Source organism: Gracilinanus agilis, chromosome 3 (genome assembly GCF_016433145.1).
Source record: "Gracilinanus agilis isolate LMUSP501 chromosome 3, AgileGrace, whole genome shotgun sequence".
NCBI classification, from domain to species: domain Eukaryota; kingdom Metazoa; phylum Chordata; class Mammalia; order Didelphimorphia; family Didelphidae; genus Gracilinanus; species Gracilinanus agilis.
Genome location: NC_058132.1, coordinates 231,399,660 through 231,471,748, shown reverse-complemented (window position 1 = coordinate 231,471,748; position 72,089 = coordinate 231,399,660). Strand labels below are relative to the sequence as shown.

At 35.6% G+C, this 72,089-nt stretch overlaps 2 protein-coding genes across 3 annotated transcripts; one reads left to right on the top strand and one right to left on the bottom strand.

Moving 5' to 3' along the window:
* Positions 1-28,990: 28,990 nt before the first annotated feature.
* LOC123239212 (40S ribosomal protein S4, Y) lies at positions 28,991-36,820 on the bottom strand. Of its 2 annotated transcripts, XM_044666463.1 has the most exons (3): positions 36,762-36,820; positions 36,522-36,680; positions 28,991-30,291 (listed from the first exon to the last, which is right to left on the bottom strand). In XM_044666463.1, the coding sequence occupies exon 3, from the start codon at positions 30,265-30,267 to the stop codon at positions 29,476-29,478; it is 792 nt and encodes a 263-aa protein (XP_044522398.1). In that variant the 5' UTR covers positions 30,268-30,291; positions 36,522-36,680; positions 36,762-36,820; the 3' UTR covers positions 28,991-29,475. The 2 variants fall into 2 exon arrangements, with proteins under 2 accessions (XP_044522398.1, XP_044522399.1); XM_044666464.1 differs by lacking the exon at positions 36,762-36,820 and having other exon boundaries at positions 36,522-36,755.
* A 194-nt stretch (positions 36,821-37,014) lies between these two features.
* LOC123242171 (zinc finger CCCH domain-containing protein 15) lies at positions 37,015-62,262 on the top strand. The gene is made up of 10 exons (XM_044669726.1): positions 37,015-37,241; positions 44,057-44,158; positions 47,531-47,642; positions 50,598-50,750; positions 51,237-51,328; positions 57,176-57,358; positions 58,418-58,564; positions 58,699-58,800; positions 59,392-59,518; positions 61,416-62,262. The coding sequence occupies exons 1-10, from the start codon at positions 37,167-37,169 to the stop codon at positions 61,598-61,600; spliced, it is 1,278 nt and encodes a 425-aa protein (XP_044525661.1). The 5' UTR covers positions 37,015-37,166; the 3' UTR covers positions 61,601-62,262.
* Positions 62,263-72,089: the final 9,827 nt, after the last annotated feature.

The following is a 72,089-nucleotide window of genomic DNA, read 5'->3' as shown; positions in this document are numbered from 1 at the left end:
ACTGCTTAAGTCATGGTTCTTTGTCTCAGAACTTAGTTCAGAATTCAGCTGATCTGTAATGGGTTAAGTTCAGAAATCCAGCTTTCTTGCTAATCATTGATTTAGTCTTGCCTTAAGGAATTTTTCTAACTTTGTGTGAGAAAGAAAGGGAGTTGGGCCTAATGTCTTTACTCAGCCAAGCTATCCTTCAAGGAGGTCTGTTATGCCCTCCCAAAGTTTGGGTCACTATCTTATACCTGGACTCCAACAATGAGCACTTCTTATTCTCATGAGAGGAGTCCTTACTTAGCCCATTATCAAATTTCCAGGCAGTTATGTTGTTCCCTGTACCTTAGTTCTATAACCAATTATGTTGCCCTTAATCTCATATCATCTATCCTATTCTGTACTCCATAAAAACCTATAAAACGAGAATTCTCCTTTTGCTTGAAGCTTTTGCATAAATGAAGGAAAGCTATTGAACCATTTATTGACAGTAGTATGTTTCTGCTAATAAATGTTATCTTTACAGAAATCTGCCTCAGTGTACTCTTTTTTTTTTCCAAATTAAATTGAAACATCCAATTAAGGTAAACTTACAGGCCTGTTGTTCACATCCAAACCAGGTCAGGAACTTGCAAAGCTTCAACACAAGGGCAATAATGAGATTTTTTTCCTCAATCACTAAAAGCTTATACATCCCAAGCCTAAGTTGTCCCCAAGATCCTAGAATAACACAACATTAAAAATTCCTAAGAAAGCAGCAACAAATACAAAACAAAAAAGTCCCTCCAGAAGTGTGTAGATTCAAGCCCTAACAGAAACTCCAAAGTCAGAAAGTAGCCTGGATAAATGAGCAAACAAATAATTTTTTTTAAAAGAATCTCACCATAAAAAGAGATGATGCTGACAGGGACACTCAAGATTTAAATCTAGTAGAATGATCCCAAAACATTTACAAGCAAAACCCCATAGGAAAACATAGGTTGGCCACAAGCTGAACTAGGATTCATGGAAGAAATGAAGCAAGTGTCTTTTTAAAAAGAAGAGTTTTAAATGTTTTTATTAATTAAATGAGAATAATAAAGAGCAAGAAAATGGGGGGAAATGAAAACTATAGAAAAAAGAATTGGAAAAAGAAATAACAACTTAAAACAAGAAGTTCAAAATCTTGACCAAACAATAAGCTCCCTGAAAATTAAAATGAACCAAACAGAAGTAACGATTCCACATAACAACAAAAAATACTAAAACAAAGTCAAAAGACTGGAGGAAAAAAGAGGAAAATATATAATATACAGCAAAAGCAACTTAGCTGGAAAACAGATTGAGGAGAAATTATTTAACAATCTTTGGTCTATCTGAACATTCTGACCAAAAAGGAAAAAAAAAAGTCTAGACAATTTATTTTAAGAAAATATTAAAGACTGCCCAGGATCACTTTAAACAAGAAAACAAATAGAAAAATAGTAAGTATTTTTCAATTACCTCCAAAAAGAAATCCCAAAATAAAAACACTCAGGAACATTTTAATCAAAACCCAGAGCTTCCAGGTCAAAGAAAAAATACTGCAAGAAGCCAGAAATAAAAGCCATATTCCTTCTAGCTATAGCAGTTTGGTTTGGTTTGGTTTTTAAAACCCTTACCTTCTGACTTCAAATCCATATTATCAGTTCCAAGGCAGGAGAGCGATAAAGGCTAAGCAACTAAGGTTACGTGACTTACCCAGCATCACACAGCTAGGAAATGTCTGAGGCCAGATTTTAACCCAGGATCCTCATCTCTAGGCCTGATTCTTTTCCATTCAGCCACCTCATTACCTCAGAGACATTTTTTTTCATGACTAATGTGAAAATTTGTTTTACTCTAGTATGCATGTTTGTCATAGGGTTGGTTTATTTGTTTGTTTTTAACTGAGAGAACTAAGAGGAAGTAAAAAAGGCAGATTTTTGCTAAGTGAAAAAAATTTAATTTACAAAACAGTTCATGTGATAAGCACTCTAAGGTAAATGGCAAAGCTTCAAAAATAATTTGGATTTGATATCTAGTTGGCATTCCTGTCAATTTTAAAATAAATGCTTTATAAAGACACAAATTATTGTTCTTTGTTTTAAACTGACATGTAATTATTTTCACCTAAGGGATTAAAGCATTTTTGTTATTCTCACTACATTAGAAAACTGAAGCCACTGATGATGATCCTTATCTGTGAAGAGACAGTTATGACTAAAACAACTGAAGTGAATCCAACATGCTCAACTTTTACAAGAAAAGGTAATCCCAATCTTTAATGTCTCCAGTGTTGTTGATTAATTATATTACTGAAAATTAGTTTTAAAACATTTAAATTACTACTACAACAGAGGAAGAAAAGGTCCTTGGCTATACTTGGATAATTAGAAAAACTTAAAGAGAGTAAAGATGGTGGAGTGAAAACAGCATTTGGCCGAGTTCTCCCAACATACTCCCTTCCAAAACAACTTAAATATTAAGCCAAACTGAATTATGGATAAGAAAGCAAATTAAACGTAATAGTAAGTCATTTTTTCCAGTTTAGGGCAGCTTAGGAAGATAGAAAGAGAAATTTTCAGACACAGGAGTGGGAATTGGTGAGGTACACATAGCAGAAGAAGTAACAGTGGTAGCAGTAATACCCAGCTGTGGCAGCAGCAGTGGCAAGGAGCAGTCTAATCAATGCCCAGATAAGGAGAATGGACATCTGGTCAGAAAGAGACACCAAAGGACTCCTATATTTATACTGTGAATAGGAAAGGGTACCATTTGGCAGCACTGTCATTCATTATCCAGTTTCGGGTCATAGTTGCAGTTGATAAGGAATGGATGTGTTGAGGAGGGATCAGGAGCCTTATCTAAGTAAGGATCAGAGGATAGACCAAAAGGACAGTGATCAAGCCTCTTCCCTATTTATACTATATTGGAAACACTGAAAACTTGCAGATCCGCATTGTGCTATAAATGTAGCTGAAGTATATAAAAGGCAGAAACTCAGTCTAGACAACCTCCTCCAAACCCAAAGTAACTGTAGCCAACTCCAAAATAAAGATCAAAGTCAAGAAGTAGTCCACAAAGATGAGCAAAGACAAAAAAAATAAATAAAATAAAAAATAACCCTGAGCATAAAAAGCTTCTATGATAAAAGGAAAGCTCAGGATACAAACTCACAATTAAACAATAACTTGAAAACATCTATGAAGAAAGTGTCAAAAAATGCATATTGGACACAATCTCAACAAAAATTCTTAGAAGAACTCAAAAAAGACACAAAAAAAGTACAAGTTTTTACTCAAATAAGAACTGTAAAGGAAAAATCAGGAAAAGAAATGAGTGCTATGCAAGAAAATGATTTTTTAAAATAGAATTAGCACCTTGGTAAAAGAGGCACAAAATATAGTAAAGAAAATGACTTTTTAAAAAACAGAAATGGTCAAAAGATAAAAGAGATACAAAAAAAGGCTAAAGAAAATAACTCCTTGAAAATAAAAATTAACTAAATAGTAGAAGACATGCAAAAATCTCCCTAAAAATAACTTTTTAAAACTAAAATTTCCTTAAATTCCTTAAAAACTAAAATTTGACAAGTAGAAGCTAATGATTCCACAAGACATCAAGAAACAGTTGATAAAATTGAGACTGAAAAAATAGAATAAAATGACAATTATCTTATAAGAAAAACAAGTCACCCAGAAAATAGATCCAAGAGAGATCATTTAAGAATTATTGTATTATCTAAAGCTATGATTAAAAAAATGAATCTAGACATCATATTTCAAGAAATAACAAAAGGAAAACTGCCTAGATATCATAGAATCAGAGGGCAAAGTAGAAACTGAAAGAAATCACTAGTAACAGCCTGAAAGAAAACCCCAAATACAAACAGGAATCTTATAGCCAAAATTCAGAGTTCCCAAATCAAAAAGAAAATAATGCAAGGCATCAATCAGAAAAATTAAAATACTATGTAAACACAGTCAGGATTACACAGGATCTAGCAGCTACCACTATAAAGTAGAAAAGGAGTTAGAATAAGATATTCCAAAAGACAGAGAAGCTAGGATTAAAATCAAGAATAACCTCCCCAGGAAAAAATATGTATAATCTGTAACATGGAAATGGCAGGGTGGAATTCCTACAAGATACAGGGTCAAGCCTCAACCCAGAATTCCAGCCTCCCCCCCCCCCCCAGAACTCTGGGTGAGGGGGCAGTTTAGGGCAGTTAAGGGCAGTTGGTGCTTGAGGTGGAACGTGAGCAGGTCACTCTGCTTGCTGACCCCAGTTCTTGATTGCTCTAGAAAGAGTTTTAGGCTTGGATCTATGTAAAGCCATTTTTAGGTGACTGCTGCCAATCGGTTTTAGCTTGACCAGACCTTCAATCAACGATCAGTTACCTCCTAAAAGTTATTTAGACCATAGGAGAAGATCATTTATAAAAGTTAGGAAGCTAGTTAGTTAAGCAGGATACCTCTCCCTCCTGGGGGGAGGGGCTTTTTGAACCTAACAGTTTAGGGCTTCCCAGACCTTATTCTATCCTTGACCAAACCTCCCTTCCTTCCCTTCCTCACTTATCAGTAAACCTTCATCTTTTGGGAGCTGTGCCTGGTTATTATTTTGGGAATACTCACAACCATCTTCAAGCTTAATTCCTTCAGCAGTGTGGCCCTTACAAGTGAGATCCTTTTTCTGTCCCTGATAGCTAGAAGACATCAAGCTTCTCCTATTATCCCTTAGTCAAACCTGTGGGGAAATAAGTTGAGAAAGTCAACATCTTTAGGAGATTAGGCTGGCCTAGCCTAGCCAGAAGACATCAGATCAACCATCATTTGTACCTGATTCTAACTGCTTGGTGGGAGGGGTAAGAGTATAAGGAGTACTCAGCCAGCTTGTGCCCCTCCCCTTCTCACTCAAGCCTGTTAGTGGGGGAGGAGTGAGTCCTGTTTATTACAGAGCACCCTGCATATCTTCAGCTTCCCACAATATCACTGTTAAAACCAACATAACAAATCTCGCTGGAGAAGGGAAATGGATACTTAACAAAAAAAGAATTTTTCAAGTTTTCCTGATGAAAAGACTGGAGATAAAAAGAAAATTGAAAATTTTACATTTAAACACAAGACTCAAAAGAAATGTAAAAAGGTAAACATGAGTGAGAAAGCATAAGAGTTTTAGCAAAGTTAAACTATTTATATTCATATATGGAAATGATACATATAACCCTTAAGAACTTTGTCATTAGTATAGTTAGAAGGCATCTACTTTGGCAAAAGGCATGGGGTCAAGTTTATTATGTTGGGATGATCTCAAAAGGAGAATGGAAAGATGAGAAAGAAGGATGTATAGGAGAAGGGGAAAGGGAGAAAAAGAGGAAAATTATCTCTCATAAAAAAGGTACACAAGGAAGAGTTTGTACAATGAAGGGGGAAATAAGAGGAAATCATAACACTTCAACTTTTCTTTCATCTGAATGAATTCAGTGAGGGAAGTACATACATACACATAAACACATACTATATACATATAGGGTTATATACAGAAACTCATCTTACCCAACAGAGAAATGAGAAGGGAAGAGAATAAAAGAAAGGGAGGGCAAATAAAATAAGAGGAAGAGTAGACTAAGTGAGGCAGTAGTCAAAAGCAAAATAGATTTTTGATGAGGGGACAAACTGAAAAAGTGATAATTAGGAGAAAACAGAATGGAAGGAATTAGCAATCATAACTTTGAATGTAAATGGAATGAACTCACTCATAAAATATTCTGCTAAGAGGTTAACAGAATAGCTTAGAAATCACAACCTGACAATATGCTATTTTTTAAAAAAGCACATGAAAAAGAAAAAAAACACATAGTTAAAATTCTGGAGCAGAATCTATTATGCTTCATCAGAAGTAAAAAAGGCAGGAGTAGCAATCATGATTTCAGACAAAGCAAAAGCGAAAACAAGTCTAATTAAAAGAGATAATTAGGGCAACTACATTTTGATGAAAGGTACCAGAGGCAATGAACTATATCAATTCTGAAAGTAAATGCACCAAATGGCATAACAGCAAAATTCTTGAAGGAAATAGAAAGTAAAACTATTCTAGTGGAAGACCTAAATTTACCCCTTTAAGAACTAGATAAATCTAACCTTAAAATAAATAAGAAATAAGTTAAGGAGAAAAATAGAATTTTAGAAGATCTAGACATAATAGATTTCCATTGAATGTCCCTAATCTTAGGTAAGCATGGTACCTTTACAAAAATTAACCAAGCATTACTCACAAACAAATACAGAAAAGCAGAAATATAAATGCATCTATTTCATAGCATGGTCAATAAAATTAAATTCAATAAAGGGCCTTTACTGTATATATTAAAATTAATTTGAGTGGAGTGAGAGTCAGACCTAGAGATAGGAGGTCCTAGGTTCAAACCCGGCCTCAGCCACTTCCCAGCTGTGTGACCCTGGGCAAGTCACTTGACCCTCATTGCCCACCCTTACCACTCTTCCACCTATGAGACAATACACTGAAGTACAAGGGTTAAAAAAAATTAATTTGAAATAATAATTCTAAAGAATGAGTGTACTAAGGAACAAATCATGATCAATAATTTTGTTAATGGAAATAACAACAATGAAACAACATACCAAAATTTGGGAGATGCAGCCAAAGCGGTACATAGGAGAAAAAATATATATATAAATGCTTACATCAGTAAAAGAGAGTAAGCAGGTCCATAAATTGAGCATACAATTAAAAAAAACCCTAGAAAAACAAACAACCAACTAAAAATTCCCAATTAAACACCAAAATAGAAATACCAATAATCAAAGGAGAAATTAATAAAGTTAAAAGTTAAAAATTGAACTATTAAATAAAATTGGAACTATTTTATTAAAAGTAAAGGAATAAAATGAATAAGCCATCAGCTAATCTAATTTAAACATAGAAAGAAAACCAGATTACCAATATCAAAAATTGTAAATTGTAAATACATAACCAAAGAAGATAGAATTAAGGCAATTATTTGAATTTAATTTCTCCAACTATATGCCAATAAAACTGATAATCTATTAGTGCCATACCTATCAAACTACCAAAAAACTTTTTCACTGAATTGGGAAAAACTATAACAAAGTTCATTTGGAATAACAAAAGATCAAGAATATCAAAGGAAATAATGAAAAAAATGTGAAGGAAGGTGGCCTAGCAGTACCAGATATTAAACTATACTATAAAGCAGCAGTCATCAAAACGGTATGGTACTGGCTAAGAGACAGAAAGGAGGATCAGTAGAATCAACTTGCGGTAAGTAATGTCAGCAAGACAGTGTATTATAAACCCAAAGAGCCCAACTTTTGGAACAAAAATCCATTATTTGACAAAAGCTGCTGGGAAATTTGGAAAACAATATGGGAGAGATTAGGTTTAGATCAACATCTCACACCCTTCACCAAGATAAATTCAGAATGGGTGAATGACTTGAATATAAAGAGGGAAACTATAAATAAGTTAAGTGAACACAGAATAGTATACTTGTCAGATCTTTGGGAAAGGAAAGATTTTAAAACCAAGCAAGAGTTAGAGAAAATTAAAAAATGTAAAATAAATTATTTTGATTATATAAAACTAAAAAGCTTTTGTACGAACCAAAACAATGTAGCCAAGATCAGAAGAGAAACAACAAATTGGGAAAAAAATCTTTATAACAAAAAACTCTGACAGGGGTCTAATTATTCAAATATACAAGGAGTTAAATCAATTGTATAAAAAATCAAACCATTCCCCAATTGATAAATGGGCAAGAGAAATGAATAGGCAATTTTCAGATAAAGAAATCAAAAGTATCAATAAGCACATGAGAAAGTGTTCTAAATCTCTAATAATTAGAGAAATGCAAATCAAAACAACTCTGAGGGGCAGCTGGGTAGCTCAGTGGATTGAGAGCCAGGCCTAGAGACGGGAGGTCCTAGGTTCAAATCCGGCCTCAGACACTTCCCAGCTGTGTGACCCTGGGCAAGTCACTTGACCCCCATTGCCTACCCTTACCACTCTTCCACCTATAAGTCAATACACAGAAGTTAAGGGTTTAAAATAAAAAAAATTTAAAAAATTAAAAAAACAACTCTGAGGTATCACCTCACACCTAGCAGATTGGCTAAAATGAAAGAAGGGGAGAGTAATGAATGTTGGAGGGAATGTGACAAAATTGGAACATTAATGAACTGCTGGTGGAGTTGTGAACTGATCCAACCATTCTGGATGGCAATTTGGAACTATGCTCAAAGGACTATAAAAGAATGCCTGCCCTTTGATCCAGCCATACCACTGTTGGGTTTGTACCCCAAAGAGATCATAGATAAACAGACTTGCACGAAAATATTTATAGCTGCACTTTTTGTGGTGGCAAAAAACTGGAAAATGAGGGTATGCCCTTCAATTGGGGAATGGCTGAACAAATTGTGGTATATGCTGGTGATGGAATACTATTGTGCTCAAAGGAATAATAAACTAGAGGAATTCCATGTGAATTGGAAAGACCTCCAGGAATTGATGCAGAAGGAAAGGAGCAGAGCCAGAAGAACATTGTACACAGAGACCAATACACTGTGGTAAAATAGAATGTAATGGACTTCTGTACTAGCAACAATGCAATGACCCAGGACAATTCTAAGGGACTTATGGAAAAGTACACTACCCACATTCAGAGGAAGAACTGCAAGAGAGGAAACACAGAAGAAAAGCAATTGCTTGAATACATGGGTTGATGCGGACATGATTGGGGATGTAGACTCGAAACTACCACACCAATGCAACTAACAACAATTTGGAAATAGGTCTTGATCAATGACACATGTTAAAACCAGTAGAAATGCATATTGACCATGAGGGGGAGGGGGCGCCCGGGGGGTGAAGGAGAAAGTAAAGAGCATAAATCATGTAACCATGTTAACTTTTCTAAAAAAATAAATATTAATAAATGTTAAAAAAATATTTAAAAAAACTGATAATCTAAATGGTATGGATAAATATTTATAAAACATAGGTTACCCAGATTGTAAAAGAGGAAATAGAATATTCTACTCTATCTTTTAAAAAGAAATTGAAGCTGTAAATGAGCTCCCTAAGAAAAAAAATCCATGATACCAAATGGTTTTAAAAGCCATTTGAATTCTGTCAAATATTTAAAGAGCAATTCATTCTAATAATGTATAAATTGTTCGAAAAATTGCTTAGAAAAGAATCCTACTAATTTTTTCTACGACGCAAACATGCTTTTCATACCTAATCCAGAGAACGCAAAAACACAGAGGAAATCTGTAAGCATAGTTTAACATGACAACAACAAAAATCATATAGTCTGCCTCAATAGATACATAAAAGGCTTTTTAACAAAATATACATCCATTCCTTTTTTTTTAAATTACACAGCATAAGAAGAAATGAAAGTATTCTTAAAAGATAAGTAGCATTTGTCTAAAACAAAGAGCGAATATTATCTGTAATGGGGCAAACTTGAAACCTTTCAAATAAGATCAGGACCAGAGCAAATATGCCCATTATGGCCATTTTATTCAATATTGCACTGAAATACTAGTGATAGCAATTAGACAAGTAAAAAAGAATTTGAATGAATAAGCATAATCAATGAAATAACAAAGCTATCACTTTTTGTATATGATATAATAGTTTAAGACCACTAGGAATAAATTAAGAAAACTACTTGAAATAATTAACAATTTTAGCAAAGTTGCAGAATATAAAATAAACATATGTGTTATTTAAAAGTACTAGGGTTCTATTTGGAAGTATTGAGCCTCAAGATATGTAGTGTTTGACAAACTTCCTGTGAACATGTGGGGAACCTTGGAACTACATTTCCCGTGATCCAATGGGTTTCCAGTTTCTGACATGATAATGTCAGACAACAGGAACCAAAGGTATAGCGCAGCTTAAATTCGGGGGTCGGGCTGGAGACGAACTTTTTTTGGCTACATAGTGAGGATGGGCACTGGCTGTATTTTTGAATAGCTTTTACCAGGCACGTGGTCTTACATATTTTTATCAACATGGCCATGGTAATTAAAATATTATTTTCTCTCGTAATATCAGCCTTTATCATTTTTAATCGTTACATATATAAATCATCATTCCTATATATTACCAATAAAATTCAACAAGAATAACTAGAAAACAAGATTCCATTTAAAACAAATGCAGATAAGAGGGCAGCTAGGTGGCTCAGTGGATCGAGAACCAGCCTGAGGCAGGAGGTCCTAGTTCAAATGTGGCCTCAGTCACTTCCTAGCTAACCCTGGCAGGTCACCTAACCCCCACTCCTACCCCTTACCACTCTTCTTCCTTGGAACAACAACACCATATTGATTCTAAGCTGGAATTTTAAAAATAATAAAATAAAATAGATGCTGATAATATAAAATGCATGAGAATCTATCTGTCAAGACATACAGGAACATGATTATGAAAGGCTCTTCACACAAATATAGACAGACCTAAATAACTGGAGAAATATTAATTGCTCAATAGTAGACCAAACCAATAAAATAAAAATAACAATATTACTTAAATTAATTTACATATTCAGCATCATACCAATCAAACTACCAAAAAATTGCTTTACAAAGCTAGGAAAAAAATAATAAAATTCATCTAATAGGTCAAGGATATCAAGGGAATCAATTAAAAACAAACAAGCAAACAACAGTGAGGAAAGAGTATCTTGCAATACCAGATCTCAAAGTATATTACAAAGCAGAAAGCATCAAAACAGTTGGGTAATGATTAAGAAAAAGAGTGACTGATCAATGGAATACATAAGGTTCACAATACAGAAAAGAAAATGAGCATATTAACCTAGTATTTGATAAACCAAAGATCCCAGGTTTGGGGGAAAGAACTCACTTTTTGACAAAAATTGCTGGGATAACTAGAAAGTATTATTGCAAAAACTAAAGCTAGACCAACTTCTCACACAATATACTATGATAAGCTCAAAAGGGGCATGTGACCCAGATGTAAAGGATGAGATCATAATCAAATGAGGGGAGCATGGAAAAAAATTACCTGTCTTTACCTGTGGATAAGGGAAAAGTTAATGACCAAACAGGAGAACCTCAATGGCCTGATACCGCCTTACAAAATCCTGACCTCATCTTGTGTATTGGTAGTTCTTCTTTGATGAGAGATGGTATCCATTATATAGGTGCTGCTGTGGTTACTCACCATGAAACTATTTGGGCGGCCTCTTTGCCAGCTGATCTCAGTAACCAAATTGCACTTACTCAAGCTTGCTATCTCACTGACAGCTGAAGGGCTATTGCCCATTATGCCTTTGGAGTCCATCCCAGTGTCAGAATGCTGTGGTTACAGAGGCATTCCTTAACTTCTTCTGGTAAAGGTATAGCAAACACAAAATGTATCAGAGAGCTTTTATCCATCCTGTGGCTTACCAATGCTTTGGCTGTTGTCCATAGTACCCACATTAATGGAACTGACCCTGTTTCAAAAGGAAATAACTATATGGATGCTGCTACAAAACTTGCTGCCCTGGATGGTCCTGAACATGATGCTGTTGACAAGGCTGAACTCCCTTTATCTTATGAGGGCTCTGAGGCTGCTAAGAGGAAATATGTTCCTGCTAAACAGATATCTGGAGTCTGGATGACTGCAAAAGGTAAGCCACACCTCCCTCAGAGTTTCTATCACAGGTATGTCTGTCTATTCATAAGGTGGGAAGCCAATTTTGGTATAAAAGGAGTTGTTGATACAATCACAAGGGCATGGTGTTACTCTTATTGTTGCATTCATTTATCAACATACATTCCATGTAGTTGCATTCAGAGGCTGTCTTTTAGCTTTATACCCATTTTAAGCATTTGTAAGTTGATTTTATTAACATGCCAAAATCTGGCCAAGATAAAGTTTGTCTCATTAGTATGGATCAGCTAACTCACTGAATAAAAGCTTTCCCCAGTGCAAGAACTCTGCTAGTTTTATAGCTAAAATTATGCTGAAAGAAATTGCCCCCTAGTTTGGCCATCCAGTTTACATTGACTTAGATAGGGGGAGCTCATTTAACTGACATGATTCTCTCCAGAATTTATTACTGTCTCAGATAAACTACTAAATTTCATACTCTTTATCAGTCTCAGAGTCCTGGGCAAGTTGAATGTATGAACAAAGAACTTAAAGACTATAATTGGAAAGTTGTGTTCTGAAGCACACCTTAAAAAGCTAGTATACTCCCCCTTGCATTGTTCTGTCTCAGGAACAGAAAAAGAGAGGGAATTATATGTTTCTCCTTTTGAAATGCTTTTTGCTCATCCTCTGTAGAAGTAAAACCTTTCACTCCAGTTTATATACATTATTACCAAGAAAAGATACTTTTATTGCCTATTATATGCAAAAACTATAGATCAGACTGAGAGAACTCCACAGTACCAGGAGCTACAGTACAAAGTGGCTCTTGGGATTCTTCACTGCATGATTTCTACCCTGAAGATAAAGGTCTACATTAAGAATTTCCAGTGATTCCATGGAACTCAGAATCCCCAGGAAGGCCCATTCTGAGTGTTACTGATCATCAAGACAGAAAAAAAGGACTCTTAGGTACTCTGTTCTAAAGTAAAATCTGCTCTTTTTTTAGATTCATAATGTGTTTTGTGATTTTGTGATTAGGTGCTTTTTATCTTACCAAATGGTAAGTAAATGCTTTATGCACCACTTTTTTGGTTACCATTAATTTATGTATATATGACAACATGTAACATATCAATAATTTAATATATATTATTTGCTATATGTAATAAATTATAATAAATATACTATCCAAGAAGAACAAATTTTCACAGTCCAAAAATCTAAGTCTCATTTTTTCTCCTTCCCATTCCTTCCCCCTCAATCCTTATTGTATTGTTTTGATTTTAGTGTTTTTTCCTGTTGGTCTTTCTTCTCTAGTCAATTCCTTTCAGGAGAATTTGAGAATGAAGGAATCTTCTTGGGAATTTTTGGCATATATAGCATATTGAATTCTTCTTACCTGGTTACTTGTATGCTATGCCAATTGCTTTATATGCCTAAGTACTAATATTATCCAACTGTATAAATCTAGTTTTTCTTATCATTTAGTTATACCTTTCTATTGTATTCTCATCCCCATCTATTCTTCCCAGGGAGATTAGAGAAATCTAAATGCTCTTACTTAATTACACAGTGAAGTAGGGCAAACTTTATATCACTTGAAAGTTACTAGACCTCATTGGTGTTGGATATATGCCATCACATACACCAAGGGGCCTAACTCCTTGGGAAGTTGTATCCTCCTCTTTGAATGGAATTTTTGTTGTTTTGGCATTAGTTGAGGATAACTTGTATGCTCCTAATAAGAAGAGACTAAATTTGGCCACCTTTAGATCCGTAAACTTTACTAATTCTCCTAGAAAGTGATTACATTTCATTTAAGATCAATATCTGGTGGGGGCAGCTGGGTAGCTCAGTGGATTGAGAGCCAGGCCTAGAAACGGGAGGTCCTAGGTTCAAATCTGGCCTCAAACACTTCCCAGCTGTGTGACCCTGGACAAGTCACTTGACCCCCATTGCCTACCCTTACCACTCTTCTGCCTTGGAGCCAATACACAGTATTGACTCCAAGACGGAAGGTAAGGGTTTAAAAAAAAAAAAAAGATCAATATCTGGGAGAGTGGAGGGTACAGCCATTAATGCTAAGTCCAGGACTGTTTCTGTTACTGTTAGTATGCCTCTGCTACCTTTTCCTTCATTTATCACCAAAGACTATGGTCCCCAATAATACCCTTGCCTTTGCCAAATTAATCAGTTGTAACCATAGCATTGTAGGTGTTGTTCAGTCATTCATTCTTATTCAATTCTTCATGACCTCATGAGCCATAACTATTCAATGAGTTTTCTTGACAAGAAAATTGGAATGTTTTGCCATTTCTTTCTCCAGTGGAATCAGTGGATCCTTTTGTCAGGCAATCAGAAGTTAAGTGACTTGCCCAAAGTCACATAACTAGAAAATGCCTGGATGTGGATTTGAACTTAGGTCTTCCTGACTCCAGGACTAGTGCTCTTAACCACTGAGCCATAGTTGTATCTAACCATATTATTATCTTCCCTGATATAAGGGGAAATTTTTTTAACTGTACCAGAGCCTGAACGCGGGTATGTTTCTTTGGCGAAATCTCACCAAAAACAGTTTAGATTGGATCCTAGTTGACAACAGTTTGCTGAACAGTTAGCTCCCACCAATTTTATATGGAGTTTAGCATCATCAGGTCAGTTTTTCATCTGTGGAAAAAAGGCTTATGCCTCTATTCCCCCAAACTTGTTTGGAACTTGTAGAATTGTTTCAGTATTTAATCACACTAAAACTGGATGGAAGAAGTGCTCCTAGAAATCTGGTTTCATGGTGGCATAATCGTGAAAAAAAAGAGAAACTTTAATAAGTAACCTTGTTAAAATGGGGTAGGATGAAGATTCTCTATTCCCTATTTCCACCCACTGAGGTAGCAGTGTTATAAGCAGAGCAGGCTTATCACTCAAAGCAGAGAAACTTGCCATGCCACTAGTAACTCTGATTCCTCCTGCTAACTTTGAGAGTCATTTCTTAGCTTAATTAGTCCTACAAAATCACATAATCTTTAATCTCATTACAGTATCACAAGTAGGGGCGTGACCTGTTCCTACATTATCCTAGTCCTGTTCCTATGTTAAACTGTCAAGGAACATTGTAAAGGACTTTCATGAAATTCAGCAGGTAATAGCAGAAACACTAGTGTGACAAATAATTTTCAGCCAATCTGAAATAAAAGAGAGGCAAACCCCAAGTCGATCACAGCTTTATTAAGAGATATAGGTATCCCTCTACAAAGCCAGGTCATTAGGTTTCCTCACACTTAAGATAATTAAATACAAGCTTTCCATCCTTTATATACATTACATCATATCAGATGGTCTAAGGCCATGACCCTTCCCTAGATGGTAAGATGGCTATACCTTAGGTGGTAAAGAGGGATGCCCTATATGGCAAGGGGATGTGCCTTATATGGTGGTTCAGCTTAGAGCAGCTGCCCAGAGGTAACAACCCATAGGCCTTCCATTCAGAGGATGCTCAGAGGTCACAGCCTTCCAGTCTTCCACTAAGAGGATGCTCACCTTCCCACAAATGAGTCACACCCTTCCACTTAGGATACACAGGCCTTCTGCCTAGGTGTGGACATGCATTCTTGCAAAATGTTGGCTTACAGAGAATTACAGAAAAATAACTAAATATACTGCATTCATTTTGCTTAATAACCTTAAAAAATATATTTACTATAATTCTAGTAATCACTAATCAATCCTTAACCCAAATTAATCACTTCCTTTGGCTAAATACTGATTGATCCTAATATCTTGGCTCTTATTTAAAAGGGTCAGGGATTCTCATTCTCCTCACTGCCTGATCCAAAAGACCCCTGGTAGAATTTCTTTCCTTGGTTTTTACTTGATTACAGGGCAACGGATTATTCACTATCACAGGCAAATGACCTCTTTTTGCTTTAGGTATGATTATTTTTGACATATGCATTAATTGTAATCCTGTATGACACATAAAGCTGTATGAGACCAGGACATCTAATGATCTTTTCTTATTATGCAATTCTGATTCTTATTCTAAAGATATGATAAATCTTATTCATTTGGCTTATTGATAAGTGATTAATGAGGGAATGGCTGACTCCTCCCTCTTAATCAAAAGGGAGGAATTGATGAGATAAAGAACCCTCAGATTCTATTTCATGAACACTTACTCTATCTTGTGCTGTCACATATAATCTCTATCTTGTTTTTCTGTTATTCCTCCATGGGAAACTAGATTGTATGAGCCATCTACTGATTCGTAAACACAAGTGGATACAATTAATCAGCATCTTTCCATTTTATTAAGGAAAGACTCTGAAACCTACTCATTCCCACCCTGCAACTCAACTGAAACTTAATCTTTCTTCCTCCCAATTTGAAAAGTCCCTAATCTTTCCTCCAATTAAAAATTAGATGACCAGATTTTGTATCCTGGTGTGTTACCTAGTTAATTGTTTTTATTATAACTAATTGGCTTTATTTTATTGCTTTCTTATGTATAAAAGTCTGCTTCAATCTGTATTCAGGACCTTTACACTGATTGAGTCCATTTATTCTTCCTGGCTAATAAATTACTTTTGTTCAAATTGCTTCCTCAGTTATTACTAACTGCCTGCCGTACTTAACTGAAAATTCAGTATGAGTCAAATAGTATGATTTGGCTGCCAACCATACTAGAACAATCTTGGGCTGCATTAATAGAAAAATAGCATCCAGGATAAGGGAACACAACATCACAGATTAAGAGGTAGAGGGAACTTTATCAGTTATCTGATCTAAGTCTCATTGTGAGGATGAGGAAGCAAGTCCAGAGTGTTTAAATAACAAGTCATTTAAACTCACATCCTAAGACACACAGGTAATAAATATCACAGAGTCTATTTTAACTTGGGTTCTCTGACCCCAAATCCAATAGTTTTCCCACTTTGATTGGACAAAATATGTACTATGTTCAGTTTGGGGCACCACATTTTCACAGGAGCACTGACAAAATAAAACAAAACAAAAACAAAAACAAAAAACCAAGAGGTTAGTATCCAAAAAAGGGCAACAATAGTGATAAGGGCACATGAAACTATGTCACATGAGAAATTGTTGAAAGAATTAGGAACTTTGGCTTGGAGAAGGCTTGAGTGGCAATATTTGAAGGGCCGTTTTATAGGAGAACCACTAGACTTATTCTGTATATTTCCATGAGGCAGAATTAGAACAATTAGAACAGAATTTGACTGTTTGACTCTGTTCTTTAAATTAATAAAATGTAGCGCTATCAAAAAAGTGCATTTGATTGCTTTGTAAAATTATCAAATTCTCCTAAGGAGAGGAATGTGGATAAGAGGATAGAAAACTAGACTTGAAGCTAGGAAGCCACAGATTAAAATTCTGCTTCAATCACTTAGTAATCATGTGACAATGGACAAATCACTTAACCTTTTAGTGTCAGATTCCTCTCCTAAAAAGGGAGATAATAATAGCAACAACATCATGAAGTGGTTGTGTGGATCAAATCAGATAATTTATATTAAGTACTTCACAAACTTTCAAGCAATATAAATATCAATTATTATTATCATTGTTATTGTTGTTATAGTAGGGGGAAATTACTTTCCTTTGGGTAATGTGCCAGAACATGTAAAAGTTTCCTTTCAATTCTAAGATTCTCTGATAAAATATTTTAGTTTTCAATATGTAACTCCATGATTGTGATATGTCTACTAATGCATACACAACCTCTTCATGCCCTTTGAGTAGTTGCCTACAACCCTTCAACATCATCAGAAGAACATTGGTATTAAAAAGGACATTCGTTTCTTAGAGTTCAGTATCACTCAAAGAATGAAATTTCCCACTCCAGACTATTCTCCTCCTCTTGTTTACCTTTGTGCCCAACTCATTATCCATTAGCACTGACTGGTCAAGATATATATTGATGACACTAAAAGTTGACCAACTAAGAGGCATTCTTCATCTATTTGGTTTTTCTTATATGGGTGACCAGGTCAAACAACATCATTGAAATCCAAGCCAGAAAGAGAACTAAGCCAAATTTATAAAAATCAGAGCCATGCCCCAATTGATAAATGTCCAAGGATATGAATAGGAAGTTTTCAAAATAAAAAACCAAAGCTATCAAAAGACATGGGGAAAAAAATTTCCAAATCACTATTAAAGAAACTCAAATGAAAACAGCTCTGAGTTGATACATCATATTCATCAGATCAACTAAGATGATAGAAAAGAAAATTAAAATGCTGGAGGAATTATGGAGGAAGAGCAAAATAAATGATGTCAGCAAATATCCTTTGATCAAAAATGAGGATGGGTTTGTAACATAAAGAGAGCAATCAATAACTCATATGCTTCATTGGTATCCTTGAAATGCTAAGGGAATTGTAAGAAGACATCTCCTGCCCATCCCCTCACCCCCAGTATACTGAGTGGATCCTCTTTGATATTCTTATGGAAGGATATGAGTGATTCATATAGACATATGTAAGGATGGGATTTTTATGCAAGGGAGATGGAACCAAGGGAGCCAGAGAAGGCAGTTTCAGACAGTTCTGACAGTTGAGACCAGCAGAAGATTCTGGCATTTTCTACCAGGAGGAGAAGGAAGAGTGGTCTTTGGGGTAAGAGCTGGGAAGAGTGAGGAGGGAGAAAACCCTGCTCTTCAGTCTGGAGGCCTTCCTGAGGATCTTTCTCTTGGAAATTGAAACTCTGATTTTCTGATCACAGCCATTACAACACAACTCATCCTTCAAAACTACAACCATCGAGTCAGCTAAGATTTTGGACTCCATTGGGAGCAATCTCTTAGTCTCCCTCACCCATTACCCATCCTTGCTGAGACCCTTTTCAGTCAAAGCTTGCAATTATAGGAAAGGATAGAAATAGAAAACAGAAATAGAAATAGAAGGGGAAGGTAGGGGAGAAACTTGGGAGTTGGATCCACTGGGGTTCCTAAGTGATGGACCCCATAGGAATAACTAAGAGGACACCCCCAAATCCCTCTGCCCTTCACCCCTTTCCTCAATCCCTGATTTGTGAATAATAAAAGCCATTTAACAGTCAGATAATGTTCCAGTGTGCCTGAGAGACAATAAGGGAGAGGGGAACCACAGCTTGGTCTGGCTGCCTTCAACTTTGAGCCAGACTACCCGCTGTGAAACTAACTGACCTGGGGGAAGTTTGAGTGAACCCGTCCTTATTCAGGATCAGATTGGGGTACCACATACCTCCTCTTGTAGGGAAGTGTTGCCCCCAACTCTTGAGAGGTGGTGGCACAACCATCTAGGTCACCCAGTTTTGGAGTGACACCTCCTTAAAGTCTCCCAGTGTGTGTATTTGGCCCTAGGGGAGTGCTGGAGGAGAATGTCATCAGTGGATGTGATATGCATCAGTAATATCCAAGCCAATAAAATCATAGTTCCATTGGATTATTGGAGTTTACAATCTCATTTTAGAGGGAAAATACTGCACCTCTAATATTGCCTTCCTATCTCATAGGATCTGAGACAAAGTACTACCTTTTGGTGAGCAACCAGCTAAACCAGATACAAATGATTGCCTTCACTCCTGGAGGTTATGAAAAGTATTTAAAGTTGATGTTGGAGAAAAAATATGAAAAGACAGAAAGAAATCCTAGATGCTACAATAATAATGTCAATAACAACTGAAGTGAGGTAAACTAAGTCATTGTCCAGAAAACCTGTTTTTCCCTGGAGAAAAGTAGAAATCAGAAATGAGCTTTCTGTGAAGGTTGGACAAGTCAAAATAATATTCCCATGAGAAAATAACTCCCTTTACTGCCTCACGGTCCAGGATAAGAGATACATTGGAAAGTCTCGGATTCCACACTGCTACCAGAATAGCCAGACGATAAGGTTTGCCTTTGAAGATTATCTCATTTATAAACATTTTCTTTTTATCTTGAACACTATAAAAACTGCATTATAATCTTAGTTCGGGGCAGTTTTCACTAAGAAAGTTGTCCTGGCCAGTAGGTACATTTATTAGTCAATAGATTAATAAATAAATATTGGTTCCACTAATTTGAACTTCTGGGTGTCCAGACTCATTTTCTGAGGTACCCCATTTCACAACAGGTCATAAGGGCCTTTCAGGTATTCAGCTAGCTTCTCAGTATAGTATTGATAATATTTATTTTAATAATTATTGTGCAGAGAGTTTAACAAACATTTTGAGGTGTCCGTATTTACCTGAATTATTATATGTGACTGTTTAAATTTCAGTCAAATTTATTGACAATTTTGGTCTATTTGCCGGGAATTTAAGAACCATTTGCTTTTAGATAAAATATACATCCCAGTTCTGAAACTCAGTTCTGGATAGGATTCAGAAAGCCAAATCAATAGAATAATTCAAAGTTAAATCTTTTTTAGAACCAAAGCTCATTTTTATTGATTAAAGTTTTGTTTTTACCTTATTAAAAAGAAAAAGAGCACTTTGAGGATTCTTTAAAAAAACGCTTTTTTATCTTACTATAATACAATTCATATAACTTTCTCTTCTAACTATCAGCACTATCATAATAGATTATTTCCTAATTAAATGAAAATATTTTCCTAGTTGGTATTAGATCTTTCATATAACAAAATGTTGCTTGGTTCTTTTGGAGAAACATAAAAAAAATAAATTAATGCAAAACATAAAACTCACTTGCAATGATCCCCACTATTTTCTTCATTTTTATTAACTACAAGATATGTTTGGGGTTCTCATTCTTAAGATGTGCTCACTTTGTTACTCAATAAATGCAATTTAAAATATAAAAATGATGCATTTATGTTCATCATAATTTAACCTATCTTCATAAAACTGTGCTTTTTCTATGAAATCCTTTTTATTTTACCTATGACTTGTCAGGTTAAGTATGGTTTCATGATAAAGGAACAGTTGGTAGTTTCAATTGAAAAATATTCAGAATGGCATTATTTTAAATAATTTTTTAGTGGAAAATTTAACAGTGCCACATACTGTTAGTTAAATTACTGTCACACTACTGATCTGTAATATTTATAACTTAACACCTACTTATACAGCATAATCTTTTCCTTCATATTCCTCTGTGGTTGGTCACCCCAATGAAGTCAAAAGAGGGAGAGGAGAAGTACAAAGCTGGGAATGAACTGTCAAGAATTATTAGCATAAAGGAAAGTACATGTACTAAAAGGTCATTAGTTGTCATGCTGAGTAGGCATTTAAAGCCAGAGTAATGGATTATTTTATGACAGACACCAAACTGGTCACTTCTAACACTAAATCTCCAGCAGATTTTCCAACAGTTATAATGGGTAAAAATATTATGTGCCCTCCACACATTTTACATTCCACAAAAAGAGGTTCTACTTCTTTTCTTACCTGAACACTATATAACCCTTGGCTTATCTTAAATTTATACAGTTCTTTCTTTATCACTTCTAAATTTTAATTTGCAACAACAGCCAACACAATGCTAGTGAAATCCTTAAAAGCAAAATACTGTAACTGGAAGAATCTTGGAGTTCCTCTACTCCAACCTTCTCATCTTACTAATGAAGAAACTAGGGTCCAAAGATGTTTATCATCTCACCATAAACACTGTTGTGTGGAGATGCAAAGCATGGAATCCCTGCAAACGTACAGGGATAGCCTCACCCAGAATTCCAGGGGACCCCCCTGGAGAACTTTGGGTGAGGGGGCAGTTGAGAAGGGTTTGAGTCAGTTACTTTGTGGAGGTTGAAGTGAGCAGACACTCTGCTTACTACTCCAGACTTGGGGGGTTCACCTGAGGTGGCCATTGTGGCATAAGCCAGTGGTTTCTACTCATAGGGTTAGCCTGTTTGTTAATATTATTCTTCATTAATATCAATATATAATTACCTAGTGATTTAGTGATTAGATATATAAATTATCTAACAAGTTCAGCTAGGTGCCTTCACCCCTCTGGTGAGGGAGGGGAGAAGGGCAGCTTCAATTTTAATAGTTCAGGATCACCTTTCCTTATTCAAATACCTTCATTAACCTCTCTAGTTTTCCTTGTTATTACTTAATATAACCTTTATCTTAAAATCTGTGCCTGGTAACTATTTGGGGGGATACTCACAACTCAGTCTGGACATCTAGTTTGAATCCTGTCTGCTGCCAATTTAGGAAGATCTTCTCTGTCCTCAACAGTTAGATAGCTAGCTTCTATATACTCATCTAACTGACCTGCGAGGAATATAAATTAAAGAAAAGGAACATCATTGGGGTTTTAGCCATAACTGAAACTTACCAGAAGAATCTCATTCCTGCTTTCATTACCAACTGAAACCAGCAACTGTTTAGGGGGGAGGGGTTTGAGAGCCAGGAGTGTTTAGCCCCTCCTTTCCTCACTGAAGCCTGTCAATCTGTGGCTCTTAACTTGAAGCTCTGTTTGGCCCAGACACATTATCTGCTTCTCCAAATTATCTGTTATTATCATCATAACAACACATAGCAAATTAATGCCAAATTAAGGACTAGAACCTAACAAGTTTTCAGTCCTAGTCACTTGTTCTTTAGATATAGAAATATAAGGTGTGAAGCCATTTCCTTCTCCAGCTCATTTGATAGAAGAAGAAACTGAAGCAAGCAAGGTTAAGTGACTTGCCCAGGATCACACAGCTAATAAGTGTCTGAAGTCTGATTTGAACTCAGGGAGATGAATCTTTCTGACTCCAGATTTGGTACTCTATCCACTGTGCCACCTAGCTGCAAAGGTTACCAGTAGGCTACTGTAATAGCCCAGATATGAAATAAGAGCCTATACCAGTGGGATGGCAGTGTCAGAGGGGAGAAGGAAAAGTATTTGAGAGATATTGCAAAGGTGATATTGATGGGCTTGGACAATAGATTGGATATTGTAAGGATGGGATTTGTGCAAGGGGAATGGGAACAAAAGAGCCAGAGAAGGCAGTTGCTGACAGTTGAGATCAGAGAGGATTCTGGGAATTTCTCTGAGGAAGGGAGAGCAGAGGTCTTTGGGCGGAGGACTGAGAGAGGGAAGAGGAGGACATCCCAGCTCAGATCCAGTCCTGAGGGCTTCCTGAGGATCTTTCTTTTGGAAATTGAAACCCTGATTCCCTGATCAAAGCCATTCCATCACATCTCACCCATCAAGACTTCAACCGTTGAGTTAGATAAGTTTTTGGACTCCATTTTGGGAGCAATTCTTTTAGTCTCCTTCACCCATTATCCAACCTTGCTGAGAGGCCCCATTCAGTCAAAACTTACAATTATAGAAAAGGATAAAACCGAAAAATAGAAATAGAAATAGAAGAAGGGGAGAGGGGAGAAGCTTAGGAATGGGAACCACTAAGGTTCTCACCCGAGTGATGGACCCCATAGAAATAGAGAAGAGGGCACCCCAAAATCCCTCTACCCTTCACCCCTTTCCCCAATCCTTGATTTGCAAATAATAAAAAGCCATTCTACAGTCAGATAGTGTTCCAGAGTGCCTGAGAGACAATGAGGGAGAGGGGAACCACAGCTTGATCTGGATGCCTCCATCTTGAAGCCGGACCACCCACTGTGAATTTAACTGATGGGGGGGGGGAGTTTGTGTGAACCTCATCCTTATCCAGGATTGGATTGGGGTACCACATAACCTCCTCTTATAGGGAAGCCTTGCCCCCAGCTCCTGTGGGACGGCAGGATCATCCAGGTCACCCAGTTTCAGGGTGACACCCCCTTAAAGTCTTCCAGGGTATATTCAGCCCCAGGGGAGTGCTAGAAGAGAGACTCACCACGTAGACTTTCATCTCCCATTTATGAAACATCCATGACTGGCCTCCTTTATTCTTACAATATGGAGGAGGGGGAGAAAATGTGTCCTTCACACTGTGAACCTGAAGGAATGGAAGGATGATTTTGTTCCACCACACACACACAAATAGAGAAGGTAGGAGATGGGAGAGTTTAGGGTACAAAATGATGAGTTCTGTTTTGGATATGTTTAGTTTAAAATGCCTACTGGACATCTAGTTCAAGATGTCAGAAAAGCAGTTGGAGATATGAGATTAGAGGTCAGGAGAGAGGCTGGGGGCAAGATAGGTAGATTTGAAAATTGTCAGCCTAAATATGGTAATTAATATAGAAGAAAAATAGGTCCCTGGACAGAACCCTGAGAGACACTCATAGTTAGAGTACATGATCAGGTGAGGATTCAGAAAAAGGGACTGAAGAGCTGGTACAAAACCACTCCTGATATAACCACAATTTCAATTTGTCAGGAATATGACTAGAGGGGAATATAGGAATAGAGGAGGAACATGAAATATCTAAGGAGTAGGATCTTTTGAAAATAAAGTAAAAATAGTGATTGAGACAAACCCAATCTGCATATATCCTACAACTTTCCTGTGCTAAAAATTTAATAGCAAAGTCCCTTGGTCTTTATGACATGAGTCAGATTCAAGTGGTGATGATAAATACAACCAGATAAAATGAAGAGCAGGTCAGCAAAGGGGAGGCAGCTTATAGGAGTCAAAGAAGCAAGAATATTGGGGTCAGAAACCACTATAAGCCAAGCTAGATTGGTGATTGAAACAGTATCTGTGACAAATGACTCACAAATCATGCAGATACACATACCTCATTTTACTACACTTTATTTTATTGTTCTTTGCAGATATTGCATTTTGTTTTTTTAGAAATTGTAGATTTTATAGCAACCCTTGTATAGAGCAAGTCTATGGGCCCATGTTTTTCAGTAGCATATGCTCACATTGCCTCTCTGTCACATATTGGTAATTCTCATATTTAAAACTTTTTCATTATTATTATATGTTAGGATGACTTGTGACCAGTGATCTTCGATGTTACTATTGTAATTGGGGGCACCACAAATAAACCTATATAAACTTTGAATTTAGTTGATAAATGTTTTGTATTCTGACTGCTCCACCAACTAGCCATTCCTGGTCTTTCTCACTCTCCTTAGGCTTCTCTTTTCCCTGAGACACAATATTGAAATTAAGCAAATTAATAGTTCTACAATGTCCTCTAAAGAATTCAGGTGAAAAGATGAGTCAATCAATATGGCAAACTTTCATTGTTTTTAGCTATAATTCCTCAATCTCCAGATTCGCATCATGAACTGCTTATTGAACCTCTTGAAGTAGATGTCCCCTAGATCACTGATGGGCAAACTTTTTAAAGAGGGGGCCAAAGGAAAGGAAATACTCATCTGTCCATCTGTTTCTTTTCTTTGTTTTTTTTAAACCCTTACCTTCCATCTTGGAGTCAATATTGTATATATAAGGGTAGGCAACGGGGGTCAAGTGACTTGCCCAGGGTCACACAGCTGGGAAGTGTCTGAGGTCAGATTTGAACCTAGAACCTCCTGTCTCTAGGCCTGACTCTCAATCCACTGAGCTACCCAGCTGCCCCCTTGTCCATCTGTTTCTAAGGCAACTCTTTCGAAGTTTCATTGTATTGTATCCTACTCATTGTATTCGTCAGATTAGGAATAATGTAGGCCAGCCAAATAGAACATTTCAGGGGGCTGTATCTGGCTGGCAGGCTGTAGTTTGCCCATCGCTGCCCTAGACATCTTAAACAAACTCGGTATGTCAAAACTGAACTCATCTTTCCCCCCAAACCCTCTCATTTCTTAATTTTCCTGTTGAGGGAACCACCATTCTCCTAGTCACCCAGGCTCACAACCTTGGTATTATCCTGAACTCCATCCTTATGGCCCACATCCAATGAGTTGCCAAGAAGTCTAGATGATCTCCCTGCCTGGTCTCTCCTCACATTCATTCCAGTCCATTTTCCACTCAGCTATTGAAAAAAAAAAAAAAAAAAACAACAAAGAAAAACCTTTATGTGCAAATGGAATGTCAGCCTCTTCCATACAGTAAACTGTCCTACCCAACAAACCTCATCTCACACAAGATGAAAGCGAAAGTTCTGTTTCACATTCAAAGCTGTTCCTGTGTCCTGTCCCCTCCCACTCTGCATCACCTCCCCCAAGGCCTCTGATTCAGTGACACTGACCTCTTTTCTATTCCTCACACAAGTCACTCCATCACTCTAAGCCTGGTATGCTCTCCCTCGTCTCCCATATTTTTTTTTTTAGAAAAATTTTCCATGGTTACATGATTTATGCTCTTATTTTCCCCTTCACCCCCACTCACCCCCGATGCGTATTTCACTCTGGTTTTAACGTGTGTCATCGATCAAGACCTATTTCCATATTATTGATAGTTGCACTGGGGTGGTCCTTTCATTGTCTCCCATATCTTGTCTTTCTTAGCTTCCTTCAAGTCCCAGCCTAAAGCCACATCTCCTACAAGAAGTCTTCCTGACCTTAATGCTGGGATCCCTTACAGCTATTTTTTTTCATTATTTCCTATTTATCCTGTACACAGTTGATTTGTGCAGTTTGCCTATTTCCCCCATTTAAATTTGAGCTTAGGAGAAGGGACTGTCTACTGCTTTTCTTTTTATCACTTAGCATAGTACTTGGCATTTAGCAGACCTTTAATAAAATGGCTGTTGGTTAGGTGTACAGAATGAAGGGCCTTGAGCTCAGGCTATAAAAAATATTTTTTATGGAAAAGAGAAGTCTTAGGTCATAACTTGATAACTTAAACTGAAACTGCTAAATAACTATTCAAATGGATTACATGCCAGACAAAGCACCCAAGGAGCATCAGTTATAATAGAGAAAAATATGTATGTTATTTAAAAAAATTATCCTGTTTATGACACTTCCAGAAACTACAGAATTCATTAATATCTATTTTAGGAACAGTTGAATGTTGTCATGACAATGAAGCAAAAATAAAAGTTACTAGTGTGTTTAATTGTGAATTTTGAAACAATCTTCCATTTGTCTGTTTTGTATTTCATAATCCTAGGCTTTTATTAAGTAAAACTTGATTATGCAAAAAAAAAAAAAGCTGGCATGGTTAGCAAGCATATCAGACAATCAGACAAGAACTGACAGTAAAAAATTATCTTCTTGACTACCATCCGTTTGCTTTACAATTAAAAGCATGTTTTTCATATTAAAAATTTTTTTTAAAGTTGCCAATTTCAACAATGCATCTCATCACTGTTGACATGGAATCTAGAAGCCCCCAAACTTGTAGCCTAGAAAGATTTAATGAACCCCATTTTACTCTTTAGCGCAGTAGGCAACGCATCAGTCTTATAAACTGAAGGTGCCAAATTCAGTCCTCAGGAGGGTGTGATATACTGGGAGAGGCTTCTGGAGACAAGTCACTGGACTTGGCCTTGGCCTTTCCTCAGGGAGGAATTCTCATGTGAAGGGGTCAAGCCTGAGGCTGTCACCTTTAAACTAAGTAAACTGGGGTTCATTAAATCTTTCTAGGCTACAAGTTTGGGGGCTTTTAGATTCCACATTGACACCACTAATATCCACATATAATCTTGAGGAAAAAAAATAAGGGGTATCTTGAAATATTTGTATTTTTCTTTCTTGTTCAGTGCTTTCAGTCAAACCTGACTTGAGAACATGTTTGGAATTTTCTTGGTGAAGATACTGGTTTGTCATTTCTTTCTCCAGTTCATTTTACAGATGAGGAAACTGAGGCAAACAGGATTAAGTGGTTTTCCCAGGTTCATACAACTAGTGTCTGAGGTTGTATGTGAACTAAGGTCTTCTTAGTTCTAGGCCCAGTACTCAATCTTTTATGCTACCTATTTTATTTCTTATTTATATTGTTATATATCAAATTATATATTAAAACATTCTCATAATATCAATATGAAGATAGCAGATAGAAAATGGACAGCTAACTGCAGGGAAAGACTAGACAAGCCTCTAAGTATTCTGGACAAAACTAAAGGGAATCTGCATTGGCAGGAGTATCCTACAATAGAAATAGAAGTTCCCAAATTAAGTCATAGGTCCAGCTTTGCTGATTAGTGATTAATATATAATATAGGGACTAAACATCTGGTCATGGCAACTCATGAAAAACAAAAAAATCCCTCAACTCTACAGGCTGAAACCTTCAGTGATAGTGGCAAAGTGGCAGAAGAGGTTAAAAATCAAGTTTAAGCTCATACATATATATCTCTTGAAATACTAAATGGGAAATTTCTGACCAACAATTTAAAAGTTCCCACAAGATAGAAGAGTCTGAATCAGCGATACTGATACTCTCACTAGAAATTAAATGAATAGCAAATGGTGCAGAGAAATGGAAAGGTGGCTCGATTGGTTTTGGGGGTTCAGTAGCCCCAACAATATTCATGGGTGAAGACTCAGAAGGGAGATTGAAGACTGAGGGAGAATGGGTGATGAGGGAAAACAATAAAGTAAGAAAGACTCCGAGATTAAGTATTCAACAACCTGGGCTCCAGCATGCATGCTCCTCTGATGGTGGTTAAGAGAAGGGACACAATAAATTGCAGCAAAAGCATAGTCCTTATAGCAAGAAGGCTCTAGGTGGAATTGAGCACTGGTGAAGAGCTTCCTTATGTTCGGGCATACTCATCTTTATTGGGGTTACAAAAAGGAAAGGGGGGAAGGAACAAAGTTGGTCCCACAAGTTAGGTAATCTTTGCAAGATGCACACCACTGGATCCTAAAACAATAGATCTAACTCCCCAAATCAGGAGAACATATGGCCTAAAGCATATGAGTTTGTCTGATAGCTATGATAATCAATTGTTGGTAAAACAAAGATACTGAGAGATCTGGTCAGTCTTCCCCAGTTTAGCCTCAGAGATGGGTGGCAATTTGACATGGTTTAAGTACTGAACCAAGTTTGGTAAAAATTAGTACATAGATCTTAAGCATGGTTTGAGTACCCCTAAAATAGAATCAAGGTTTATACATGCCTGGATTGCTACAATTGGTAACCTCAAAATGGAGGAGTCCAGATTTTACCACCATGCCACAGTTGCCCTCTCAACCTGGCACTTTCTTCAAAGCCTTCACACTGTAATTTCCCCCAGTACTCTTTTCTTAATGGTGAATTCCTCTGTCTCCACTTCAGGAAGGCTAGATTTGCCATTTTTCATTCATTCCTGCTCTGCTACTCTTGGCCTTTACTACCATGGCCTTTAGGTGTCTGTCCACCCCCTCCCCCAACCTTCTCTCCAGCCCCACTATTCCACCTTGCAGCTTTTCTGCTTCCTTATGTATGTCATCATCCCCTAGTAGAATTTAAGCTCCTTAATGAGAGGTGTTTTTTTCTTTGTATTTGTATCCCTAGTACCACTGTATAGCAGCACAGTACCAGGGACAGAGTAAACACAATGTTTTTGGATTGGTTGGTTAAGAGATGCTCTTTGAAGCACAAAAAGAACTTGGTAAAGATGTGATAGAAAACATTAACAAATATGCAACAATTCTGATTTTATTTGAATCAAATACAACTACTAAGTTCAGAAAAGGAAGTTTAAGAGTGATACAAGAAAATTATGATACATGTCAACATTCCAAAATGAGAATGATAAAACACAGGTTAACAGTAGATATTTGATCTGAACTTGGATCCATTAGGAATTATAAGTATAAAGGAGAGAACTAAGCAAGATAAACAGAAAAGCTTCTTTATCAAATGCACAAAGAAAATGCTCGCAAAATTAATCTCAAACTAGCTTGTAAATTAAGCCAACAGATTATAAAAGGCAGACATAACACATGCTATATTATTAAACTATAGTAACTCAAAAGTTGTAAAAGAAAACCAGTCTACACAGCTACATTCTAATAAAATAACAATATACTGATTACTTATGATATCAATTACCAAAACTGACAAAAGGAATTCTTTTCCTTATAACATCTATCTGATTATATATACCATTAGACTTCATTTTTATTTATCCACTGCTTTGTTTGGCTGCCAATCTCTTATCTCTTTCTTCAGCAATGGTAAGACGGATACCTTTTCCTCGGGGTAGAGAAATCCAAGGCTTATTACCTTTGCCAATAACAAATATATTTGAAAGCCTAGTGGCAAAGCTATTGCCATTGGCATCCTTCACATGGACAACATCAAAAGATCCAGGATGCTTCTCCCTATTGGTAATCACGCCAATTCGACCTAAGTTGGCCCCACCGGTCACCATACACAGGTTGCCAGTGTCAAATTTGATGAAATCAGTAATCTTGCCAGTCTCTAAGTTAATTTGAACAGTGTCATTCACTTTGATTAGAGGATCTGGATATCGAATTGTACGGGCATCATGGGTCACCAGATGAGGGATACCTTTTGTAGCCACAAAAATCTTTCTTACTTTGCACAATTTATACTTTGCCTCTTCAGCCGTGATGCGATGAACAGCAAAACGGCCCTTGGTGTCATATACCAGACGGAAATGCTCTCCAGTTTTCTCAATGCTGATGACATCCATAAAGCCAGCAGGGTAGGTAATATCAGTGCGGACTTTGCCGTCAATCTTGATGAACCTCTGCATGCAGATCTTCTTTACTTCATCTCCTGTCAGGGCATACTTCAATCTATTTCTAAGGAAGATGATGAGAGGGAGACACTCTCGAAGCTTGTGGGGACCTGTGGAGGGTCTGGGGGCAAACACTCCCGTCAACTTATCAAGCATCCAATGTTTTGGAGCTGCCACCCGTTTCAGGTGCTTCTTGGGACCACGTGCCATTGCTGGGCTGGGCCTAGGGAAAGGCTACAAAAGGAAATTAACAATTTAAAAAGATAAACCTCAGAGGAAGAAACAAGACAAACCACCAAAGAATCCCAACACCCAACAAAACACAGATACAGACACAAAGCCTCTCAAGTGGAATTCCTAGGTGAATTCTTTCAAACCTTAATACAAGATATTCAAAAATATCAAGATGAAACATTATTTTTTAAAATCCTTACCTCCTATATTAGAATCAATACTTAGAATTGGTTCTAAGGGCTAAACAATGAGGGGGTCAAGTGACTTGCTCAGGGTCATGTAGCTAGGAAATACTTGAGGTCAGATTTGAACCAGGGCCTCCTATCTCTAGGACTGTTCTCAGTCTACTAAGCCATGTACCTGCCCACTTGAAACATTACTATTAATGGAGATCTGTCTCTTTCTACTTGAGACCAGTGTATGTGACAAATATCACACAATAAATACTTATTAACCAATCTCTTTTCTAATGTATCTAAAAAAATCCAACTGTCTCAATAAAAAACTTTTGAAGACAGTAAAAAGGGTCAGGAAAATCACAGAACACAATAATAAAAAACAAAATAAGATAAGTTAGATCTAACAGGGACACAATATTCATTGTTAAATTAGACTAAAATAGGAAAAAATTGCAATCCCCAAAGTAATGCATATCTTTAAAGCACTACCAATCAAAGTACAAAGGAGTTTCTTATAGAACTGGATGGAATCATCACAAAATATACTTGGGAAAAACAGAAGAATAACAAGGAACACATTGGGGGAAGGGAATGACTATGATACTGTATTTTCAGACTTTATATCAAAACTACCTGGTTGATTGTAGGTGTAAAATGAAACAAAGAAATATCAATAAGATACCAGATGGTCTCTTAGCAAATGTATAAAAGCTGAGTGTTTGATAAAGTTATAGAAATTTTATAGAAAAAAAAATAGGAAAAAGATTTATTTGACATGTGTTAGGGAAAACTAGTTACTAATTGCTTTACTATATAAAATAGATATATATATCATCATATAAACTACTGCTGGATTATAAACAAAAAAATCCACCTATAAAATTTGGAATAGAGAATATATTTGACTCTTGCAGGAGAAACCTTTTTCCCTACAAATCAAAAAATGATAAAATGCTTTTATTAAAATAAATTTCTATACAACAAAAATATAATCAAAAGGAATTGTTAGAAATTCAAAATATAACTCCTAGTTTACAATAGATAATGGTTATAGAATACTTAGTTTTTGAAGAAAGCAAAGAGATTTTGCAACTGGTGGAAACCTCAGGGGGTCAGGTTATTAATAATCACTAGAAAAAAATGCTTAAACACCACTAATAATTAAAAAGATGCAAAATAAAATAATCCCACACTATCCCCCAATTGGCAGAGATTGTTAAGTTAAGAAAATTGAATGCTGATATAAGTACAAACTAATACAATCTAATTAGAAAACCACCTGGAAGCTCTGTAGTAGAAGTCACAAAAATAGATTCTTTGACTCAGTAATTCCATTGTTGAAAATATGCTTCTACTATATGGTAAAATCATTTTCCTCAACCAAATAGAGGGTATATGTATTTTAACAGCCATTTTACATCAGTATTTCATAGATCCACAATTTCATTAGTGTTGGTACTCCCACCATCAATGATGTCTACCATAGCCCTTACAACACCTCAGTAGGCAAACTTTCATGAATATCTGTGATTAAAAAAAATTAATCATTTGGCTTCTATGCCTGTGGTAAAAGCCTCTAGGAACTTAATCAGCTGATCCTCAAAAGCCAAAAAACTCTTCTAACTCAGAAAGGCCTGCTATATTGTGCTACTACAAAAATAGTATGTTCTATGCTATAGAAATATTTTCAAGCACTCAGTATTTTTGAACCTTATGGTTTTTTGTTCATCTTGTGAGGGAGTGAAGGAAGAAGGAAACTTATGTGGTTTTCAGTTCATGCCTCTGGTTTCCATGATGTATAAATCTTTTCTGTGGCTACCTGTCCCATTTCTTAGCAATATTTTGCCCAAATGAAATATGCTAACATTTATGATAGAATAGAAAATAATACATTGAAGATTTCCACATCATTATCCTCATATTCATCTGCTAAAGTAATCTAATATAGGATGCATTAAGATTCAGTAACAGTGGGGTTTGATTCTGGATTATAGATTTAAAAATTATATGATTTATGAACCAGGGACATCTTAGCTTCAGAAATCAGTCAAATTTAAACTGAATTCAATCCAATCCAACACATTAAGTGCCTTCTATATGCAAGGAACCAGGAAATAAAAACAATATAAAAAGATGATTAGATGTGAAAATGACTATTATACAAACTAGAATATATGTACACAAAAGAGAAGAGCAGCTTACTAGGTACAACCCATAGTGTAGGACTTGGGAGATAGGAATGCTTGAAATTTTAATTCTGAATCAGAACCTTACTAGCTGGATGATTCTGTGCAAGTCACTTAACCCCTTAGTTTCAGTTTTCTGGTCTATGAAATAGGAATAATTAACTACAGTTGTGATCAAGTTAGTAAAAATATATTTGCAAACCTTAAAAGAACTATATAAATGCTAGCTATTTCTATTAATGGAAGTAGTAACTGGAATACAGTGGAAAAAAGGATAAATCTGGGGTCAAAAGATATTGGTTCTCATCCAGTCTGGCAATTTAGTACTATTATATTGGTTAAACAAGTTATTTTTGTGGGAAGCTGTATATATGCATATACCAGTATAAATATTAACAGTCATTTAGTTTCTGGGGCTGTTTTCTTAATGTACAAAGTAAAGGGCAGGAAATTATATTATCTGACTTTCAAGGTCCCTTTTTTCAACTCTGAATTTATGAGATTTCAGCACCTAGATATATAGAGGAAGCTCATTTTGTACAGTGAATCATCTATAGGACAAAGAGGGAAGCGTAGGTACTAATAGATCAGGAAATGGCTTAACAGTCTAGTCTGGGTCCAGTATAAAATGTATAAAGGATAGTGGGATGAAATAAAACTAGAAGTTGTACTACAATCAGATTACAGAGGTTTTTAAATGCCAAAATAAAGAATGTAGATATTTAATGCTAAAGTCCACAGGGAGAGAATGACATTCATAGGATCATAAGAGCTGAAAGAGTATTATCTGAGGCCATCTAACCCAACTCTCTCATGGTACAGATGAAGAAACTGAGTTTCCAAGAAATTAAGTTGTTTTGAGCAGGGAAGTAATGAGTCCAACACATTAGGCAAATTATTTTAGACACAAAATGTGAAACACATATAGAAGAATCTAAGCAAGAAGCACTTCAATGCCAAAAATTATTCAATCTGCAAATAAAATCACTTGAGACAGAGCTCTAAGTCAATAGCTATTTATTAAAGGGCTGATAGATCTCCATCAATTATTGGGCAATGGCCTTACAACTGTTCCCCCAATGTTAAGTATAGGGCAAGCAGAACCTCACTCAAGTTTTGGATACTCCCAAAATAACTAGAGGGCATTTTGTAGGGACTTTCCACCCATTAGAACATCTCTATCATGCAGTACTCAAGACTGCCCAGGGTGGAGGTCCAGAGATCTTCCTTGGACCTGGTGACACTCAATCAAGCCTTATGGGTGGGGGTGCTCTAGTTGGAGGACATTTTTGTGATCAGGTAAGTTCTGACAAGTTTAAAGTCCAATATAAGAAAGGATCTGTAAGTTTAAAGTTTAATTTTTAAAAGAATCTATTTAACCTAATCTAATTACTCCTAATTATATTATACATTAGGATTAACTGATTATTTGTAACCCTATATTGTTAGTAAATACAAAAGAAATAATCACTACCTCTATGGAATAACATTAAGCTGGTTAATAATGAGGAATTAGCAATGGGTTATTATAACCATTAATGGGGGGAGGGATGTCTTTTCTAATTCAAATTACTTCTCACAGCACAGATGATAGATTATCTAGTAGTTCAAGTAAATGACATCTAAATTATTTGAACATTCCTGTCTGTTAAAAAAACCTTTGAGCAACGCATCCCCATTTTTTATATTTAATTGGAAATGAGATTGTGAACCTAGATAACTAAAAGGATGGGAAAAGGGGTGGGTTATAGGGTATGAAAGCTTTTTTAAAACGTCCTTTTATTTTAATTCCAGATATTATTCTTTCTCCAACCTAAAATCTGTTCTAGACTTTTCCTATAGTTACCAACCAAAAAGGCAAAACTCCCCTTCACATTCTGAAGGGATTAGGGTAGGATCTCAGCAAAGCACCTCAAATTACTTCAGTAAAGGTTTAGAATGGAGCCGAGTATTTTAGAAGCCAGTGACCTGTTTTTATTATGTAGTTCTTGATCTTTCTATGTGATTTCAATGGTATTCAGGTGAAACCTACAAAGCCCATTATCAGGTTTTTAAATATATATAAAATAAAATTCAAATAGTGAACCAAAAAACCCAATGATATACTTATTTAGGTTATCAAAATTTTTTCCTATCCAAATTCAAAGACTTCATGAAATAAATTCACTAACAAGTATATGGACTCCAGGATCAGAAACATCAGTTTTGGATGGAGTAAAATATTAACCCTTCTGAACATGCTGAGACCTCTTCTTTATTCAAGATTCTTATGTTACCTGGAATTGTCTTTTAAGAATGAGATGTTCCAGGGACAAGGGAGCATTATATCAACTCATAAATTTCTTTAAGCCAGAATTCTTTGGATTTGAAATAATACCAATCGACAAAATTTGTTTCTGATAGACTTGGACTAAAGAAGATTAATACTGTTAGTAAAGTATCAAAGAAAAAGATATTGAAAAGCAAAAAAAAAAAAAAAACTAACTTTTTTTTAGTTTTATGAAGTTTTACCTCAAAATACTAACCAAAAATTATGTTTTAAAGGCTAATTAAAGCTGTAATATTTTTGCAAAGGGGGTGGAATACACTCTCAAACTTATAAATATTTTAGTTTATTGAACTGCTTGTCTTTTTAAAATTCTATGTCAGACAAGATAGCTAGGGAAGGGATATATTGAAAAATTAATGTGATGTAAAAGCAAAATATTGGTGTAATGTCAAAAATAATACAAGAACCCTACTTTTTAAAAAGGATAGCTAATTAAAGCTAATCTCTGGGGAACCTATATCATAATTGTAATTGGGAATATATATTTGCCATATACATGAGCAAAATAACTCCAATTAATGATTGCCTTTCACTGTTTCTTAACATAAATCCAGAAAGATAGTATTTATAAAATCATAGAAAGTATGATAAACAATAGGATTTAACTCCAAAAATATTTTTAAAAGGATACTCCTTAAAGTTCAATGAAAACACTCTATTGAAGTCATATTGTTCATTATTCCCATAAAGTAATGCAAGCTGAAGTACTCTTCAAACAAGATTCTAAACATTTCACTTCTCCTGAAGTCTTTACTGCCTAAAGGGCAAAATACTAAATCCCCCACAATCTAGTTTCCATCTACCTTGCTATCCATTTTACTTTATTTCCTCTTCATGCATTGGCCCTTCTAAAGTGGTCAAAAATAAATTCCATCCTGTACAGCAGTGCTTTGGTGGACATGTTCCTCATCTATTCCTCATAAAATCCAGTTTCCTCCAAAGCACGTGGCTCAAACTGCTAGATTCTTGCATAAAGTTTTCTTGAACCTTCTGACTTAATACTCTCACCCAATAAATTGCCTTGCGCATGGTATAGCTTTATTATAATCGTATAAATACTGTGCCACACTAGTAAATGTCAGCTCCTGGAGAGCAGGGGTCCATTTAGGTTCTGTTTTTTTTTTTTTTAATTCCCAAGTGCACTTTAAAAGGTTTATTAAACTGAATCCAAAGATTCAGTGACGGCAACAGCAACATAGTAAAGGAATCCTCGGGGTTATGTTTGGAGATTAGTATTTCAAAAGGAGGTCTTCTATGAACTCTTATCCCTCCACTTCTTTGAGTCTAAATTTACATATTCGCAAAGCAAAAAATATTCTAACAAGATTACTCCGACTACAACTAGAATTTTACGAAATCCACGGTTTGTTTTTTTTTTGTAGGAAGCTTTTGAGATATTCAGGCCACGTGTCCTTAACCTCTGGGAGGAGGGCAGCTCCCACTCTTCCAGGATCATCAGGCCTCAGAAGATGGTACCCTCAATATCAGAGCAAATAAAAATAGGGTCCCCAATCCCCTCACCCTCACACGAATCACCTGGATTCAAGGACAGCTGCGGGATGGGAATCGAGTCTCGCGATAGGTTCTCAGGCGCAGGCCGCAATGTCGGATTCTAGTCCTGTTCTCCACCCGAAGCGGTAACGCGGGACTGGTGCACAATGCGTGGAGAAGGGGGTCACTCCGAACTTGCCTGACCTGATAACAAGGGAAGAAAATTGATGGATGGTTCAAAAATAGTTAGAAAGTAGGAAAGCTTCCCCGAAACTCAGCACTTACCACCCCGGTATACCACCACGAGGACGTCAGGGAACTTCCGCTCTCCCAGCCACGCCTTCTGGGACGTCCTAAATGTCCCCGGCAGACGTCGCCCACGCAGGACCTCCGGGAGGGGCCTGAGGTGGCAGGACAACGTGACGCACAGGGATTTCCTACCCTCCTCACTCTCAACTCGCTACACCAGCGCATGCGTATCCTTGCTTCCGGCTGCTTCTCCGCGGGGGGGCACCCACAATGCTTCGCGACACCGGTTCCGACCTGTCGCAAAGGCCGCTTTTTCATCGGGCGTGAACTACTCGCCTTCCGCTCTGGGCGGCGGTGGCGGCGGTGGTCTTTTTCCCTTCCCCCATTCCCCTCAAGTCGGGCTGAAGCGGTGCAGTGCCTTGAGCCTGGGCCCGCTCCGCCATGCCCCCCAAGAAACAGGCTCCGGCTGGGGGCAACAAGAAGGCGGAACAGAAAAAGAAGGAGAAAATCATTGAGGTGAGTGATCTGCCCCTCCTTCCTTCCTACTGAACCGGGCCTTCCCGGGCTCCCGCGCCCAGGTTCAGCCGGACTTAGGTCTCGTGTCCACGTGTCTCGCAATTCCAACCCTGCCCCCTCCTTGCAACCCGCCTAGCTTCTCGATCTCCTTCCTTCCCACCCCCTTCCTGTCCTGGTAGCTTCTTTTCTTCCTTATCCTATAGTGACGCTTCTTCTCCTATCGCCATAGTGACTGTGACCAGTGGAGGTGGGGTGAGCGTGGGGGAGAGACAGGTACTGCTCCTGCTGCCCCTCCCCCCGCTCGGGCTGCTTATACTGCTGCCCCCTCCCCCATCTTTGCAAACCCTACTCTCACACTCGCTATGTATTATCTGTTAGGACTTTGTTGAGTATGACCATCCCCGCCCACCTTAGTGTCCTCTTTTACGCAGACTGATAGTCTTTGTCCTTTCCATCCCGCACACCGACCCTTGTGGAGTTGTAAAAATCCTCTTTTTCCTTGGTCGGCTTGCGGCTCCTTTTCAGTCTAGTAGTTAGTTCTTCTGACTCTTAGGGCCTCTTCCTTCTCTCTCTCCTCACACCCACCTCAACAAACTAAAAAAGGCAAGAGTTAGAAAAAAAGATTGTGGGAATGTGGGGGGGAGGGGGTTAAATTTGTAGTCCGAATATGCTAATATTGTTGCTATTCCTTTCGGAACCTACTCCCCAAGTAACCGTAACCAGACCTTTAACCCATGGTTTTTGTTGGGTAGGGATTGGAGTAGTTCAAGGATCAGTATCTTGGAAATTTGTCCTTCTAAATTGGATGTTGTCATAAATTATTCGATGTCTCTTTATAGTCATTTTCTTTATGATGTGTTAGACCCCTTTAAAATCAAGATCAAACTTTTAAACTTGGAGTTTTTCGAGATCGAGTAAGGTAGTTCTAGAAACATACGGGGGAAGTGACTTTTTAAAATTCATATTTCCAGAGAGGAATTATTATCCTAAGATTACCATTAGTGTTTCCCATAGTTATAATAAAAAAGGAGTAAACATTCAGTGTATAAATAAAAGCTTTTTATGTCTTTCTGGACCACTTTTTTTCTGAGGAGCTTAATTCTCCTAGCTTTTTTTGACGTTTAAAAACCATGTCAGATAAGTTTATCACATGTTAAAACTTCTCTTAGGGACATAGTTGATACTATTCACTATTACTTAATAGTTAATGAGAGTCCAGTATGTATTGATTAAAACCATACGTTGTAAATTTGAAATTATTTAATTTCAGCAAAATATTTTTGAAATAGCCTGTTTGTTCAAATAATTGAATCAAATAAAGACAAGGTTTTGTCACTATCCGTTTTTCTTTTTAGAAAGAACTTAAGACTGTCACAAAATAACACAAATGAGGACTTAAACTTTTCACTTCATTTGCAGCCATACTGTATTTCAATTAAAAGACACGTGGATGCTGAGTAACTGGTATTTTAAAGAATAACTAGGTGAAGAATAGGATCTAGGTCTATTTCTTTGAGGGGAAATTTTTTTTTTTAATCAACCTGAAGTTAGAGATAAGCCACTTAATCCTTCTGCTTTCTCTGCCCACTTCCAGCATATTGCATTGCAGGTCTCACTTTACCTGTATCGTGAAATCATAAAATGATTGTTTCTTGAATTACTTTATACCTTCACATAGTAACTCCTGGGTACCATGGTAGGCTTCACTGATATCTGCCCCCAAGCATATATACATTGCAAAGAGATTCTGATGCATTCAACTAAGTGCCTATTCAAAGTAGCTATTAACTATATAATATTCAAGTTGAATTTTTTCCTAACTTATTTTAACTTTTATAGTCTTTAAGAACTTGTAATCACTTAGCAGTTTTCCATCTCCAGCCAGTTTTTTTGTGCTAGCTATGTTTCATTCACCTAAAAAAAACTTATTTAACAAAATTTTTATTGATGTTTTTATATTACATTCATTTCTGAAAATCATAAAATTGTAAATTTATAACTAGAAAGAACTTCAGAGGCCATCATCTAATTCCCTTATTTTCCAAATGAGGAAGGGTGGTAATTTGGCCTGTCCAAGGTCATGCAGATAGTGTCCAAATATATTAAACTTATTTTTAAAATAAAGTTGAGCCAACTCTCTACCTTTGTTTTGCTCAACAGAGACTTCTGAGAAAAATATAAAATGATTAAAACAGCTTGATACCTGAGTTCACAGGAAGGCATTATCCTGACAAATATTAAAATTCTAGCCAGCTGTCACTTAAGAAATATGTGAATATCTCCCAAAAATACTTATTAAAATTAAGAAAATAAAATTGATGATTAAAGTTAAAAACCTTTTTAAATTTTGCATTTTGTTTGCTTAGCCAGTTCTCTTTCCCATACAACTCTTAGTAGCAGAATCCCATTTTTATTTTCTTCTTGATATGAAGACATTGTCATGTTAACAAATTTATTGTGCAAATATAAAATTTAAGGACCAGATATTCAATTTTTTATTCAATTTCATTCTATATATGGGTAAATGAATGTTTTGTTCTTTAAGCTAACTATCAAATGGTGTATAGGTAAAAACAGGATTTTAAAAATAATCTGTCATTTATTAAGAGGCTAGTTTGTGCCAAACCCTATGCCAAATGTTGGGAATTCAGAGAAAGGTACAAGACAGTTTGTGGTCTACAATGTCTCACAGTCTACTAGAGGAGGGAAAAGGAGGAACTGAAGATAGTGTCAAAGTTACAAACCTGGAAGACTAAAGAAGATGGAACTTCTCATTTAAATGGAGAAATATGGGAGAGGAGAGGTTTTACTGAGAAGATACTGAGTTTGTTTTGGACATATTGAGTTTGAGACAATAGAACTGGAGATAGATTAGGACTGTTTGTGTAGATCTAGAAATTATCTCTGTCCAGGTGATTTTAACACATAGGAATTGATAAAGTTACTGAAAGAATGGTAGAGAAAGAAAGGGTCCTAGGAATTATCAAAAGGAATAGATTGGTTAAGGAGAACATGTCATATCAATTCAATCAGTCCTTTTCAACTATCAGTTTAAAAATCATTTTTAAGGGAGGAGATGGAGGCAAGCAGTAGAGATAACATTTTCCAGGAAGTTTTCTGAGAAAGGGAGGAGAAATTCATTTTGAAGGGGGATGGGAGGGGATAATGCTGTGGTTTTGTATTTTTTTAGGATTGGAGGAAATTGGGCATGTTTTTAAGGCAACAGGGAAGGACTAGTGGATAAGGAGAGGTTGAAAATTTGAGAATGGCATGACTGGCTTTGCAGTCTACTAGAAAATATGGGAAGGCATGGAATCAATAATAGGTACAGAAGAGTTATCTTTGGCAGGGCCACTTTCTGAGACTAGAACTAAGAAGGGAGGAAGGACTGGTGGGAAGGGGATTTCCTAAGAGAATGGAAGATGTATCTCATTTGAATGGCACCAGTTGTTAAGAGTAAAAACTGAGATGGAAGAAGAGGAGATGCTGAGAAGTTTTATAATAGCTTCTGTGAAGAACTGGGAAATCAATTGGGAAAGATTAAAAGGACTCATTACCTTGCTACATAGAGAGGTCCTAATTAAAATTGGATAATCCAGGTCAAGTTTGGCAAGAGATGAGCATTAGGACAATTGAAAATGGAGAGAATTGAAATGGTCAGAATTTTAAAAGGAGGGAAATGGCCTGAACAGATACTAAGAGATAGAAGGATTTTTAAGAGCCAAGAATTGTTTGGTAAGGGTGAGGCATAGGAAGAGAAGGAATAATAGACAAGTATCATTAGATACTTGTGAACTTGTGAGGCAGAGATGGTATCTTAAAACATGTTTATGCATTCAAATGTATCCTAAGATAAACATATACACCCACCCAAATAAAAGACTAAAAAATATATATAACAAAATAAAGGGCACATTTGAAATATATACTTTATTCTTTGGTTTAGGAAACAATTCAGTCTTGCAATTGCCTTGGAATCATTATTATGAACATTAAATGATTTATTGCCAGTGGACAAAAGTCCTAGTTAACAAGTCTAATGAGATCTGCTAAGAGTATATACCTCAGTGATTCCCAAAGTGGGTGCTACCGCCCCCTGGTGGGTGCTGTAGCGATCCAGGGTGGGGCAGTGATGGCCACCGGTACATTTATCTTTCCTATTAATTGCTATTAAACTTTTTAAAAAAATTAATTTCCAGGGAGCTAAGTAATATTTTTTCTGGAAAGGGGGCGGTAGGCCAAAAAAGTTTGGGAACCACTGGTATACAGTGTTTTAAACATAGAATAATGAAAGGGACTCAGGACTTATAAGAACTAAATACACAAGGTGATGTTGGACAAGTCACTTGCCCTGTGAGAAAGTTGGACTAAATGATCTAAGGTTTCTTCAAATCCCGCATTCTATGAAAATTCAAATTTCTTCAGGGCTGTTTAGATGCCCTCTTTCACTCACTCATATAGTAGCTTTAAATCCTTTTTCTTTCTATTCATATTCCAAAAAATATTAAGCATCTATTAATTACTTACCCTTTGCCAAGCAGTGTACTAGGATTGGGTATGCAAAGCCAAAAATAAAAGTCTTTGACTTTTCAGAGTTTACGTTCTTTTGGGATAACAAATAAATGCATAGTAACTTGAAAGATTAGTACCTATGGAAAGGCCCATGTAGAAAGGTGGCATTTTGAAGAAAACTAGAGATTTTAAGAAGTAAAGGTGAGAAAGAAAAGTATTTCAGTTATGAGGAGAAAACCTATGCAAAAGAATAGAGACAGAAGTAAAAGCAAGTAGGCCAATTTGGCTCAAATATGGAGTGCCATAAGTAGACTCCGCCAAGGACAGTCCCAAACCCAGCTGAAAAAGGAGGAGGGTTGGGCGCAAGGCTAGCAACCTCACCCCGTAAAAATCTCACTTGCTACAGAAACTGCAACCTCATTAAACCAACAAAACCAAGGATCGCCTAGTCTGGAAGATTGCTCTCCAACAGAGTCCTGGCAAAAGCCAACAAACTCCAGGTCTTTGTTAACAGATGCCTACGTCAAATCTTGAACATCAGATGGCCTGAAAAGATCTCCAATACCAGACTCTGGGAAAGAACAATTAAGTATCCCATCAGTCAGGACGCTGTGAAAAAAAATATGGAACCCACCAGGGAGGAGGAAAGTCAGAAGGCCAAAACAGGCCTGGCAAAGATATGCCCAGTTGGGGGAAGTTGCCCAGAACAGAGTCCGTTGGCATGAGATGCCCAGTTGGGGGAAGTTACCCAGAACAGAGTCCGTTGGCGTGAGATGGTTGCGGCCCTATGCTCCTCTGGGAGTCAATAGGAATAAGAAGAAGAAGAAGAAGTAGACTAATAAATAAGCTGGAAAGATAGTTTAGAGCCAGGTCATAAAGGTAATGGGGAACCCTGAGTTTTAAGGAATATATACATGTTTTATGTTTTAGGAATGGCAACTAAAATGGTATGGAAAGAAGAAATTGAAGGAAGATCGATGAGGAAGCTGTTGCAATGGTCCAGAAGAGGTGTTGAAGCCACACTCTAATTAAAGGCCTTAATGCTTCTTCTGGCCCATTGCAGAATCCTCCTAATTGGTTTTCTGGATCAGCTAGATCAATACATAATACTCATGATGAAGGGTGAATTAATTTATTAGCATGTTTGTCTTCTCAAGGCCTCTGCAACAGTGTTTCTTATCACCTTTGCAAGTTTGATTAGTGTGAGATGTTTAATTTGTATTTTTTTATTAGTAGCAATACTATGATTGATTTTTGGATGGGAATCCAGAAGCTTGTATCTTTTGACTTTTTTAATCCATTAGGAATGGCACTTAATTATTGTATATTTTTTGTCCCTTACCTTGAGATCTTAGATGTAAGATATTTGTAATACAAGAAAAATATATTTTTTTTTATGATGACCCCTCTTGCTTGTTTGGTCAAAAACTCTCCTAGGTCCATGTTGGCAAACCTATGGCACATGTGCTGGAGGGGCTGCTCTCCTCTTCCTCCTGTACACTGTGCCTGAGGACATTTCTCACATGACCCACCCTCTGCCCAGCACTTCCTCCGTCCCCTGTCCAGGGTAAGGGAGAGGTTCACATTTGGCGCGAGGGTTGCAGTTTAGGCACTCTGGTCTCTAAAAGGTTCCTAATCATTGTCCTAGGTCATAACCATGAAAGATCTCCTTCCATTTTCGTTATTATTCTTATGTTGAAACTTTAATATAAAATAAGAATATTTTTGGAGCTTGGTGGTTAATTTATAATGCTGGACTAAACCTAACTTTTGTCACAATATGCTTCCTTTAAATTGTATTTTTCGGGGATATAGTAGGTGCATACTAAATTCTAATTGATGGAATGCCTGACAGCTGTATTTAATTCCATTTAGAGCTCGCTTATCCTAGCCTGTTACTCTCTTAAACTGTATACTGGTTTCTTTATTTTAACCAGTGCCAAATAGCCTTAAGGATTGTTATTTTATAATTGCCATGGATATTTTTTTCCCCTAGCTTATTATCCAGTGGTATCAGGAAGTATCTAGGCAATGAAATGAGTAAAATAGATATTCCTTAATAGCACTCATTAGAGATTAGTAACTAATCCATAAAAAACATTACCAGGATTTTACTTCAGGAAAAAAAAAATTTGTTACTTGCTTAATTTAAGAGTGATTTTTGGATAGAAATAAATCTCATTAGAAAATAAAATTTGAAAGGAAGCTTGTTGATATGAGAGAAACTTGATGACTAGTTAAAAATTGTTTCTTTTTTGTTTCTTTTTTCTTTGTGAAGATCTTTTTTGATGTTTCTCATTTAGGACAAAACTTTTGGTTTGAAGAATAAGAAAGGGGCAAAGCAACAGAAGTTCATCAAGGCTGTGACTCATCAAGTTAAATTTGGTCAACAGAATCCACGACAGGTAAATAATTTACATGTTAAACTTGATCATAAAACTTTTCCATCAAGATATGTTTCATCAAATAATTTACATGTTAAACTTGATCATAAAACTTTTCCATCAAGATATGTTTCATCAAATGAGTTTATCATAGTAGAATTTCAGCATGATTAGTATACATTTTTATAAGCCCACTTCACCTCTTATTTTCTTGACCCACCTGACTGAACTGAATCACAATGCTGTATTATAAAAACTGTATTTAATCTGTAACACTGTTTTGAATAAGAAATATGTCAACTGGCACTTCATTCAGAAAAATGATTCCATTTTTCAGTTGGTTCTTTTAATGCCTTTCTATAACCATATACCAGCTCTTCTTACTCTAGAACAAGGAAAACCTTGTTTCTTAACTGATAAATAGTAAAGAGCAAGACTTCTAAAATTATTTAGCACAATTTATGGTCATGTTTTTTTTTCAAACTCTACCCCTTCCCATATCCCATTTTTTTGTAATTACAAAAAAATGGGGACCTGGGACTTCAGCAAAACTAAACAACATGTAAAGAACTCTTAACTCTACATGCAGTGTCCATGTGCTGTTCCCCTTCCTCTGCAAGGAAGAAGGTAGTGCCTTCTCTTTTCTTTGGCTCCCAGATTGGACATTATAATTTCACAGCATGTAGCTTCAATTATTTTTTTGTTGTTCTTTCCATTTACATTATTGTAGTTGTTCTGTATGTTGATTTCCTGATTAACACAAAAATTTTTGCAACAAATTTTTTGGTATATACAGGGCTTTTTTACTAATGATCCTCTTGGAAAATATGCCTCAAGGCATAATTTTTGGATCAAATTGTATAGACATTTTTGTCATTTGGGGGGGGGGGGGCATATTTCCAAATTGCTTTTCAGAATAATTGGACCAATTCACAGATCCTCCAACAAAGTATCAGTGGACCTGTCTTTCCACAGCCCCTCCCACATTGACTATTCCCATCTTTTGTCAATTTTTCTAAATTTCCAGAGGTGAAGTGAAACCTCAAATTATTTATTTTGCATTTCTTTTTTATTGTTAATTTTGAGCATTCTTTAATGTGATTGTTTATAGTTTTCAGTTTTTCTTTTGAGAACTCTTCATACCTTTGATCACTTATCAATTGAGGAATGGCTTTTGAGACTATGGATAGTATTTTAGGAATGTATTTACTCTTAATTTAGACGTAATTTTTACAGTGTAGCCTACATATTTTCTCAGCACAAAAGTAATTAGAAGGGTCAGCATGAGTTGCCTTTTAAAGACTACTGATAATAGCATATAAATGACAACCAGTCACAGTTTTGGAAAGAATAAGCATAAGTTAAAAAACAGATAAAAAGTACCAATGAAGAGAATTGCTGAAGCAGAAAATATAGGAATAATAAGGGAATGGGATGTGATTATTTCACTGTAAAGAAGGAAAGCTGAGCCTGAGATAGGAAGGCAGATTTATATGGAAATTATAGGTAGGACACCCCACCCCTACCCCCCCACCCTTCACTAAACTTTTATGGAAGAAATCATATAGAGGGTTGGTGAGCTCTCAAGAATAAATAAAACCACAAAGTCCTGAAAGGGAGGGGGAAATGGCATGAGGGGAAGGGGTGGGAGGGCTTGGGTAAAACAGTAGAGTCAGTACACAAAGACCTCTAACAAACTTAATTTAAAAAAAAAGACATGGAAGAATTTTTTAAAATGTAATGGAAGATTGATGAAAAAGCATGACATGTTAGCTGTGTGACCCTGGGCAATAATAATAATAACAATAAACAGCTTGACACTGACTTATTAAATTGGTGTCAAGAACCAAGATTGCCTAAGAATGGTAAAAATAACAAGTGTTTGGTTTTGTATCTGTTCTCTTCCCCTCCTCCCATATCCCTTCCCCTCCCAATCATGGGATAATAGAACCATGATAACAATAGATAGTGGAATTGCTGAGCTCTTCCTTTTCTCTTTGTCAAGAAGAATGTTCTTTAGAATCGAAAGGTCAGAATAAAAATGGTTTAATAGAAAGCTGAATCCAAAAAAAATTAAGTAGAGACATAGTCAAAGCACCAAACTACAGTTAATAAATTCATGTTACAAACAAACTAGACATGATATATCAGGATACTAATAAAAGAACTAGCATTTGCAATTGATGAAGCCGTGTCTGTGATCTTTGAAAGAGATTTTTTCTTTTTCTTTTTCTTTTTTTTTTTTTTTTTTTTAAGAAAAGGAAGATAATGGAGTCTATATACTATAAAGGCCAATTAACTTTGATTACTGGAGAAATTCAGTCATAGTCTTTGAAGAGTGGGTTAGCAGATATTTAGAAACTTGGGTAGCTATGGCAAAGTAGAAAGAATGTCAGTTCAAATCTGGCCTCAACACTTAAAATATAGGCAGTGAGCACATGGATTTGTAAATTCCCTAATGATTAAGAATTGGAAAACTATACTTTTTGTTGGATTGTGGGGGCAGGAAATCTTTTGGGGACCTTAAAATTGAACTGAGTATACAATTAATAGCCTATTTTCTTCATTAAGAGTAGGAAGTTATTTTTTCACTTTATAGGTTTATGGGTACATCTACTGACTGCCCTAACACTACAGAAATTCTCATCTATCACTTTTCTGTTGATCTGTGCAATCAGCTCATAACAAATATATAAACCTCCTAAAGGAACTAAATAGAAGAAAAAATTGATTTCATTTTGTATTTGTCAAGTAAATACAATTTATTTTCAGAAGATTTTGGGCAAATGGTTATAATGAAGTCCTAAAGAAATCAATGGCTATTAACCAAAATGTTTTAATAAACAGAGCAACCAGTCTCTCATTAGAAGTTTACTGTATTTAAAATGTGTTTTTTGAGCTATTTTCCAACATATTGATTAACTTTAACATAAACAAAAACTAACGAAGCTTTGACATGAACTCTACTACAAGATAAAAAATACATAATTATGTGAGTGGTATTTTTAACATTTTTATTGAAGTTATTGTATGCTAATGATATCATATCATAGATATCAGTTCCAACTAAAGGATAAAATCCTTGAAAACCGAGGTTATATTTATAGTTTCTTTTATAAGATAATTTAAAATGCTATTTTTTTAGTATAGTGCAATATTTAATATGTAAGAGAGTATTATCCTAACATTACTGACAAAGAGACAACTTTAATGCCTTCATTTTATGCTTTCTGTATTCTATGAGATACAAATGACTGTGTACTGAAGGAACATAATTTAATTTGTGATACAACCAGTCTATGGCATAACAATACATCTAAAGCAATATTTCACTGTGTTTAATCTTTGGAATGTAAATGATGTAAAATTAATACTTCAAATCTGGTATTATAGGCTGCACAAAATGAAGGTGATAAGAAATTAAAGAAAGATGACAAGAAGAAAGAACTTCAGGAGTTAAATGAACTATTCAAACCTGTAGTTGCTGCTCAGAAAATAAGTAAAGGTAAAAATAGAGACTCAAGTTATTTCATTTGTGTTAAACATAACTCATGCAAAAATTATTTTATTTGCATTTGTGTTTTCAAAGCATACTTAATAAAAATAGGTTGTAATTAATTATTCTTAGGCTAAGTCCACTATTGATTAGCACTTCTTGCTATTAATTTTTTAATCAGCTTTGTAGGTCAGATATAAGGGAGCCTTATGACTATTTTACACAATATCACTAAAATACAGTTAAATTCTAGTATATTCAAAATCCAGAAGATCCATGTTGCAGTATTGCTACTTCCTGGCAAAGAGGTCTCAGAGTACCAAAAATATAATGTTTTGCACATGACCAATTCAGGAATTAGTGTTTTCCTTGGTTATGTATGTTTTTTAAGGTGGTTTTTTTCCCCCCAAGTGGAAGAGTAGGTGAGTGAGAAAAAGAGGTTTTATTTGAAAAGATTAAATTAACAAATCTAATATCAAAATTATTTAGACAGTATATCATAAAATAGATTTTATGGTGTATTGTGTATTAACATGAAGAGGTTTTTTTGCTAATTATGAGTAATGACTGGGTAGTATTTGTTTATAATTTAAGGTTAATGTTATTTTTTCCATTTTTTTCAGTCTCCTGTGTTTCTCACATATATAATACATGACATTTAAATTTTTTAATTGAATTAAAATTAATTTTTATACTTTTACCAAATGCTAGTCAAAAGACTTGAATTATTGTTACTACCTCCAGCAGATATTTGACTCCTTCCCCAAAAGATCTATTGCTGTACCTCATCTATGTATTGTTATTGGCCTTTAAGGCCCTACCTATAAGTTCCTGCTTTATGTGAGCTTGTTCAGTTATCATGTATTTAACTGATTCTTCCACCTTCATTCCAATTCACTTTGTTTTGAAAAAGGGTGAATTGTTAATGCTATCCATATTTCCCTTGGTTATCATTGGACCTTTAATGTTCATCACCACAGAGGACAAGGGCAAACCGCTGGTACTTTGCTGAACCTATCGTTAACCCTTTATTTCTTGGTCCCTTTATTCCTATGATTAAGTCACAGTCTCCCAACATTTAAAAAAAAACAAAACAAAACAAAAAAAACATCTTTTCCCCTAGTATCTCTTTCATCTCTTTGCAGCTTAACCTTCTTTCTTCCGTTCATTTTCTTCCTCTGCATTACCACTTTCAGTTATGCTTTGTGGAACCTCTTCACTGTCATTAACATAAACATCCCTTTTATCATAGATGTATTCATCTCATGTTCACTCAATCATCTTTTTTCTCAATTTTTGTGCTTTCTACATTTTTTGACATTACTAATCCAATGCCCTACCTCCTGGATATATTTTTCCTATGATTTTTATGACACTGCTTTTTCCGGTTCTTCCTACCTTCTTTGCTGAATATTCCCATCTCTTTAACAAAATGTTCTCAAATCTGGTTCTTATGCCTTCTCTTTCACGTTGTCTTCTTCACTGGGTGAATGTCACTTAAGATGGATTCAGCTTGTTTTATGCAAAAGACTGCCATATTTTTCCAGCCCCAATCTTCCTCCTGAATTCCATTCCCATCTCACTAATTGCCTGCAGAACATCTCTACCTAAATGTCCCTTTGGCCTCAAACTCAGCATGTCCAAAAGAATAGAATATCCTGATTTTTTTACACTCTGGTTGTAGTAGAAAAAAATGCCATAATTAAAATCCAAAATCTCCAGGTTCAAATCCTCACAAATTATTTTAATAAAGGCAACTTTGGCCTACACAAGGTGGATATAAATAAGAGAGCATTTATCTTCAAATATAACTGAACTATAAAGCATTATTAGTCATGCATATTCTTAAATAGCATATCATAGTACAATGGGAAAAGGACTATCTGAAAAAGTTCTTTGAGGGCAAAGATGATTTCGTTTTTGTATTTCTATGCTCGTTGCTTTATATCTATATGTATGGGGTATGCAGGGAAGACTAACGTCTGGTGTGAGGGCATGCTGAGTCCCATTCAGGGCTGTTCATCCACCTTTGATATCTAGATACCTTTTACCAACTCACTTGTGGCTCCAAGATGCTGTGGCATGCGCAGCATCTACACCCCAGTGAAATTGTCTAGGCAAATGAGCTAAACCAGGATGAAGGTAACCAACAGACCTCAAATCCATCAGTGAGCTAGGGGGATGTCTTCCCCCAGTAGAATGGGTGGGTAAACAGTTTGTTCCAATAGCCAAGAATGCAGCTCAAGTAGACTTGGTGAGATATCAAAGATACCAGTCATCCACTATATCCTGGGCCATCACCAGTTGTCTTGACTTTTGTCTTAACCACCAAATTTTAAGGACTCTACCATGGAGTGGGGATAAAGACCTTGTACAACTTTGCTTCACTTAAGTTCAATTCACACACAAGTCATCAACTGTGATGTCATTAGTCCTACTGGAAACAAAGGAGGAATAATAATCTAAGCAACATTCTTGACACATAAGTAGGTAAAAAAAGTTTGTTGAATTGGATTGAATAGTAGAGAAGAGATTCAGTTCATAAGTCAGGATGTCTTACAGTCATCTGAAAGGCTTAAAACATATAAGAGTTGAGACTCCAGGCAAATGTCTTAACTTCTTGGTGCCCCAGAAAACTCTTAATATTTTTAAGTTATAGATGAGTTGCTAATATTCTTATGTGAAGGAATTTCTATACTCAAATTTACTTATACTTATATCACAGGTCTAGATTTTTAAAAATAAAAATAATAAATAACATTATTAATATGTAATTATAGCTTGATCTTCTAATCAGTGAATTTGAACTCATCTATACAAAAAGCTAATGATGGTCTAAAATAGTTCCTGTGACTCTGATGTTGATAAGACCCAATTCATTTATTTCAAATTTATACTCTGCCTACTTCTAAACAGTATTAATAGAAGTTTATAATGCCATATTTTATTTTTCATTTGACACAGGTGCAGATCCCAAATCTGTAGTATGTGCATTCTTTAAGCAAGGGCAGTGTACTAAAGGAGATAAATGTAAGTTCTCCCATGATTTGTCTCTGGAAAGAAAATGTGAAAAACGAAGTGTTTATATAGATGCACGAGATGAAGAACTTGAAAAGGGTATGTATAGTTTTTCAATTATGAAATCTGATTTTCAATTTTTGGTTCACTAATAATAATGTTTAGTAGCTTAAAAAAACTTTCATAAACATTTGTAATCACTTTCCTAAAGATTGGCTTATTTTTTCTTTTGAGATGCGAAGTCACAATTTATCACGTCATTTTTATGTCATCGAGCTAGACAGTGATTCCCAAAGTGGGCGCCACTGGCCACAGTGGGTGCATTTGGGGGCGGTGAAACTGTAAGGGGGCAGTGATAGTATGTGACAGGGGATGCTAAGTAATATTTTTTTCTGGAAAGGGGGTGGTAGGCCAAAAAAGTTTGGGAACCACTGGGCTAGAATGTATAAAGAATAATTAACTACACCAACATTAACTTTTTGTGATATATACTTTTAGTAAAATGTCCAAATTTTTCTTTTAAAAAATATTATGTAATGAGAGAGGAGCTATGGTTATATTAATGTTAACATATTTCATATCTAGATACCATGGATAATTGGGATGAGAAAAAGCTGGAAGAAGTAGTGAACAAGAAGCATGGTGAGGCGGAAAAGAAAAAACCAAAAACTCAAATAGTATGTCCTTTTCTTGAATTGAGTTTGCAGTATTTGTTATCATTAGGGAGAATTAATGTGGCAAGGTATTTGGCATTTTTTACTAGGTTGTACCTTAAGATTTAAAATAATTCTAGTTAATAATAAGTACATATATGAATTTATGGGGAAATTTTAAGTTTTTCTTTTTAAATAGACTTCATAATACTTGATATGTCCTTTATTTTAATGAATCTGTCATTTCATTGATTTGGTTATCATTCAATGTGTACATATTACAATCCTTCACAATCTCATCTGATGTAATTGTTTTCTGTATTCTGTATTCTTCTGTATTGATTTCTCCAATGTCCTGGGGCCTTATTTTAGGGCATTTTATGTTTTGTGAGAAATAATGCAAACTCATGATACTCACCTTCTTTTAAAATATCCTTTACCCATGATAGACATGAGGTCCCTCTTATCCTTCTTTCTCCTGAATAATAAACTGTCCAACACTATCTACAGAAGACATATATCAATGTACTGCTGAAACCAACTGGTCTTCCAAATGTGTGGTATAGTCTGAACAACAGGCATTTTTCATTCATTTAGCTCCTTTCAGTCAGTAGGCTGGTTTTTAAGGGTTCCCAGATGGGGAATATGAAAATATCTGCAGGGATGTTTGCTAGCTGGGTTGAACATGTGGTTAATCTTTCCCCTTTGCCCCTGTTCCTAATTTTGGGTTTTATTTCTCTAAAAGCTTTGACTTCCCAGCTGATTATAATTTTATTGAGTTGGAAGTGACAAAAAGTATTCCCTCTTTTCCCCCACTTCCACTTTGCTGTTTATCCTAAGTCATGAAATCAAAGGTATCTTCTTTGGAAGAATTGTTACCCCAGTTACTTGGTTTCTCTGGAGGGGGGGGTGAGGGGGGTGCAGATTTCAGCTGAAAATATGGTGACTTGGATGTTGAGAAAATTGAATACTAGAGCTTTCTCTGACACAACTCCAGGCTAATGTTTACTTGTTTGTAAAATGAAGACATTGTACAAGATAGTTTTCCGGCTCAGACACTATGTACATCCATTTGACTCTATCCCAAATCAGCTTTAATTTCAGTACATATTTTTTGAGCTAGACACTTCCCCTCTTTGGACTCTTAATGAATTTAGAAAAGTGCCTCCCCACAAAAATTACCTTGTATTTATTTTATATGTATTTATGCATGTATTATGCCATTTCCCCAAGTACCATGTGAGTTCCTTAAAAGCAGACATGGTTTCCTTTTTTTTGTCTTTGTGTCACCAGCACCTGGCTCACAGTAAGCACTTAATAAATGCTTATTTGATTATTCTTTCAAAAGTTCATGGATCTCATTGAGGAGGTTCTGTAATATTCTAGGCCTTGATGCAATCTGCACAGTCTCATACAAGTAAGAACATCTAGAGGCCTTTGCCATTAATAGGGGTTCATTTTTCTACTTAGTCACTTCATAGTATAGTCTCCCTAATATTTGGTTGTCTTGTCTTCCCCATTTCATACTTTGCCTAAAACTAATAACCTGAAAGTCATTGAACTGTGTTCTCTGCAATTTTGTGTATGTATTACTAAGTCTTACATGATTTGAGCCTATAAATGAAGACTTTTGAAGGAAAGACTTTAAAGGTAGCATTTTGCTGTATTCAGTCAAATGCATATCTTTATTGAAGGTTTTTATTTTCTATATCTTTCAGTTGACTACAAATATATGGACTACTTTAGAATATTTTTTACAAAACCTCATTTTCATCAAGGTGGTTCTCAATGTAGATGTACCTCATTTTCATAAAGATTTTATAGAATTGAGAACAACATATGGGCCAGCAACCAGGTGAATCAGTGGATCAGGCACCAGGCCAGCCTGGAGTTAGGAAGATTTGAGTTTTAATCCTACCTCAAACATGTAAATAACTATGACCCTGAGCAAGTCACTTACCTCTGCCTCAGTTTTCTCCATTATAAGTGGGTTTAATAGCACCCACCTCCCAGGGTTGTTGTGAGAATAAAAAAGATAATAATTGTAAGCATTTAGCTCCTTGCCTGGCACAAAGAAAGTACTACATAAAGCCAGCTGCTATTATATCACTTGCCTGGTGGGGGGAAGACAATAAAATCATGATTTTTTTTCCCCCCTCTACCTGATAAAAACATAGCCCCCTACTGCTTTTTAAATTGTGTCAACTCCAGCATAGATTTCTTCTCTGTACTTAGTCTAATCCAGCATAATCTCAGGCTTTATGATCATAAGTGAAATTTCTACTTAATAACAAATTAAGTGTTTGTGTCAAAATGGTGATTCTGATGATGGTGAGAGTGGATTGTTAAAGAAATGCTTGCATATCTATTCATGGTTTTCCATTAGTTTGTTGTCTTACTATTATCTGGCTGTCTTCCTATCTGTAAGTAGCCTTGGAATGTTAATGGCTTAGTTGGGTTTTATGTCTAGCTTTTTGTCAATTTAATCTTCTTTGCTTTTCATTCTCATTTCCTTTTTTATGGCAGTTTAATCCACTTCATCTTCATGTAATCATAAATTTAAACCTAGAAAGGGACCTGAAAGTATTCTAGTCCATGTCCATATTTTTATAGATCAGAAAACTGAGGTCCAAAGAGATTGTGATTTAAGTTGACACAATTCATTGGTAGAGCCAGGATTAGAACTCAAGAGTCCTGTGACTCCCAGAGTTAGCAGTCTTTCCACCTAGTGGAAAACAGTTCCTGTTGTTCTGTACAAGCTTTGTCCCAGCACCTCTACTTTGACTGGTCAGCTCATCAGATTTCTTTAACCTCTTCATTCTCAAGTTGGTATATAAGCAGCACTTTTCTTCATGGTTTTTTGTTTGTTTTTAAGTAATACAAAACAATATGATCAAATATACTATGTCAGGTCAACTCAAAAGCATGTTTAAGCACCTACTATGTTCAGACACTATGTTACAATGAAAGGTAAACAACTATGCACAAAGAATATATACAAGATAAATTGGAGATGATCTCAGAGGAAAGGCAGTAGTATTAAGGGATATTGGGAGAGGCTTTTTTGTTGTTGAGTCATTTCATTGGGACCTGACTGTGACCCCACTTGGGGTTTTCTTGTCAGATACTTAAGAGTGGTTTGCCATTTTCTCCAGCTCATTTTGTAGAGGAGGAAACTGAGGCAAACAGGTTTAAGTAACTTGCCCAGGGTCACTCAGCTGGTAAGTATCTGAGGTCAGATTTGAACTCATAAATATGACTTCCTCATTCCAAGTCCAGGACTCTATTCACTATGCCACTCAGCTGCCCCAGGAAAGATTTTTGCAAAAAGTAAAAATTTTAACTAGATTCCAAAGGAAACCAGAAGACAGGAAGGAAAAAAATTTTGGAATGGGAAACAGCAAAATGTACTCACAAGATTGAGTATCATATGGGAAGAACAGGAAGGAGGCCAGAATAGCAGAGTATGTGAAGGAGAATAAAATAAAAGACTAGAAAGGTGGGAAGGTACTGATCCTTAAAGAGTTTTAAAAGTCAAACAAATTTATATTTGATCCTGGACATAATAGGAGGCTACTTGAGTTTATTGGGTGAGGGAGGAAGAGAAAGATGGTCAGACCTTGTGCATTAGGAAGATTAATTTGACAGCTGAGTGAAGAACAGACTAACCTGGGGAGAAATTTGAGGCCTGGAGACCAGCCAGCAGCCACAAATGAATATATTCGTGGGTGAACACCTCAGAAGGGAGATTGTAGACTGAGGGAGATTGGGTGATGGGTTAAGAAGAGAAGGGACACAATAAAAGGAAGAAAGACTAAAGACAAGAGAATTGTAGCAAAGCCTAAGCCCCACCAGGGGAGTAGTAGGCTCTTGGTGGAATTGAGCTCTCTGGTGGTGAAGAGCTTCCTCATCTTTGGGGCATACTGATTTTATTGGGGTTACAAAAAGGAAGGGGGGAAGGGACAAAGGTGGTCTGACAAGTTATGTAATCATCACAAAATGCACACCACTGGATCCTAAAACAATAGATATATCTAACTCCCAAAATCTGGAGTACATATGGCCTAAGGCCTATGAGTTTGTCTGATAGCTATGATAATCAATTGTTGGTAAAACAAAGATACTGAGAGATCTGGTCTAGTCTTCCCCAGTTTAGCCTCAGGGTTGGGTCACAATATGACTAGGTTAAGTACTGAACCAAGAGCATAGAACTTAGCTTGGTAAAAATGAGAACATAGCTCATAAGCATGGTTTTTGAGTACCCCTAAAATAGAATCAAGGTTTATACATGCCTGGACTGCTACAAAGACTATTGCAGTAGTCCAAACATAAGGTGACATGAGTCTATACCAGGCAGTGTCGGAGGAAGAGACATATACAAGAGTTTCAAAGAATGGACTGGAGTTGACAGCTTTTGGAAGTGGGGGTGGGGTAGGGAGAGAGTGAGATGTTAAGGATGAAGAAAATTTGTGATAGAGAAGAAGGTAGGTTTGGGGTGGGGGGTGGGGGAGGCAATGAGTTCACTTTAAGATGTCTATGTGACAATGTCCAGTAGCAGTTTGAGATGTGAGATTGAAGGTTGGGTGAGGGTTAGGGCTAAATTAGATCTGAGAATCATCTGCCATGGGTGTGATAAAATTGAATGCATAGTTCTTTCTCTCCCTTCCTTACCTCCCTGAGTCAATAAGCAATTTGATTTAGGGCTATATATGTGATATCATATAAAATATTTCCATATGAAAATAAAGAAGATAAAGTAAAAAATAGTATGCTTTGATTTACATTCAAACTTCATCAGTTCTTTCTCTGAAAATGGGTAGCTTTTTTCATCCTGAGTTCTTCAGAATTTACTTGGATTGCATTACAATTGCTGTTATTCCTGAGTCATTCACAGATAATCAGTGCAATATTTCTGTTCTGCTAGATGATAAGGTTTTAGTGAAAGGCAAACAACTATGCACAAAGAATATGTACAAAATAAATTGGAGATGATCTCAGAGGATAGGCATTGGTATTAAGGGAGATTGGGAAAGGCTTTTTTTGTTGTTGGGTCATTTCATTGGTACCTGACTCTGACTCCACTATTCTGGTTCTGCTCACATCACTTTGTATCAGTTCCTGCAAGTGTTTACGGGTTTTTCTGACATTGTCCTGATCATCATTCTTATATAACAGTAGTATTTCATTACCATCATATACCACACATACATTGTTCAGCCATTTGCCATTTGATGATCATCCCCTCAATTTCCAATCAAAGCTGTTTTTAAAGTTGATATGGATCTGCCTTATCTACTTCTCATACCTTTTCATTTTGTTTCTATACTATAATGTGCAAATGGTTACATAAAGCATGTAATAATCTATGCTAAATAAATGCTGTTTTTGTTTGATTTGTAAAGTGAGAGATCACTCTTTGAAACAATAACCTTATATTTACAGTTCTTTGATAGCTAATATTTTCCCCTTTATTTTATGTTCTTTGGACTGCAGTAATTAAGACATTTTTTGTAACTGCTAATATTTATATTATATTAGGATGTTATACTAATATTGTATTAATAATTGTCTAAAATTAGTTAATTTGCTTAGTAAGGTATATAAACATTAAGACAAGCTATTTTCTTTAATGGCTATTAACATGAGAACATTGAATTATATGAATATATTTCTAAGAATTCAAATAAAATCTATGTGAGAAAGTCAGTCAGTCAATATATATATATATATATAGCTTATTAGTAAATTGACCGTTAAAATTATTTTATGTTTGTGTGAACAAGAATTTATCTTTTCTGTATAGCTAGTATTACCACAAAAATTTTCAAGGACAAATGAGCAGTTATCTGTGAATATTATATTTCTTTATAGGTGTGCAAGCACTTTCTTGATGCTATTGAAAACAACAAATATGGCTGGTTTTGGGTTTGCCCCGGAGGTGGTGATAATTGTATGTACCGTCATGCTCTTCCTCCTGGTTTTGTATTAAAAAAAGATAAGAAGAAAGAAGAAAAAGAAGATGAAATTTCATTAGAAGATCTAATAGAAAGAGAGGTAACTAAAACAGGTTTTCTTTTTTTTTTCCAATCCTAAAGAAAAACCTTTATTGTGAATTTTTCATGTTTACCACTTGGGGGCAACAACATTGTTTTGTTTCAGAAACTATGATTGATACATTCTGTTTAATTGTAAAGATTTTATTGTTCTGACATTATGCTTATGTGTTATAGTTGTTTTTTAAGATAGCTTTAAGCTTTTGTCCATTAATATAAAATTATGCTACTTTGAAAGCTAATTTGATAACATTTACACATATGTAGACATGAGTAGCTCTGAGGCCATTTGGTATCTCCGTGATAGTGTTGGACCTGGAGTCAGGAAAACCTGAGTTCATATCTGACCTGAGACATTAGTTTACGCTGTGTGACCCTGAGCAAATTATTTAACCTGTTTGCTTTAATCTACTAGAGAAAGAAATAGGACACCACTTCAGTTTCTTTGCCCCCAAAAAAACCCATATAAAGTCAGAAGAATAGGACACAACTAAAATAACTGAATAAGAATAATAAGACATGAGAGCAGGAAGAAGATAAAGAGAACCCAAATCTTTCTCTTTTACAATTTTAATTCTAGTGAGAGATTTATCAGAAAGAATGAATGAATAAAATATTTTTAATGTATTTAAGTGCTTATTGTGTGTCAAGCACTGTTCTTAAGTGCCAGTGATACAAATGGAGAAATCAAAACAGTTCTTGTCCTTAAGGATCGCATAGTCTAATTGGGTGAGATAGCACATAAAAGTTTGTCTGCAGGGCAAATGGCAAGGACCTAAAATCTTAGGTTACTAAATATGTAGTTTAACAGTGAAGTTCTTAAACTTTTTTGGGTCATGAACTTCTTTGGCAGTGTAATGAACCTTTCAGAATTTACCCCTTTCAGAAAATTATTTTAAAGCCATAAAGTAAAATACATAGAATTAATTATAAAGGAAACTAATTATATTGAAATAGAGGCATCATATTAGAGTTGTCAGACTTGAAATTATTCTATTAGGGTTCACCAGAAACCTAATTCCTAATTATTAATTATTAAATTATTGCTTTGTCTCTCCAGCGTTCTGCTTTAGGACCAAATGTTACCAAAATCACTTTAGAGTCTTTTCTTGCATGGAAGAAAAGGAAAAGACAAGAAAAGATTGATAAACTTGAGCAAGATATGGAAAGAAGAAAAGCAGACTTTAAGGCAGGAAAAGCACTAGTGGTATGTTCTAAAATAATTATGTCTACTAATATTAATTATATGTAACAACAGGAACCTGATTCAGTAGACAATTTTTCTTTTCTTTTTTTTAATTCTGATATCGAACAAATAATATAATGTTTGTGTATGAACAGATCAGTGGCCGAGAAGTTTTTGAATTTCGTCCTGAACTGGTTGATGATGATGATGAAGAAGCAGATGATACTCGATATACTCAAGGAACTGGTGGTGATGAGGTAAACGGGTATTTACAATAGCTGGTTGTATCTTAGCGATTGTTAAAGGACTGTAGATTTTTAAATGGAATATTAGGGTCTTAAATTCAATCCCCTCATTTAATATATGAGGAAATGCAGTCTGAAGGGTGAAATAAATTGTCCAACTTCACACAAGTAAGCTGTGATGAAGTCAAGAGCCTCTGACTCTAGAGTCAGCCCTCTTCCTGTTAGACCATCCTGCAGAATCTAGAATATTTTGTAGAGAACAAAATAAAACAAAAACAGAAGCAGAGTAGAATTAGTAGGAAAAGATAGTAACAAATAGTAACAGTTGTGGTCAAGTGATTGTGGTTATACTTGGCAGTATTTATAAATAGACAAGTTGAATTCTTCTAGAAAAGAGTAATAAGGATGAAATAATGTTTCAGGGAATGAACATTGAACTAATAAGTAGTGATACTCATGAGTTCAGAAAGAAATTAAGTAAGCATAAATTTCTGGATTGTCATTTAGAGTTGAGCATATTTAAGTTGCCAAAATATGCAGGAATGATAGACTTATATCTATTCGTGTGCATAATAATTTTTATTTTTGTGCTTTTTCTTGAAGGTTGAAGATCTAATAAGAGTAAATGATATAGATTTGAGCCAATATATCCCAAAGGATGTGGATGAGACTGGTATTACTGTGGCTAGTCTTGAAAGATTCAGTACATATACTTCAGTAGAGAAGGACGGTAAGTGGGCTAATTTATGTATATTTCCAAGAAGTAGAAAATTGAATGGAGATAGTATATTTTTAAATGGCTATTTCTTAAGAGTTAAGAAATCACAAAAGAAATGTATGGTTTTGTGAAGTACCTCTATTTCTGATAGTTAAGAAATTAATATAATAGTAAAAGTCAAATCTAACACTGCATGTGTTTCTTAGATTTCTTGCTTTGTAACTAACACTTGGCAACTAGATAGAAATATATCTTGGATAACATGCCCTTTATTTTGCAGTATTCCTTTAAAGTTGGTGTGGGCATTTGCCTTTTTTTAATAATAAAACAGTTTTAAAGTTTCAGTATTCTCAAAACTGGGCAAACAACTAACACATATAATTGCTAAAAAGGAAATGAAATATGCATAGATTTAAAGTCCTGTTTCAAACAGTACTTCATAGACAAGTTAGTGGGCATTTATTAAACTTCTACATACAAGTCCAAGGGATAATCCACTTGGTAATTGTTCTCAACTGTTTAAAATTATCTTGTAATATAATCTGAAATATTTTTTGTTTAGATACAGCAAATTAAAAAACTGAACTTTTTAATTAAATGTCCGAAGTTTCTATACTGGTATTTCTTAAAAATCAGTTGAAGTGTCATTATGTAAGCATCCATTCTTTATTTAAGTTATGATCAGGGGAAGGGGAATGGAGTCACTGGTGAGAAGTAAAGATGTTTTGCTTTGGAGCTATGGGGCAATTATGGAAATCATTTTTTCTTATGGGAAACCATTGACTTAGGTTCACCTAAATTATATATGGTTCTTACATACAAATAGCCACCTTAGCTGAGTCGCTCTGGGTACTCTTTGGATTTTTCCGTTTTTACCTGTAACTACCCACCGCCAAATAATACTTCTCACCTGTTATGAAGCTGTCTAAAATGATGGAATTATTTGTGAGGCAATAAAGCTCCTGAGACTATTCTTCTCTTAACCCAAATGCTTTCTAAATCTTTTGAGCAATTTCTTCTGGCTCTTCACATTCTTGGTCTCAATTTATATTTTATTCCCATTCCTATCCTAGTTCCTATGGATTTCTTAGGAGAGTCTAATGGTTTTTTTTCCCTCCCTGAACCTTTGTGAGCCTGGGCAGTAATTTAACCTTTGTCTCAGTTTACTTATTTTGATTTTATAGAAGTAGGAAAGTAGGCCTAGTGGTTGGTAGTTATTGATAATTTCTTGGTCACTTGTTTTTTTGTGGTTAAAAGGTCATTGGTTTGTTGGTTTCTACAATTCTTTAGTATTCTTTTTCATCTTGAGAATCATTTCTAAAGTAACTTCAAGGTTGTGCCACATCTAGATAGGTCTTCACTTTATTCTTGATCATTTATAACTTTCTCTTTTAAAAAAATTGACAGTTAATTCAGTAAGTATTTATTGACAACTACTCTGTAAAAGCCATTGTACTATATCCTTAATTTTTTTTTTTTTTTAAATTTTAAACCCTTAACTTCTGTGTATTGCCTTATAGGTGGAAGATTGGTAAGGGTAGGCAATGGGGGTCAAGTGACTTGCCCAGGGTCACACAGCTGGGAACTGTCTGAGGCTGGATTTGAACCTAGGACCTCCTGTCTCTAGGCCTGGCTCTCAATCCACTGAGCTACCCAGCTGCCCTCTATATCCTTAAGATATAGAAATGAGTAAGACAAATCTCTTCTTTCAAAGAACTTCACTACTACCTGGACAAATGTGTTTTTAATAATAACTATAATAATTTCCAGTATGGAAAGATACCGAGAATATTTATTTCAATGGATGGGAAAGGACATATGACAACCCTATTTTTTATACCTTCAATTTTCAGCAAAGTACTGGAATGGCCATTCAGTTTTCAAGTTTATTGATTTGTCTTGTTTTCAGATAATAAATTGAGTGAAGCTTCAGGAGGTGGGGCAGAAAATGGAGAACAAAGTGATTTGGAAGAAAATAATGAAGAACAGGAAAATGGAGTGATTGGTGCTGTTCCTGTTGATGAAAACCTTTTTACTGGAGAGGATTTGGATGAACTTGAAGAAGAATTAAACACACTTGATTTAGAGGAATGACAGCAAGCAAGTCAGATGAAAAAATTGTCAGCTCAGCATAAATTGAAATTGACTACATTAATTTTTTTTCTCCTGTCTAGAATTCTTAAACAAGATGTTTATGGTTTCTCACACTGATTTCAGGAGGCACCCCCTCCTCAAATCCCTCTTCCCCTCCCCCCAAAAAAGGAGTATTCACCCTTATCACCTCTATTCTGACCTTGACTACACCTCTATAGTAAGTTCAGAGTAGGTCATAAGTAATCTGAAATATAATGGTCATTACAGAAAAGATTTTGTAAATAATTGAAGTAGGAAGTATAAATGCTTTTTTCCAACTTGTGAGTTTTATTGGGCATGTGTTATTACCAAGTACAACATACATATTGAAAATATCCCTCATTTAAGCTGCATCTTTTTAATGAGTGGTTTGATTTACTTTGTATTTATATATTAAAAAAAAAAGACTGCCTAAAATAAGAGCACTGTACTTCATAAATAGACAACTTATGCAGATTCAGTGTTACATTTCTTTGGATAATTAATCAGATGGACATTAAAGATGCAAGTTCTTTAAACTGACAGCATCATCTGGAATGCCCTCTGTAAGCCGGTTTAAATTTTCCCTCTGCCTTTTTGCCAACAAAGTTGTAAATAAAGACCATCAAACGTTAAAATCACAACATGGGCTTTTTATTTTTTATGATTTTATAATTTTTATATTTCATAAAGTATGTTGGCCATACTATATAGATATGTCTCAAAATTTTTGTCTCAGTTCAAGTTTGAAAACTAAATTTCTTCTAAATAGCTTGACAGTAACTAGTAGCTCACCTCAAAACAGATCCTCAGGTCTATTCTGTTCATCTTGAATGCAGGTTTAAACGTAATCAATTCTCTAAGTAATATATTAATATTAATAATAACTCCAAGATACCATTTACTACCTAATCTAAGGTGAAAGTGATACTACATACAAGTTATATCTTAAACTAATACCTTTAAACATCAATTCCCATACTACCAGCTTATGTCTGAGTTAAATCTCATCCACATTCAGAATAAGATTTTTTTCTAAGTGATTGTTGAAGTTCATATTAATTGATATTGGCAGTCTATTCTCAACCTTTGGCTTCAAAAATTATGTCAAAAATAAAGCTGCTCAGATACTTCCCAGCTGTGTGACCCTGGGCATGTCACTTGATCCCCATTGCCTACCCCTTACCACTCTTCTGCCTTGGAACCAATACATAGTATTGACTCCAAGATGGAAGGTAAGGGCTTTTAATTAATTAATGACGCTGCTGAGTTTTCTTGTAAAGGAGGCTTTGACCTCTGATACTACAAAATTACATGTAACTATTCCTGGCAGATATCTAAACCATAAAACATAACTGGATGCCTAATTAGCGAATAAAATAGTAAGTTGATCTTACCAATAATGTCATAAGAGAGTTTGGAATGGGGGAAAGAATAACTGACTTTTTTAAAAGGGTGGTGGTGGTGGTAGTAAGGAAACAGTTTAGTTCCTTGCAAATATCCTTTGTTTGCCTGGTAGACACTCTAGAACCTCAGGTATCCTAGAGGATCTCTGGAAGGTTTTAATCTCAAAGAACTAAAGCCAGACTCTTGGAAAATAGGGAAATGTAAAACCATCATCAGCGTTACTCAGTGACTGGTTTTAATTATCCATAAACATGGTGATAAAGACAATCTTAGCGCAAAATGTTTATTAAAATATTTACTCATTTCTACTTTGTTTCATATATATAAATTATGAATGTTTAGAATTAATACTTCAAATGCACTGTATCATAAATTATTGTTAATGATTCAGAGTGGGTATAGTTGAAAAAATGTAATAAAAAGAGTACTGTGGTATAGCGGAAAGAGAACTGGCCCTAGAGTCAGAGGTTAAAGGTTCGAATTCCTACCTCTGACAAATAACCTGTGTGACCTGGACAAGTCATTTATTTCCCTGTGGCTCATTTTCCTCATCTGGATTGCATGACCTCTGAAGACCCTTCTGTCTTTAAATCTATGATCCTGTGAATTAAAGCACCTAGCTTTTAGTCTCTGCTCAGCCACTAAGTAGCCATTGCAACCTGAAGCACATCACTCCATTTCTCTGAGTTCATTTTCTGTTGTTATATTTAGGGTATGCACTAGATTAATTTCTAAGGTTCTTTGCATCACTTAAAGTCAGATTCCTAGTTGTAAAGACGTCAGTCACCTTAAAGTTGGCATGATCTAAAAAGGACTATAATTGCAATTTGCCAAACGTTTTAACATGATGAACCATGCTTATAAGGACCGAATTGATTCTTTTTCACCTGTAATGAAAAAATATATTTACCTTAAATTCTTTGTGTGAAGAAGTTTATAAACTATATATGCAGGAGTTATGCCTTAACTTTTCCTTATCCAGGACCATAGTAGCTTTTTGAAAATGTTCTTTTACCAACACATTATTAAAATGACATAGAGAATTTTTAACAATTATTTTTAAAACTAAGAACCTGATCTTTGGGAGGTGAGGAGAGGCAAGTGATTTTTTTCCCCTCCTTTGTCCTCATTTTGTAAACTGAAGATCTTTCGTGTATTAAATCAAGAAGTAAAAGATTACATTGACTTTGGTCTTTGATTTTTGCTGCATTAATATAATATGCCTATATATACCAAAAATAGGGTGACAGATTTTGATGATTTGACCTAAGTTTAGATCTCTAGTTAAAAAATTGTTAGTGCCTTAAAACAAATGTATGATTATGAAATCACAAAATAACTACAAATAGATTTTAATATTAAAGAATTCTTTTTGGTAGCTTGGAAAGATACTTCTGAAAAACCTAAGTAAAATAACAGGAAAATATTTCAGTATTTAAGTTTTTCTGTGTGTAGCTGGCCAAAAGTTCCCTGTGGGAAATTATATTCAGGTTATCTTTCACCTACCGTGAAATGTAGGTGTTGTTGCTTCCATCTACAAGAATTATTGTGTACTTAAGCTACTTTGTTCATGCAGCTGTTGACACAGGATAGGACACTGGACATGAAATCAAAAAAACCTGAGTTTAAATCTTCCATCAAACACAAATAGCCCTGTAATCTTGAGCAAGTGTTTGCCTCAGTTTCTTCACCTGAAAAATGGGGATTAATAATAGCACCTCACAAGATTGTAAATATCAAATGAGATAGTATTTGTAAAAAACAATTAGTGCAATCCCTATACAAAGTAGGCACTAGATAAATGCTTGTTTTCTTCTTTTCTTCCCATTTTAATATTCAGAAGAAAATTAAAGGATCCTCTCAAGTTTTGCTGTGATTCCTCTTGAAACCAGAGAGAAATTACGTTAGGATTGTTCACATTATAGTTACCTTCCATTTGTTAAAATAAGAGTTAAAGCTACTTTGCAAAATTTATTTAGTCACTTTAAAGTTAACTCATTTTTTCTTAGTATAAGATAGTTCCATTGGTTATCTTTTTCACTCTTGACAACGAAGAGAATACCTTTGATCTGAATTCAATCATATTAAATTAGTTCATATCAAAAATCTTTATGATTTAAATGTGTAAAAGACTCACAGACTTTATCCTTACACTCTTTACTATGAAGTAAGACTAGAACTATATAATGGAAGCTGTTTCTTGGCATTGTTTCTAATATTTGTATGAGATGCAGTCACTTTTCCAAAAGTTTGAAAAACTTTAGTATAGACTATTGCTTCAGCCTTAGACTCCGTATTTGGCCTCAACAGGTTTTGGGGGGCTTTGTGGGGTATTTTTGTCTTGGTAAACTACTTGTGAAAATGCTAGTTGTTTCAAAATAGTTCCATTATTTTTATTTTACTTTTGCAGATGGAGTTAATTCACTATCAGAAAGTAATGAATGATTAGTTCACCTTTAATATATTTATTATATAATACTTATCTCAACTTAATTTTTTTGTCATTGGATTTGTTAACTTAAATTTTAAAGTGTAATATTATCTATGTTTTATTGTATTTTTCATTTATTTTGTTAAGTATTTCCCAATTGCATTTTAATCTAGTTAAGCCCGATGTGTTTGACACCTCTAATTTAAAGTATGGTGCTAATAAGTTAAATGAAATTTCAGAATTTGTTGCTGGAGATGACTAAAAGCCTAGGCTAAGGGGCTTCGCCAAGTTCATGTGGCTAGTTGTGTCAAAACTTTGTGGATTTGGTTACCATTCAAGCCAGTTAGTTTCTCAGAGAAGATAACAGCCTCATAGTCACATACTATCCAATTTGTAGTGCATGAGTTGAAGGCAGTACCTCAGCTTGTATTTATTTTTTCCATCTTTTACTCCTAGTTTTTCTCCCAGTTCAACACTGTACCCAGAAACTTCTCAACAAATATGTGTGAGAGTAGATGAAGTATGATTAACTCAATGCATACCCATCACCACTGTTTAGAGATATATTTTTGGATTTTTTTTTTAATGACAAAACAAGTGCCATCCGTAATTATTTGACTATTACCTTCCCTCTCTTCCCAGAGTTTTGCATTGCTCTTTACTGGTTCTCTTTCCTTAATGGCCTTTCACTATTTTTTTTGTAATTTCTCTCTAATCTCGCCCTACACTTTCTATATATACTTTCTCTTGACTTCATCCATGCCCAGGACTTCAAAGGATCTTCAGCAGCCTTTCCCCTCAGCTCCAGTTTCATTTTTCTGATTGTATGTTTCCACCTTAAAGACTTGATCCAAGGTTGAATTCATCCCTCTCTTCCCCAAACCTGTCATTTGCCTTGGCTTCTCAATTTCTTTCAGTGTTACCACCATCTTCCATAAACTCCAGATTATCAACCCCAGAACTATCTTTGAGTGACTTCCTAAGCCTCACCTTCTTAGCTTGTCATTTGCCAAGTCTTTCCCTTCCTCTTTTCCCACTGAACCAACCTAATTCAGAACCTCAGTACCTCTCCCTCTACTATTTCAATAGCTTCCTTTAATTGATCTTTCTATTTTCAACCTTATCTTTCTATCCTTACAGTTAGGCCATCCTTTTACTCAAAAAGCCTAACGATTTCCCACTGCTTAACAGATAGAATATATACTCCTGATGCCAGCATTCAAAGACATTCACAGTCTGACTACAATCTGTCTTTCTAGTATTTCTCATATTCCCATTTTATGTATATGATTCCATTCTTTCTCCATAGCCCTTTTCCTCTGGCAGTCAACTGAAAGGGAGTGATTTATTTCTCTAACCATTTTTATCATGGTTTCTTTCTATTGAGGTTCACATTGTCTTTAATTCATGAATGCTGTACTGGCCCAAATGGGAGCTACATATTCTCTCCAAAACGAACTCATGAAATTCTGAGTACAATTCTACAATTATTTTGCTTTTTCAGTGTTTTTATGTTTTTCATTTCCAGGATCTTTCAAAGCAGCAATTAACCACCCTTAGCCAATTAATTAATGTTTAGGACATTCCAGTTTTGATATTCACTTGACTGGTTAATATGTATGCCATTCCCATTCAGTGTTTCCATCTGTGTACATCCTAAGCAGCACAAAACTAAACTAGCTCTCCAGTCAAGACTATTAATTCCTCATTTTATATTGGAGCTGTACAATGAGATTTGAGTAATACCAATGTAGTTGTATCTGGTTTGAGTAGCAATTCTTTACCTTAATAATCTTTATTCTCTATATTTTGATAATGTATATCTATGTGCTATATCCTAAAGAAACTTGTGAAATTAAAGGTATGTGAATAGTTTAAAGCTTTTAATAATGTTAACTGGCATTGACTATAAGTTGTCGTAATATTCACATTTTGTAAAGGTTTCGAGTAACCTGTTTTGAATCTTATTTTCAGGTTGTGAATGATTGTAAATGCATATTTTGTTAATAAAATATTTTTTCATAGATGAGATTCATTCTACAAAATGACCTGAGTACAAGAGAAGCAGAACATTTTTGCATATTAGGAAGAGAATTCATCATTGAATATTTGTTGAATGGTCAGAGTAAAAATGGGATATTGTATAAGAATGTTATATCATGACTAAACTGGTCATTTTTAGCAAATTTTGGAAAGTCAACTAATTTAGAATTATGCATAATTGCATTTATAAATTGCATCATTTGCAGCAAATTTGAATTATTTGTGATTTAGTTAACCAGTCAGTTACAATAGGGCCAAATTATACAGTTTACCAAAGAAACTAACTCTAATTATAATGTACTTTTTAGCATCATTAATCTCTTCATCTTCTCCAGTGAATACCAGATACAGAATGGAAGTAATAAGTAAATTGTTAAATTTCCTTACCATTTAGCCAAAAGATTAATAATTCTTGTATATTCAAGGTGAATATGTTAAACCTGACTTGAAAAACAATATAGGTTTTCAGAAGCTTGAAATGTCCTCTTTGTGATAATACCATAGACCTTATTTTATTTATTGGTGTTGTCATTGTCAACTTTTGGCTGATCATACTTTGTTTTCCGTAGCTGAAAAATAAAATACTGCAGTAAAACCTTGACTTTACTGTCCTCTAGCCTTCCTAAATCTGCAAACTTCTGGTAACTTCATCTCTAGAAATACCTTGCTCCTTATTCCCAAAGAAAGTATTTTAATTGAATAATCAAAGATGAGAAGAGCTGAATGTTAACACCAGGCATGTTAACAGGAGTTTAGTTTGTTGTAGGGGAAGAAAAAAAGTTTTACTTTTTATGATTTCAGTAAAGCTCACCATTTCCTGTAAAAGTCAAGAAGCAAGAGGCAAAGGAAAGATTGAAGGAGAATAAAAATTGTAGTTTCAATTTGAATTGAGTGTGCAAGAAAGGCAATGATAAAAAGATTGAAATTGGAGAGAAAAGGGAATAGTTAGATGGCCAATAGTCATTAAAACCTCATTACTGTTGGGTTTTTGGGGGTAGGGGGATTATACTGACAATATAATTCACCTGTTCGGCAGTCAGGAACATCAAAGAGTGGTGGATGACAAAAGAGAAGTCCTTGTACACTAGATCAGTGGATATTCCTGAAGCACAGATCTAACCTAACCATATCGTCAGATTAGAAAGACTTTCTATTGTCTACAATAAAATATAGCCTGGCATTTAAAGCTCTTCGCCATCTGGCTCCCAACAACCTTTTTAGTCAATTCATTTCATAGTTCTTCCACACAAATCTGCTTACCAGCTTACCTTGTAGACCACATTCTGTCTTATGGACAGTCTTTGTACAAGCTCTCTCCATGTTTGAAACACTTCTCACCTCTACCTTTTTGAATCCCTATGTTCTTTCAAGGCTCTCTGTTCAGTGTGCCTACATAGGACCTCTGATTCTGCAGTGGTGGGCTTTAAAGCTAGATAAGAATAACTCGAAAGATAGATGGGAACCAAATATGGAAGACTTAAATACCACCAGGTTGTTTTATACTAGAGACAATGGAGTCACTGAAGCTTCTTGATCAGGTAATGACCTGATTGGACCTGCGCTTTAGGAACATCAGTGTGGCAGATGGATTAAAGGGGAGACCAGTTAGGAGGCAGTTGCAAAGAGGTTGAAGGAAGACTTGGCAGTTAGGAGGCAAAATGGATAGAGAAATGGCCTGGAATCTGGAAGACATGTTCATATGTGACTTCAGGCATTTACTGGTTGCTCTGGGCAAGACATTTAACCTCTGCCTCAATTCCCTCATTTGGAAAATGGGGATAATAGTACCTACCAGAATTTGTGGGGCTCAAATGAAATGCAGTTCCTGTCACATAGTAAGCACTATATAATAGCTAACTTATTACTAAAGCAAGTAATAGAGATAATTTCTTCTGTGAGCACAACAAAGTTAAAGAGATTGGATGACAATGCTGAGAAATTTTGAATAAGAAATGGGAATTTGAGGGTGCTTATAAATCAGGTGGTTCCATTCTGTGAAATAAGCTATCTGCCCCAAGTGTTGGATTTTAGATTGAGATTGGAAGCTATAGGAGAAAAGCCAAGGTTGGGAGCAATCGTTAGAAACGTGATAGTCTTTTCTAAGTAGGATGGTCAAGTAACAGGGACACTGCTGAGGTTATGCTCTAAAAATTTGTTGTGATTGAAAACTGATTTTCTCCAAAGATACTCAATAGGAAAGGAGCAAAAGAGACATTGGTTGGTGAGTATTGACCAGCCAATTCCTTTAGCCAATTCCTCATACCATTTGCATTTAAATCATTGTACTACATAATACATTTAAGAGGCAAGAAAGTTTACAGTTTAAACAGAAAAGTTTACATTTTAGAAATGCAATTGACATAAAAAGACTAGAACATTGGCCTAAGGGTACTTGGCTAGCTGAGGTTTCACTAAATGTGTATCCAGTCCTTCCAGATCCAATTAATTTCCTAAGAGAATATGACAAGGAAAGAATATTTTAGAGAAATGTGTATCACTTGTTACATTCAGTTCCAACTATAAAATAGTTTAAATGGAAGTAAGCAAAAGCCTTGTCTGAGAATTGGGGAAATTTGGAAGCAGAACTGAGGTAACCTATTTTCATGTGGGAAAAAAAATTATCATTTACATTAAATTTTTTTTTTATAATACCATGTTTACTATTACTAGTTCATAGAACCTCTTCCATGGAACATGGTTTGAGAAAATGGAGTTACTCAGCAGCCAAGAGATTTTTTCCAACTTTTTTCCTATTTAGATCAAGAGTTTGATCAAGTGTCCAAAAATCAAGCTTCAAAATAAAATTAAATCTATAAAGGACAAAGAAGTAATAAAGATCTTACTTACTAGGCATTTGCCTAGAGGAAGTGGAAAAGGGGACCAAAGAAACATTTGTAGGACTTGGATTTAGCCAGTTCAAGCACAGACATTTCTCAAAGGTAGATCTTAACCTTCTTTAGATAAAGTGTAAAATTATTTTGAAATAATTAGAAACAAATATTTAGAAAAGTGGAACTGATAGAATAAAGTGACTATTTCCCAGTCAGAATTAAGAAGCATATTTAGACAAAGGATATGGATAAAAGGAGACAAGTTTCATATATCCTTACGTTTCTGTGAGCATATAATAGAAGTTTCTTAAAATGGCACTAATAAAGCCAGGGGAAGGGCTTTTCACAGGAGGTAGGTGGCATGCCCCTCGATTTTAGAACAAGAAAATTTTTTTTCATGTTTATATTGTTTTCCTTTGTATGTTTGTTCTCTGTGAAGAGAACTCTGTACATTGTGTGGTTAGAATTTGCTCACCAGGACTCTCTTACTCAGCATCCCATTTGCATGCTCATGCTGAGTATGAACACTGCATATGTAGGTGCAGAAGTATAAAGTTTTGGTGTGACCCTGCCTCTCTCTCTCTCTCTCTCTCTCTCTCTCTCTTTCCTTGAATATGACGGCTGAAGCTGGCTTTCAGCCAGGCAGGAGAATTTACACACGTGGTCTTACTTTAGTTAGAAAATTAGGCTTTGAACTTCTATTTCTTATTTTTTTTATTTCTTCTACTTCAAGTGATTATTAATAAACTTTATAAAATTAATACTTGGAGTTATTGATATTAATTTAAATTTTACAACATGAACCTTTATTTATCAAACCTATATAAATAAAAATAAACTAGCCTGGGTTCTATTTCCTATAAAGAGTAAAACTCCAGTTCAGGTTAACATAGAATCAATTAAGGGAATTGCTGTGTTCAGTCTGAGGAAAAGGAGGCTGAGAAGGAGTGTGGAAAATTCAAATATAGAGAACAAAGAGCAAACTCCCTTCTCTAACCTATGCTATCCTCTTTCTCATCCCCATCCACTTCACTACTATCCTTCCCCATCTGACTCTTAGAGTTCTTCCATATATTTTGCATCCACTGGTTCTCACTGAGACAGACATTATATCCTAGCCCTTTCCAGGACTGTTTGCAACATCTCTCATACATCACAATTCACTGGTTACAGAATGGGAGCCGAGATCTTTCTTGATCCATTTCCAAAATACCCAGTTTCCATCATTTAGCAATCTCCTTTTGAGTTTGACTATCCAAAATTTGTCACTTAAACAGTTCCTAGTAGCTATCATCTTCCAACCCCTTCCACCTCTCCCCACCCCAGCACATTCTCCTTCCTTTCTCATTGAATTTAGTGCTTGATTCATCGACTCCCTTTCCAACCCAAATCCTCCCATACTAGGGGACTTCAACATAAATGTTAAAGCTTCCTCAAATTAGTTTCCATAAACGACTCACTTCCATAACTACACACGAGTCATACCCTTCCTCTTGCCATCACCCTCAAGCATTCCACTTCCCTGATGAAGAGTTGTAATTCCTTTTTCACCATACCCTCTCATTTCATCTCTCTCTCTCTCTCTCTCTCTGTCTGTCTGTCTGTCTCTCTGCCTGTCAGACTGTCTCTCTTTCCAAGCCTCTTCCTTCTTATGTTATCCTATAACCACATCCTATCGTCTCCACCCCTCACTGCTTTGCCAGCTCATCCCCACCCATTCTCTGGCTACACTATTCTCCCACACTTACAAATCTTAACT

Coding starts and splice junctions, on each gene's coding strand:
- LOC123239212 (XM_044666463.1), bottom strand. CDS start 30,267: ATGGCACGTGGTCCCAAGAAGCACCTGAAACGGGTGGCAGCTCCAAAA.
- LOC123242171 (XM_044669726.1), top strand. CDS start 37,167: ATGCCCCCCAAGAAACAGGCTCCGGCTGGGGGCAACAAGAAGGCGGAA. Junction 37,242..44,056: donor AGAAGGAGAAAATCATTGAG/GTGAGTGATCTG, acceptor TTTCTCATTTAG/GACAAAACTTTTGGTTTGAA. Junction 58,801..59,391: donor AAGGAACTGGTGGTGATGAG/GTAAACGGGTAT, acceptor TTTTTCTTGAAG/GTTGAAGATCTAATAAGAGT.